The sequence below is a fragment of the Tyto alba genome, unplaced genomic scaffold, assembly GCF_018691265.1.
Source record: "Tyto alba isolate M040663 unplaced genomic scaffold, T.alba_DEE_v4.0 Super-Scaffold_20000042, whole genome shotgun sequence".
In the NCBI taxonomy this organism is placed as follows: domain Eukaryota; kingdom Metazoa; phylum Chordata; class Aves; order Strigiformes; family Tytonidae; genus Tyto; species Tyto alba.
In genome coordinates this window covers 12236874-12293028 of record NW_024881293.1, presented here as the reverse complement: position 1 = coordinate 12293028, position 56155 = coordinate 12236874, and the positions used below count along the sequence as shown (strand labels likewise).

The window sequence follows — 56155 nt, the reverse complement described above, 5'->3', positions numbered from 1 at the left end:
TACATCATTAACGTATCTATAAAAATACTTTTGGTAATGGCGATTCCCAAAAGATTTGCAGATGAGCCATTTCATGTCATCCATTGACAGGAAAGAGATAGCAGTATATAAATTTAAGATTTTAGGATAAGAATAAGTTTTGTAAGGCAGTTAAGAGAAACCCCTAGCAGAGAAACTGAGTTCATGCAAAAATGAGAGTACACAGCAGATACGCACACGGTAAACTTCATTTGAACTTGTTTACAAAATTGACAAAAAAATATCACCTTGTAAACTTATTCACATTTGTTGGAGCTCACAGAACTGGTTATACTAGCATGCTGAAATAAAGATTGTCAAGCCTCATCTCACCCTGGATGACATCCATGTGAGTTGACCCTTACAGCAGAAACAAACTTGGTATGTAACAAGATTTGAAGCTTGCACTGAGTGGACTTCTCCAGCGATGTTGTAGCACTAGGGAAGGGGCTGGCTCCGATACCCGATGCTCCCTCCAGCCAAGTGAGCATCAGCACGGCCAGTTTGCTACTGAGAGCTGGATGTAATAATCTGAAAGCAGTGATGAACTGAAGGCATCACCTCACCGAGTGTGGTCCACAAGGGCCATCGATTGCATCAGAAATGTAAGCAGTGGAGAAAGAGATGGGGTTTGTAAAGCGTAATGTAATACTTCGTCATTTCCTGAAATTTGCCCTATATTCAAAGGCCTCAGAAGAGCACAGACCCTGTTCCTAAGTAAGACCATTCAGGGAAATAGGGAGAAGGGGCTGGGGGAGGTAAGATGCACAGTATTTTTTACATAAACAAAACCCAAACATTTTCCAAAATGACCAGCTTTTTAGCCCTCTACCATCAAATCTATCTTTCTGAACTCCAAGACAGTAGCTTTCCCCAACTCTAAAACATGATGCTTGACCTCATCAACTGCAGGAGGACAAAATGGAAGTAAACTGAAAATATACTTGGAAACATTTTTTGGTAACCACTTTTTCTGGTTTTACTCTCAGACCTCAGATTTCAGAAGTGGAAGCAAACAGACATCAGTTAAGATTACTGAGACACCCACACATTTCAATACCAGTCAGAACACAAAAGCAGTAGGTTTGAACATGAGTGACTTAAAAAATAAACCAAACCTTATCAGTTGTATTCCAGGGAATGAACTAACTTATATACGTGGCAAGGATCACCCTTTTAAAATCATGCAAGAGCTTAACTCTGCTCCCAAAGGCAGAACTCTTGCCAAGGCTCTGCTCCACAGAAGCGAGATCCAGCACAAACGGGTTAACATCACTAAACCTAGAAATATTTTTGGTATAGTGTCCCCTCCCCTTTTCCCCTGGACAGAAGCCCAGCACTGGGGACTGCAAAAAACTAGTCCCAAATGTTAAAGCAATTACAGTTAATAGAAATTCTTAGCTTTCTAGACTGAACCAGGCTGCTTTAGAAAGCATTTTAACAATTAGGAATAATATATTACAAAGTTACTGAGAAAAAAGATGAACTCTGATCTTTTTAGATTTTGAGGTACATTAACAGCAGCTGGGTTATCAGTCTCCACACCCTGGATGCAACCAGAGTTCAAAAAAAAAAAAAATCCAACCTGTGCGACTGAATACCACCAACGTACTTGGAAGACATCTTGTATATCCCTAACAGCCAGCTGCTTTCGGCAGTGTCAGAAGGGGTTCAGCTTCACCACACCGCTCCGACGGATTCTCAGTGTCGATGATCACTTAGCTGGTCTGAATTGAGCAAACTTTAAAAAAAAATGAGTTAAGTATAAATAATTCACAAACTGTTTTGTGCAAATTTTTTTTATTTCCACATTTATATCACAATGTGTCCACTTAAAGGACCAAATAGCAAAGTTGCTCCCTTCTGCATCCCAAGAACACAGAAGTCTAGTTACTGTACATTCACTAAGGCTCTTTGTTTTTGCAAATTGCGTTTATGATGGATATCCATAAGGCAAACAATATCTAAAGGAATGGTAACAAGTATATTTCCAGCATACAAACAGGCTTCCTTTTTCCCTCTCACAGTACAGTTACAAACTTGTAGCACCCTCATTACATTTAGATTCTAGAAAAGGTGATTTTTCTTTTTTTTTTTCTTTTTTTTTTTTTTCCTAGAAGTTTGCAGGAAGGGAAAAGGAGGAAAATTATTTGGCTGGTGGTGGTGAGATCAAAAATATCATTAAACATCTAGTTTTTGCAGCATTTCTCAGAGACTGGATTTAAACTGAAACCAGACTAAAATATGTGGATGCCTATGGAATGTTGAGCTGAAGCTGGTCTCCCAGCCTGCAGTGCAACACCTGCTGTTTAAAACCCAATCTCCGTACCACATGACTTAAAAAAACAAAAAAACAAAACAAAAAAAAAAAAAAAAAAAAAACCAAAACAAAAAAAAAACCCCAAAACGCAATCATGTTCAGAGATGTGATACAAATAAAACTACAGTTTTTGCACATTGTCTCTTGAATATCTCACTGCCAAATAAAAACCCAAATCAAGTCAAATAAATAGATGCATATTTTGTTAAGGTAACTTCCACAATTTTCTCTGTACCTGCCTGTAATAAGATTCCGGCATTCAGAAAGTGCTGGAAATCCTCTTCACTTCTTGGGGACTAACACTTTTTTATAGCTGGCTCGCTATAGAGTTTTGAACTCAACTTATCAACCTTCGTATGCCTTCCTTTGCAATTGTTAGTAAACTGGTAGCAGCATTTCACAAAAGGAGAATTTAAAGGAAAGAGCTGTAAAGAACCAGCTCCCTCACACCCTCTGCTCGTTGGGCCTGTTTGTCCAGGACAGGAGGCTTTCTCCATCTTTAAGTGGCATAGTGTCTGCCATTTTTGCTAACTGCAGATGTAAAAGCATTTTTAGCAAAACTGTACTCAGTCTAGGCAGACATAAGGCAGGATGTTCAATCTACCATCATCCCCATGTGGATCTAAAGATATGCACTGTGTCCAATCATACCAGTTACCCTGTGTGTCATAACAACCGTTCACGCCTGGCCAGTTATGTTCACGTATTCTGTTGAGGTCATCACTTGTGACCTCTCTCGTGACCCCAGGCAAGTCTGTAGGTTTGCTGTTAGGAGCTAGAACATGAGTCTTTCTAGCCTCTTTTCTAGTGCTTTCCTCCTGCTTTAAATATTCAGACATGAAGTAGTGAGCTCCTGGAGTCTGTACTCCTGATGAAGACAGCAAGCTACTCTGTCTGTTTAAATATGACTGAATGATTTCATTTCTGGATAATTCTTTCCAGTTCGTTTGTTCAAAAGGGCTTTGCAGGTTGGGTTTTTGCTCCTGCTTTTCCGTTTCTGTCCTGTGCTGTTCAGTAAGTGCAGGTATTTCTACCTGCAAAGGATCTTTCTGTGTTAAAGGTTTTATCTGTCCTGTCATGGGATCAAAAGTGAGTTTTCTCTCTTTTAATCTCACAGGTTTCACACCCCCTTCTGTCAGGTGCCCATCCAAGTTGACTGTATAGTCTCTGGGTCGGTACCTTTTCTTCTTTTTACTATCGGAACCTGAAGCAGCATCATCACTGTCCATTTTTGAAGTGTCCTGTGAAAAGCCCATGTGTGCCGTGAGAGATTCCCCAGGGTGGGAGCTGGTTTTGCAGCTGGGAGATGTGTGCTGTTGAAGTGTCCCTGCTGTGTGCCTGTGCTGGCTTTCAGAAGGTACCTGCTGCTCCTGCCAGTGCTGAGATACCTCAGTTACTGATTGCTGAGAGAACTCCAGTCTTTTTGCTGGCATTGGAGGTGTTGAGGGTTGCATCAAGGATGGTGGCGGCGATGGCACCTGTGCAGTATCTAAGAACTGAGACCTTTGAGATGGACTGGGCATCGAATCCTTTGGTGAGTACGTAGTATGCTGCCGAGCAAAAGTATCATGCCTAACATTTCTAGGGCTAAACGAGGAACAGCGAGGACTCTTAGGTTGGTGCGGTCCTATGGTTTCTTCCGATTTATCATGCTGCTGAAGCACTGCAGTCTTTAATAACGAGGAAGTGCTTGATGGTTTTACAAGTCCTGGAGAACTGGTGTGAGGTTTTACAGCATTTACTGGGATCTTACTGTGTTTATCATTTTCACTGAGTTCTGTCCTGCTGCTTTCAGGCCCTGCATGTAGATTTATGTCTACAGGACTAGGAAAATTTTCAGGACTACCTCCAATTCCATTTGTTGGAGGGGGTGAAGAGTTTTGTAATACTTCATGACTAGCTTTGGAGACTTTTGGGGGAGGAGGGCCCTGATGCCCATCCCTGTGTTCACCTTTCCTTTTCCGATTTCCCAATTTCTCTGGTTTTGGAGAATTTAGTTTCTGTATATCATTCCTGCTTTTCAATTCGCTGATTGGCTTTGATCCAGCCACAGCAGGAAGTTGCGCTTCTGCTTTGCAGTTGTGAGCACCACCATTGGCTGATCCAGGTGGATTCGGCAACCCTCTTGGCACTGGTTCATTCTGAGTTACAGGTTCTATCAACTTTTGCCAATTCCGCAACAATTTCTTGGCACGTTTGGCAAGTTCCTCATTGGATGTCTTCTTTCGCACCTCATTGATAAGCCTCCCAAGTCTTGTTTCCTACAAAGAAAGAAAAGTTGTTTTATAAACAGGTATCATTTCTAAACACAATTCTTAGGTACATTTCTGCTTTGTAATGCTTACCCTAAGAAACACCTAGTTAAAAACCACTAAAGATTTGAATTAAGTAAGTGTTGAATTAATCTTTTTTGGAAAGGATTAGTCCAGTTGGTCCAGTGCTTCACCACGCAACACAAAACCTCCTGTAGGTTTCAAGTCACCCTGTCTTTATTCCCAGGCTAAAGCACCAGAGCCATTAGCTGTGAAAAACATCAGAAAGGAATTCTTTAATCAACAAGAAATAAGTGAGAATAAAGGCACAAGTTCAGATTCAAGAGGAAATGCAGAACCCAGGGCAGACAAAGGGTGTGTATCACAATGAAAGTATAAGATCTGCAGAAAGAGGCAAGAGAAAAAAACATTCCAGAATCTTTGCCCGTTACAGTCATACACTGACAATAAAAATCTCCATTTCACAAACCTGACTAGCCAGGGTGTGACTTACATCCCACCTTCTTCCTCCATCTCTCCTCTCCCTTCATTCCCCAGTATCTTGAAAACGTATGAAAGACCGATTTAAACAAGCATTCCTAGGGTGTCCCAAAGTGGTTTCATAAGCGGAAGGAAGTGAAATGTTTGATTGTTCCCAAAGCACATTTGAAAACAAAGAATTGTTCCACGAGTCAGATTACTTAAGAAAAGCACTTCAAAGGAAAACATAGCCCAGACTGTAAGAGAAATATGCAACATGTTGCGGTACAGATGTTGAAGTACAGCTGGAGTTATAATTAAACAATAGTTAAAAGCAAGTAGCATCAATAACTTCAATATAAAGACTGAAAAAATTTTTATAGTTTAGCCATAAAGACATCTTTGGTCTCTCTTTCTAAGAGTGGCCACTGAGACTGCAGCTATCCCACCTGATACTTCAGCATTTAATAAACCTAATCTCACCAACTAGATCAGACATTGAAATCTGCTTAACTAACTTTATTATTCATTTTATAGACAGAGTAATTATATTCCTATTTCAGATTCTTTGGTGCTTGGTCACCAAACATCTAAAAAGGTGACCGGTACGTCAGCTAGGAGAGTGATGTTGCTGAATGCAAGAGAATTAATCAGTAGCAAGCAACGATTAATTTAGTGCCCTGCACAAACAGGAACTGTGCTGCACAGAATACTGATCTGAATCCAGAAAGAATCACTGTGTGTGCATTGAGATGTCAGAAGCAGCACGGGAGGGACAAAATAATATCTTAATTGTGAATCTTTTGCAATCAATGTATTGTTTCAAGAAAAGCTCTTATGGAAATTAGACAGGCAGAGAAAGTCCTTTTATACACACAAAAAAAATCAAGTAATGTTTAGAGGGTGACATACCTCAAGTGCCTCTTTGGTAATGGGATATTTCTCCAGGCTGGAGATCACTTCCAGCACTGCCACCATGTTATGGATCTGCAACAAGGAAGACAAAGTCACTTCATGTTTCACGTACAGGTCTTAGTTACCAAATGTAATTTAAGACCTTCCACTTTATAATTGCTGGAAGCATTAATCACAAAATTGCTGTCACACTGTCTGGCTTTAGGGAGCTGATTGTTCAAAGAATAGGGACAAGGACACTTTACTGACCTACTTGGAAACTGGAGGAGCTGTAACAAACACACTCTTATGTAAAACTAAAGGAAACATCAGCAATAAACCCAGTGTGACTTACTAGCAAAGTTCTGAGACACCTAACCAAGGTGTCAGTTAATTGTCCTACAGCCTACGGAAACATAAGTGCCAAGCGGACCAAGAAGAGCAACGAGTCAGATCAGAAATCTTGCATTTATTCCTTTAGACACCGCTTTAGATTTACACAAGTCAACGTTCTACAATTTCCTTCAAAATATCGGCACTTCCTGCAGCCACGCGCCGAGAGTCTGAAGCCCGGGTAGAACTCGGAGGCGTCAGCGCAGAGGAGGCAGAGGCTGTGCCCGGTAGGTGTCCTCAGACCATCGCCCGGCGTGGGATGCCGCCACCGCGCCTCCGCCTCCAAACCTCCGCAGTCATTCCAGAATTGTACGTCCCGATCCGGAAGGTGGTGAGGAGTAACTGCAGAAATTCATGTTACATTAACACAGCGTCTATCAGATTTTTCTGATGCTCTCCACTGCAGTATTTCTGCATGCGTGAGTAAGCTCCACGCAACAGCAGTTGCCACAATCTGTAGATGCGAAGCACAAGTGTGATTTTAATAATTTCTACGAGAAACCTCAAACTACACAGAGATCTATTTCCATTATCTGATGTTAAAAAGCACCAAAAAATGGAATTTCTAATTCACCTTTGTAGATAGATTTAAAAGATAAGCAAAGGAAAACTTGAATCACAGTCTCATTTATTGCTTAATTGCATTTGTGACTCAACTGGACGTGAACTGCATCTGAGAAAAATCTCTCAGCAAGAACCTCTGCAGGGATCCCACATTATCCTAAAGTCTTATCAGGAGCATAATCAGGTAGCCCTGCCCTCCCAGCCACACACTGCAGTGCAAGATACTTCCATTTTAAAAAGATTGCAAGTTTGTAAGAAATAGCTTTTCCAAGTCAATTGTAACCTTCTATTAAGATAAAACAGTACAATCAGGAGCTGAAGTCTCTTCCTTTCAGAAAATCTTGTGAAGAGACAATGTTTTGTGTGTGTTTTTTTTTTTTTTCCTTCCATCATGGCAGGATTGCTTAATGTTGGAAATACTTGGATAAAGCTGTCAGCAATTAAACACTTCGCCTGATTTTTAGGTTTACTTTTATCAAACTTATTTTTAAAGTCTATACAGGTTTTGAGTTGTTATAATTCTTACAGGTTGTAAAACCAACTTCAGACCAAAGATGAATTCATTTATCATGGTTCTTTCTTCACTGAACTACAATGCCTCTGCAGGTTTTTAAATAAAGCCCTACCATCCAGTCAGGTCTGGTACAACTCCACTTAAGCTTTAAAGCAGCAATAGCACGTATTTTAGTTCTCACTATTTCACTACAGTGCACTGACTTTCTTCCATGTTTTGATCCTTGTACTGCCCTCAGTGCCTAGGAAGGATGATTTAGCACCACAGTTTAAGTAATACAAAACACCAGGGTTTTCTTCAGTTTCTAGAACCAGAGCACTTGGAAGAGCTAATGCTCAATTCTGGGAGTTTCCAGACAAACGTTTTTAGACTTGCAAAACATGATACTCTCCTTCCCAACACATATTTTAGACTATGAATTACCAGGGTGCAAAAAGGCTCTGTGTATTGCACACACCAATAATGGGTACAATTATTTTTGCAGTTACTGGTAATCCCCACATATTCATTAACTAAATGACAAACTGATGGCAAAAAAGGCTCATTAGTCTATCAAAAGGTTGAGATGGGGAAAGTGATATGCTCATGTATATACACACCTACAGAAAGATGAAACTGGTCAGGGAATTTCCAGCAGCAGCTTTGCCTTTGTCCAGTATACCCAAATACACATAGATGGATGCCCCTGAATGCTAAATCACCTACCAGAGACCAGGTCTACACCCAGACTGATACTTACCTTCATCCCTTCCTTTGAGGGACACATGGTGCCAATTAAGGCAGCAAAAGCAGCCTTACACCACTGAGTCTGTGCTGATCACTCAACCTCTGGTAAAACACAAAACTCCCATTTCAGATTCTTCACACATTTGTAACTAGCTGAAAACATGCTGTCGCACTAAAGCGATTGCTGCAAGGAGCACGAAGGCTCTCACTGGAGATCAACTGCAAGAACCTCCTCTCATTTTTTCCTTCTTTTTGACCTGCAGGGAAGCACGGTTCTTAAAAAAAAAAAAAAAAAAACAGAAAAAAAAAACAACAGGCAGGCTCAACAACTTCTCCACCCTTCCCCACTAGTTTTGTGTAGTTTTCTTGGAATGCCTCACCCCAACTTCCATAAAGAGAAGCTTATAATAAAAATCATATTCACCTATTTCAAAATAAGATAGACTATGAAGTTTCTTGTGGTATAGTTAAACACGATGATGAAAACAAGATGACCTCCCCAACATGCCTCAAATATCATCTATTTAATGTGAAGACACCTATTCCGATAACAGCAGCACATCAGTATTGCACACCAGTATCTTTAACTTAAATCATCTGTTACCAGCTTAATAAAATTAATATATTGTCATAAAACTGACATGAGACTGAAGTTACAAAACCTACCAGGACATCATCCTACTTCGAGCAGCACCAGAAATTATAATTTGTTAATGCAGGCTGCTATTAAAAATGCTTATTGGCTACACAGCAGATAGGCAAAGTAACATACAAGGGAGTTTGGCAACCTTGTTCTCTTCAGACACTGGTTAAGAGTACAGTTGCGTAAGTCAGCATCTCAGGAACTTGCACATCATTTTAGTTCGTTTGCCTTTGTCTACTTACACTGCAACCTGTTACTACCACCCCAAAACAAGAACTTCCATGAAGCAATCCCAGGACCTCACATTTAGGAGCTTGCAGAGAATGGCTAAGAATAATTGATATGGCATTTCAAATTATCCCATGCTGTTCCCATGATGTGAAGATTGACTGGCACACAGGCTAATTCACTCGAAAGTTTACTGGAGAACATCTGCTTTGAGTCATGTACGATAATCCTTTCCAGCCAACTCTAATGACAGTCACAGAAAACAAATCTTATTTATTCCATGCAAGTCTCCTTAAGTCATTCAGCCATACTCTGGAGCTTACTACTGCTATCTGAGATCTTTTCCAAGTTAGGCACTAAATGTTTCTATACTACAGCCTCAGACAAAAGCATGGGTATCTGAACTCTCTGGAAAAGATCAAGAAGCTTAATTTCCTTTTTTTAACTGCCATCTTAATCCTATTTTAGTTTTTATAAATCAAGAACAATTCAATAACTAACTTCACAGTAAGTGTTACACAGCAGTTTAAAAGGATAAAAGGTCTGTTCAGGAAGTTTAATGTACAGCTGTTCACTGCCACCTCCAATTCTACCGTCTCCTTCTCCAGTAGATTGGAAAATAGCAGCAAACTCAGGATCCACATGTGAGCTGGTATCACTGTTTCCATGTGCTGGGGGTGTGAAAGGGCTAGGACGACCAACCTGCTGGGACGCGTTTTATGTTGGACTAACACAGTCCAGTGTTACGCTTTGATTCTTTTCCTTCATCTACAGGCCAGTCCAGCCATAAACCACAAAATGAGCACTGATGCGACGCCTTTCTTTCTTCCTCAGGACTGCCTTGACACACAGGACAACCTGCATCTCACTCCGCTGCTGCCTAAGAAACAAATGTTACAAAAACATTCAATTGCAGTCATTTGAATAAAGAAATTTGGTTGGTTGTTTTTTTTTTTTTTGTTTGTTTGTTTGTTTTGTTTTTTAATCTTTCACAGGGATATTTCTAAAGATCTTTGCATGCATGACTAGACCATGATAGATGACAAACCAGCCCTGAGTTAGGAAGGATGATGTTGCCGAGACAGTTATACAGGCCTGAAGTAGGAGAAGGAATAGCTACTTCCTTGTAAGATGAAAACCTGAGAGTTAGGTGCACAATTACAAAAACCATTGCAGTGAAACTGCTCATACAGCTTCCTGTCCTACTGGATGCTCGCTAGAAAGGCTCTTTTCAATCACTTTCATAAAGTTCACATAACAGCACTAAAATGATGATACTTTTGACACAGTATCATCATTCATATGGGTCACATTAGCACCTTTAAAAGTTTCTAAAGGGTATTTAAACTTGGCCTGGTATGTCTAGAATTTCTAATCACTGAAATTTTTCTAAGAACGAAGTGTAACACTATTATCCTCCTGAAATCACAGGTTATAATAATAATCAGACTCAATTGTAGGCATTTTGAAACAGACTATACAGATATATCAGAAGAGACTTGCTTAGAACGCATTTGTCATCATACTTCAACGTTCTGTAAGTGCTATAAGTACTCGATATTTTGCTATTTTCAAAGAAAGTTCTTTTGTAACATTTTCCCACCTGTAGTATCAAAGCAATTTTACAGAAGCAAGAGAAGTGGATCAACCAGGGAAGACTAAACAGATCTTTCTAACTTTCCTACAGACACAAATCCAGATCTCTATTGCCAAGTTGGTGTTTTCTGTTGATTAATTAATATAAGAAATACAGTATGGTCTATACAGAAGTTCACAGGAGCATTTGTACCATTTTTTTATTGTCTTCCCCCTGCTCCTAGGGACAGCAGGATTTTATTGGGTAGTTATAAAAACTGTCATCTACCTGTAGGCTACGTATATCCTTATGTAGCACAGGATAATGTTCAAGAAAATCCCAGGTTCAAGGTCAATATTGCTGAAATTGCCAGGCAGGACTGACTCAAAAGGAGGTACAGCAACAGCACCATGAGCAACGTCATCCACTTGTATTTATTTTCTCCAAAGCAGTGTGGTGACGACCTGCATCTAAGCACCAAATCCTACCCTGGAGCAGGGCCTCTGGTCAGTGCCAGATCCTGCCCCCAGCACTGCATTTGTATAAAAGCTACTTCATTGCATTATAATCTGAAACTTGGAATAAGAAGAAAGAAGAGAAAAGTTGCTATTCATAGCAGGCTTTATTTAAATGCGGCAATGGAAATACAGTAGTATAGTGTTTATTTAGCACTTCATATAGGATGCATTAGATACCAGACACTAACGATACATATCATGAACAGTAAACTCTGTCTTTTTTTTTTTTCCAAAAGATACAGACCAAACACACAAAGTTAGAATTCAGGTTACAACCTGCTGGTATTTAGTTCAGTTCCCTTGCAACTAATCTATTAACAGTTTCCCCTACCCCCAATGTGACATGATGTTGTCTGAAGATAGGGCACACGAGATACTATTCACAGAAACGACATACCAAAAAGATGACCATGCATGACTTTGTTCATAATTCCTGAAAATGTCTGAAAGTCAGTTTGCTAAGCGGAGTTCAAATATTCACCAGTACACAAAAGATATTCTTAAAGGTGGAGGTGAGTTTTCTAGTAGTATTTAGTAAAGATGATCTTTAAACATGAAGGAATCAATGATTTGGGTTGAAAGTCGTCCACTGAGAGTATCTTCTATGACAGAGAAATTCATTTGGAGTCCATGCTTTGAAAACCAATCAGAAATTTGTGCTGCAAAACAACAGGTAGAAGAAATGCTCCTTGACTACCAAGAGCAGTCAAAAAAGTGCCTAGGCACAGCAAGCACTTGCCCTCACCTCTGAATTTAAAATTTCCAGGTCTAATTTAAAGAGTCAAAACAATCTGCATATATTTTATTTGTACTTAGGCTTTATTTAATGTTAAAGTAACATCATTCAGATACCTCCCCATATATATTTTACACAGCCAAGATCATCAAACAAGAGTTCGGTCAGATTCCAACAAAATACCGCATTGCGAAGAAATCAGCAGACCTGAAATATTTCAGTTGAGCGAGACAACAGTTTAGCCCTCTGTTACCTTTTGGCAGTATGTACGCACATAAGTAAGGTGTAGAGAGACTACAACAGCCAAGAGATTAAGGAGTTTGCCAGCAGAAAACACAGTTTGCCCTGGCACTTACAAACAGCCTTGAGACAAATCCATAGCGGTTGGTAAGTGCCATCAACACTAGCTCTTCTCTACACGGTCCACTCCATGAAGATGTCTAACCCTGGCAGAGGCCCTTGACACAGCAGGAAAATTCTCCACACTTTGGAAAGACCGGGGAAACCACCCAACGAAAGGAGCATCCATCGGTGGAGTCATTTAGAAGATAAGATACAAGAGGTAGTAAAATACAGATTATGGAGACAAGATGGACATCCAGAATGTCATCAGTTCACTGTGGCACATTGAGGAAAGTCTTCCTGCTCTACAGGAGGAAGTCTTTAAAGCAAATAGAAAACAGTCAAAACTATTAACACTTTTCTCCATTCGTATTTATTAGCAAATAATTGGAAGACGTTGTTACTACAGAGAGGAATAACTGTCTGTCAACTTCAACATTCACTAAATGTTTTGTATAATATTGTGAGAATCATACCTGCAGTGCCTACCCCTAAGCTGTATATGAAACGTAGAAGACTCACTGAAACGGGACCACCCAACACTTCTTTTTCCACTCCCTACCCCCTCCAACCCCCCCAAAAAACAAACCGAAACAAAACCCAAACCCAAACAAACCACCAGACCATGAAGTTGGACAAAATCTTTTTGAGCAGCAAATTTATTAGTTCGATTTAAAAAGCCCAACAGCTGAAGTGAAAGTTACATGAAATAATATTAAACTGGAAAGACATGTGTGGCACAAATTCAAGATAAGTGAAGAGAGTAAGAAGAGTGGGGACTGCGGATCAAAGCCAGGCAGGCATTGTCACAGCAGGGCAGAACAGTCCCACTGGTATCTACCACGGCATACTGCAAGCAAGATAATTTTAGTCTTGTTTTTCACTCAACACCATACTGATAAGAAATGGTTTAGGAATCAAATTCAGCTGGAATTACATGTTCATCTCAAGGCACCGCAGTTCAAGAAGAATGTATACAAAGAGGAGTTCAGAGAAGAGCAGTGATAAGAGGTTTCAAAAACATGGTTAATAGGAAAAAGTTTTAAGTACTCATTCACACAGTATTGGAAAAAATAGGAGACACAAAGTTTGAAACAAGCCTCCCTATGCATTATGAGTCACAATAAAGAAAATGGTGATCAACTGTTTTCATGTTCACTGGCCTCAATTGCAACAAGACAAATAGTGATTACTTATTAGGAATAACCAGAGATCTACCAATGCACTCAAATAAGCTGTCAAATAGTTTCCTTTCCACTACAGCTGTTTAAGAATGGATTAGACAAGTCTAGAAGTTGTTTTAGATAGGTAATGCTACTTCAGTGAAGGTGATGGAGCACATAGCTTCATGACATCCCCTCCAGCCAGGCACCCCCCTATGATTCACGCCTGGGGAACAGGTACAGAACAGCAAGTAGTAGAAACACATTGAAACGTCTATTTATCTAGTCCAAACTAGACTCGAAATACTAATTCCAAATTCTGTCCTCTCAAAGAAATTCATAATTATACAAAGTAGTTTGTATTATAAAGGACTTAGAAAATACAACACTTCAAAACTTGCTGCCCCTCTGGCCTGTGCTGGCCAAGCTCACGACCCCGAGCACCTGTCTCGAGCAAATGTGACCCCAGAAATGCTCAAGGCTGTCCCAGCACTGCTCAGGATCTGTAGCCACTTCACATCACCACGTCAGCCATCTCACACTTACTCTTCTACATCCCAACACCTGAGCACATTTCTAAAACACCATGGTCCTACCAAAACAAAGCATAATAAAATAAGAATAACCATGGAAACTTTGAGGTTTGACCCAGCCCTACACATCCACTGCCTTCTGGTATAAATACTCCCAATTGCACAGCCAGCTACAAATGTGTAACATTTAGTGGAACAACATGACAAGTCTTGTTCTGTAAGACATGCTAAGAGTTGAGCTGCATAACCAAAGAATAGGAAATAATGCAACATGTCACCCCCCAGGTGCAGCAATCGTTGCAGATTATTTCAGCACAGTAAATAACACTCAGAACCAACACACAAGCCCTAAAAACCCAATCACTACACTTGGTCCTAAGGACATCTAAACACAATACAGTTTTGTTGTATACATGATAACCATTTCTTCTCTTCCACCTGTACAGACACTTTAACCAGATGAATCTTAGTAGTTACTATTTATTACAAGCCATGAACTGAAGTCCAAAATTATTGCTTAAAAATGTAGAGAGCCATAAAATGAGGTCACTGTGCAATTGAAGTCACAGGAACAACTGCTCCTACTTCAACAAGAGAGAAACACAGAGCTTGTGGATTATTCAGGCAGAATAATACAAAATATACAGAAAAATCAGCCTTAAAATGCACCCCTTCTGATTTATCATGATCTTGATGCTTCCTACAGTAAGGAGCGATCCATTATTTCAGCCAGAAGCCTGTATTAGCCTTCAGTTATTGGGGGAAGTGAAAAGCCAGTGCTGAGAGCTAACGCACAAAAGGCTCCCGGCACAGCAGCTCTCCACTTCACCTGAACTTGCTGTTATTATTTACCTGCATTATGCTAAGAGCAGAGTCAGACACCCAACTAGATTATGAGAATGAGTCTTACAGGCATCGCCTAGACAGAATCATTCTGCAATCACCTGCTTAATCTTAATGCACTCCAGAGAACTAGTGGAGATTCAAAATTATGCAACACACATTTAAGCACTTGATGAAAATGGCTTCAAAGGGTCAAGAGCTTTCTGAGGTTCTTAAATATTATGTTACACATCACATGGAATATCTACCCAGAACTGTTGACACAGAGCAGTTTATATTTGAATGTAATACAGAAAAGCCCTACTAATGTCACCACAATATAAATTTTTCACTCTTTTCTTAAAAAAATAAAAACATCACCACATTGGTGTACTTTTAAATGCAGCAGGCCAACTTTTTTCAAAATGTTAGGGAGGCTTCTCAGCTGATTCCTTAAACAATAAAGGAGACTAAGAGCCTGTTGAATACATTGCACTATGGAATTTCTAATTCATCACATTGAGGTGCAGTATGCTTTCATGACTGCTCATGAGAATTTAAGTATGGCATATTTGTTCACAAAATCGTGAGGAAAAAAATCATACAAATTGGGAAAGTTTTAAGTACCAAGTTTGGAGAGAAGTCGCCATATCCTTTCAACGGCAATTACTAATTACAGAATTTCCGTGAGCGCATGCCATAGAAGTTTTATGGATACGGAAAAAAAATTTGAAATTAATGTACCCATCTCCTAGAACTATTGCTCACCAAGTTATAGATAAAATGCTGCCGTTAGTCACCCATTTCCAAATACCTCCATTCTCTGAAGACTGTGCAGGTCCTCAGGAGAACAGAACCTGCCAAGTGATGACCCCCCTAATAATCAGTCCAGAACCCTCGGCCATTCCACCCAGTGGCACAATCATCAGCAGCTACTTGAAAACAAAATGAGTTTGCTACCTTTGGCTGGAAAAAAGTCTTCCCCCAGGGGACTGTAGGCACACCACCTTTCATCTCAGGGCTTACAAGTTGGAGGGCTCTTTTATTTTAAGACCAGCTCCACTCCAGAGCCAATCACCCAGTGTGATCATGACAGGACAAAAGAACCCAGTACCCCATGAGCATTTTATTTATACTTAAACACAGAACACTCTGAAAGCTTTAACCTAGGCTATTTATTTCTAACCTAGTAGCAAAAAACGTCAGGATTTTCACTTAAGAAAGCCCCAGTGTTGCTTAAGCCCCTTGGCAGCCTGTCTTAAAAAGTTCAGTGAAGAAGATACTACACAAAGTGAAAACCCAGTAACTCATATTTTGATAGACAAACTCTTACACACATGACAACAGAGACCGAGTTTTCATGACGCAGTCAAATTCTTGACTAGCGTACTTACCCCATAAACACACAACCTGCAGGCACCCCACCTTGGCAAATACTTTTGAAATATCACCTCTTGCATCTTCTCTTCCATCTCACTATGCTCAACCCTATTCAAGAATCAACTGTAAGCTCTCCGTGGATAAACTATAATATTGAGGTATAAATTTCTCTGGAATTTTCAGGATGATAACTTGTATACATACTCAAAAATTCCATATTCCTTCCCACACAATTAATTTACACAGCACAAGGAGTGTTACATACTGACCACGCTACCCAGCTCTGCTTCGGTGACAGCTCGAGTTACAGAAACTCAGCGCTGGTTGTAGATGCACTGGTTCACTGAAGACAAGTTATGAACATGCATCTCCACCTTGGGAAAAACCCATGTTCCTCTACCTTCAGAAGTTCTGTACTCCTTAAAAAAAATAATCAATTTAGACCTGCAGTATAGTCATGATACTCTGCAAGATGATTCTGCATGAAAACATTATGTGAGAAAGAAGCTCCACAAAAGTGCTGGCTGTCACTCTTAGACAAGACTTCCACCTCTGCACAATCATCTTTACAGCACAAAGTTTCAAAATACACCCAGTTGAGTATGTTGCTGAATACTACAGGCTTGGACGTAGGATTCCTCTCCTCCCCAGCTGCAATGTTAGAAAACCACTTTGTTCAGTAAAACAGAACTAATTACGTTTTACTTCCAGCGATTCCTCAATAGAAATTTCTACCACCAACTGTTTGGACATGCTGAAAATTGTATACTTTGATATTAACAATCACACTTAAGCAGGCACCACTGCCCCACGAAAGCCATGCCCCAGAAAACACTGACACGCTGTGAAGTTTAGCAGATTGCACCTCAAATTGAAGCAATTTGCTAGCACTTAAATATTGTTCCAAACACTGAAAGCATGAATTACCTGCAGAAAGAATAATGTATCTCTTGGAATACCGAATAAACAAACCCACATATACATTAAACTGAATGTGATGTACTTACCTTTACCTTAAATATTTCTTTAAGGACCAAGCACTTAAGCGGAGCCATATCATACCATATGTTATACAGACGAAAAAGTTTATTTGAAGTTATCACCAAGCACAAAATGGGTGAGACAAGATAGTAGTTGTCGTAGTAAAGCGTTATCAGCCAAAACAGACATTCTTTATATATATAACTATACTAACATAAATATGACCTCCAGATCTAATATATTGGAGCAACTATGCCTTAAAAGAAGTGCTTCTTAACTAACATCAAACTTTCACAGAAGGCAGAACCGATTCCTTCTTTCTCTGTCCTGAATTTTGTGTGGCTCCTGAAAAAAATAAAACTCTGTCAACTGCAGCAGCTCATTGAAGACACTTGAAAAGAATCTCCCCTTACAGGACACTGGAGAAAAAGCTTCAGTTGCTCAGAAACTACTTTGATCAGGAGCCAAAGGTGCCAGAATGACAGCGCTGTTGTGTCAGATGGCCATAGCAAAAACCCTGAAGAGAGGCAACAACTCACACCTTACGCACTCCAAAACCGGGCTCACCCTCAACTTCCTGTACAAAACCCTAACAAATGACAAACTGGAGTTTCTATCCTAGGTGTGGATTTCTGAAACACAGGCTAAGCCATAGTCTTCATGTTTTTCAAGACAGAGATTGCATCTCTCTCCACTTGAGACCTTTTGACAGCAAATGTTTTCCCTCCCACCCATGCCAGTGCCAGGCTATGGTGCCTCGGCAGGAGCCCACCCAGCTGCACCCCCTGCCCACCCCAGCTCCAGCCCTCCCAGCACCCTGTGCTCAGCTGCCTCAGCTCACTGCTTTCTTGGGTTAATTGTGTGCAACATGCACTGAAATAGCTTAACACCACATCCCAGGTGCACCAGCAGCCACAGGAACCCAGCTGCCCCAAGTCAGAGCAACTTGGGAAACTGCAGCCTCGGGTTCTTTGCTGCCTGGGAAGTTTGTTTTAGCACATCTCTCCTGGAAGGATGCGCATCCTACATATCAGCTGTCTTTTCCATGCTGTGGTTTGTGATGACTGTCAGAGATTATTCCCGATATTTATTCTACCTACAAAAAGTTGGTTCTTCCATTCAGTAAGCTGCATCAAGAAAAATGTGTTCGATTAGTTCTTTCCCTCTCAGTGCTTTCTCCCTCCAGCCTCTGAGCAGTCAAAGTGTTCATTTCTCACCAAGGGTCCATGCTAGAGCATGTGCAGAAAGGTACTTGCTGCAAAGTTTTATCATTTGGATTTAAATAGCCTGATCCCCTCTAATGAAACAACTTGACAAACTGAGGAGCGTCTGGCTGGAGGATGCTGCTCTCCAACAGCTTGAGCTTATGCTGCTTGGGGCTGCCACTACCCCACCATCACCTCTCCTCGCCGCACACACTTCCCCAGCTACAGCTTCGTGCCAAATCTGCCACCTCCCTGAGCCCACGAGGAGCCAGGGCAGGGAGAGGCTGCAGCCGAGCCCCCTTTCAGGCAGAGTTTGGCCAGGTGAGCTGCGCGGCTGGCCCAGCACAGGGTCAGCCCAAGGGAGGGATCAGGAATGTGCAGCTGGAGGTGGGGAAGTGGATGGGGATCACAGCAGCTCACCCGCCGGGTGCGGCTCCATTGGCAGCTTCAGCGGGTGTAAGCATGCCAGTTTAAGCCAAGTCAATTCCTTTTTAGATTATTTGGAGCATTAGCCACACAGCCTTTAGTGTGAGGTGATTTACTCTTGAGTTGCAAAGCTCACTCATCAGTTACTACTCAGGAGCATCCTTCTGGCTATCCATGAAGAAATTTCCCAGCATTTATCCCAGGAACACGTGCCGAACCCTTGCATTATTGCATTGCGAACACAGGGGATGACTCCAGACATCTGTGAACTACGCACAAGCGAGAGTGACAATAAAGCCTCTACAAGTTAAACTTTACCATAAGGCATCCACTTTCATCTCAAAACACACAGACCAGTGTGGTTAACTTCTACAGGTAACACATACCTCTCTCCTACGAGGTCCCAAGCCAGCCTGCTAAGGCAGCAGGGAAGCAGACAGCACTCTACTTTTCAGCTTCCGTACTTATTTTTTAAGCATTTTAATACTCAATTCTGCTGCCACACCTGTGCCAGTACTATCTGTGATGCACCAGAAGTTTTATCAGGTAACTGAGCTACATCAAAAACTACCTGAGAAAAAAAAAATATTATCTTTTCTATTTTAAACCCTGATCAATTCCCCAGTTCAGTTGACCACACAATCCTGCAAATAGTTGCACTGGCACGCATAAAATGGGTGTGTGTAGCAGGAATAAGAAGTGGGTGTTATTTAAATTGTCACTGCTACCGAAACAAACACTCAAATTACAACTTAAGAGCAAATGACTACTGCCATCATCACTAACCTGTGGAGTTTCAAGGAATTAACAATAGAAAGGCAATCTGGCATTCCCCTTGCTTTGACCCCTCAACCCAAACTACCTGCTACTTTTGTTTACTCAGATTTTGTCCTAGCAGCCTCAAACTTTAGAATTGTCTCACTACTGCAAGGCTTAATGTGCAAGTTTTTAACCCCCCACCAAAGACCTCTTGAAAAGTAACCGACTGTATTAACCACCAATAACAAATGGACCAGGTCTATCCAGGCAACTAACCAGACAAGTGCTAACTCACACTAGTTAACCTCACTATCTCTAGCTGTGTAAGCATCACAGGCACTGTTGGAATATATTTCCACAAAACAAAAAAAGCTATTTGAGAAAGAGGTGGACAGGAAAGCTGCAAAGAAAGGCCAAGAAACCAGCTATACCAGCACCCTCAAACAGGTGAATTTAGGTGTATCCAGCTGTTAACAACACAGAGCATCAAAAAAAAAAAGCAGTCATCCTATTCAAGTTTATTTAAAATTACAAAGAAACTGAATATAATGGGACTTACTACATCAGGCCCAAATCTTTATCTGGAACACAGGACTGACACAATAACACTTCAGACCCTACACACTGCCAAGTGCCACAACCACCCACATGTTTTACCAGACATCTGAGACACAATCCGCTGCCTTGATGCTCCAAATGCAATACTGCTTGAAACAAGATGAGTTACAATAAGGAAATGAGCAAAAATGGTGAGAGGTACAACAGGTTCCAGTCTTTGCACGCTGCAGCTTCCTCAAAACTGATAAGCTTATTAAGGCCTCACAGAAAAGGATAAAGCTAAAGCAAAAGCCATGCCTAGTCTACTTTCGCCCACATGTAACACTTCCCTGCCTCCAAAGAAATCACCAAGACCTTCCCGAGGTGAACCACCGCCTTCCTCTGCTCTCTACATTTATATTATTACAGCAGTGTCTTGCACCTCCTCCCCTCCTCTCTAAACTGAATTCTAGAAAGCGTATTTATCAGTGATGACAGAGGCTTTTGTTTCTAGGAGTTTGGTAAAGCAATCAATACAGAAAACAGCCATGGATGCATCTTTAACTAGGCAACTTGTGTTAACTAGAAGATCACCCAAGGCCAATGCACTGCTTAACATATTACAAAACATGGACCAATGTATTCTTAATAATTCAGATCCTGGACCTCTCCTGAAGGTCTAAGCAGCAAGGCCAACCGAGATACTGCATGAATGGACAGCCTGATTTACAATCAACTCCAACCACACATGAAGATATAACGGGTTGTTACTCAAACCAAAGCTGGGGTTGCATCGCAGATGGCAAATAATTAAATTCTCGTCTAATATTTAAAATCAGGGAAAGATTGCTACATATTCATGATGAGGAACCATTTAATTGCAAGCACAATTCTAACAGCCGGTTGGAAATGACAGGCTTTCCCACAGAGCAAAAACTAACAGATCTCATTATTCCTGACATCAGGTAATAAATTCCCTGAAGAGCACAGAGCACAATTTAACAAGGCAAAGGTGTTCTGCTTGGCGGAAGAGGTGGTTTCTCAGCACACTGAGCCTGAAGGGAAAAGCGCTGCTTCTACCAGAACCAGGGAATATCTCCCCTCTAAGACCTCACACAACCGCTACAATAAGGTTCCGAACACTCTTCTCCAGTTACTGTTTCTACATGATTCTTCCAGGAAAAGGATTTTCCTGCAAGAAAATATTGCCCATCATTGCGGGAGATACCACTAAACTCACGCTTTCCTCCAACACGAGTCTTGGTACATTCTCACTAACGCACAAGCTTTGGAAGGAAATGGATGTTGATACTTAGTGTTTAAGTCATGTAGCAGAAGTAGCTTGCCCATATGGTTTTTTTGAGGGAAAAAGACTGAATAAATGAAGACATAATACCAGACATCCCGGGTGGCTTCCAAGATGATGTAATTTTTTAAAAATAGCTTATTTCTTATAGGTCTCCTTTGAAATAGAGGTTACCCATGTAAATTCTGAACCAAGTGTGTGAAATGAAGTTATAAATATATTCTGCAGCAATTACTAGAAGAGGTCTCAAGTGCTAAATGCATGTGTACAGTTAAAACCTTGCTCTTGATTCAGCACGGCTTCACGTAGCAGTTCTAAGATGAACAATAGGTACAGAAGGTAATTTCTGAAAGCAAGCGGGTTCTGAAAGCTTGGGGAAAAGATTATTTTGACCATTTCAACTCATTGCAAGTGGGGAAACTTATATTTCTCTTTAATTTATTCCTTTTAATTTAAGGCAGGTCCTCAGAGTTAACCAAGATGTGTACATACCACAAAGACCTTCACAGCTACACTGGAATTAATATCCACAATGGAGAAAGAGCTCATATTAGAGAACGTATCAGCGAAGCTTAAATTTACAGTGCTACACAGTAAAGCACTCTAAAGAACCATATCCTCCTCCTCAACCTCACAAAACTGGGCAGGTTTTTGCACACCTGTCAATATTAGTGCGGTTTTCACCCTCTCCAGAAACACACACGTAACTACGCCAACAATTATATTGAAAAGTCTCATTGAAATCCAGGCCTCAAACCTTGACTTTCTCAGTAAATAAGGAAGTCAGTCACAATAATGAATACCGTAAGTTTGAATCCAACCACTTCTTTTAGGAGAAGATTCTAAAACCCAGAAGAAAGTAGTCAGAGTTTTCTGTGAGTACCCACAAGTGCAGCAGCTCGTAGCTGCACTGACTCCTTCCTGTGGGAAAACATCAGAACAGTTTCTTCTACTTTTAAACTGGTGCCCAATTGCGATTAAATTCAGAATCTGCTTCTGAGCGTGTTCAAAACTTAAGTTTTTCTTCCCTGCATGAAAGCATCATGACAGGTAGTTTTATTGCTTGTTTACCACATATTCTAAATGTTTTGGAGAAAAAAGTCTGAGATCTAAGCCTGCACAATGAATCTCAACTACACCACCTCTGCTCTCCTTCAAAGAAAAGGTTAAAATGGAAGACAGCCCCCTGCCTACAGGCATTTCTAAACAATGGGCTGATTTTTCTGCCACCAATTATTGCCCTGGATAAGTATCAAGTATGTAGAATTATAATTTAACATACATTACTCCTAAGCTTATGGGGCTACTGACCTGCTGGAAGCTCAGCAGAACTACTGGCTGATGCTCTAACTTCCCCCTGCAGACACCTGCCTGGTTATTTCTGGTCTCCCTCATCACAACCAAACTGCAAGCTCCTTCCCAGCCTAATGTAACATTAAGGTATGGAGAAAGGGAAAAGTATCCATCACAAAATAATACTTCCTGGCTGCTTAATTCCGCACAGCAACAGTGTTTTAGAAAGTAACACCAGAATTAGGGTAACCATTGCTGCTGACAGTTTTTAAGTTAAAAGAAACCACAGATCTGTTAGAATTTTATTAAACTTGGTTGAATCTGGCTCTAATGCAAAGTGAAAAATTTGCAGCCACAAAAAGAGAACTCAGAGCAAACAAAATTCATGAAGTCTACTAACTGACATTTCAGCAAGATCCACGTTAAAGCACTGCAAACTCAAACAACTTTGACATTTAAAAGCCCACAATTACCATTATAATTCATTACTGTTACTTGAACATGTAATATTGCAGCTCATGACAAATGTATATCACAGGAGGTTACTAAAGAAGCTACAAGGTCAGGGTGATTTTTCTTCAGTTTTCATGTCATATGCAGGCCACTCGAGGATGTTTCCAAATGGCAATAACTTTATTAGCTACTTTATGACATCAATACAGCTCTATTACAAAAAAACACTCGCTCAGACAGAAGCAGGTATGGCTTTAATAGAACCAAAATACCATTTCACATACCCAGCCTCCTGGAATAACACACACACACACATTCAACCTGACATACCCATAGCTGCCCCCACAAGCTGCAGATGGCCAAGACAAACCCACCTTTGCGTCCTGCTGTGGTGACTGTTGACCTAAGATTCAAAAATCTGACAGATTGCAGGCTCTGCTGTCGTCTCACAGCAATAAACAGCTAAGCAGAGAACTGCTTTAACGTGCCAAAAAAAACCCTTAGAAAGAGCAAATGATACTTTGGACAACCACCACTTCAATGTTAAGGCCACTTGCAAGTAAAATACACGCCAACTTCTGTGCTTAAACTACATCCCAGAAGGAGCAGATAAGCTCATTAGCGTGCTGCAGGAAAGGATAACACTGGAGAGAGAGGCTGCTCGGTGCTGGAGCAACTCCAGAGCCCCGAAGACACCGGCGAAGCCCTCCCGGCGTCCCCGGAGCCAGGGGGACCCCACGGCCGCTGCCGGAGGGGGCGACAGGGGCCGAGGAACAGGTGGGCGCCCCGGAAGGTCCCAGCGAGCCGCGGCGGAGCCCGGCCCAGAGCCCCCTGCAGGCCGCGCCCGAGCCGCGGCCTGGCGTCGGGAGGCTGCCGGGCCGCACGCCGCATGGCCGGGCAGCGCCGACCGGGCCCCGGGGGAGGGCGGGGGGGGTCCGTGCGGCGGCGGGGGGCGGCTGCGGCCCCCGGGGGAAGGAGAGGGAAAGGCCTCCGCTGCCACCGCCCCGGCGGCCCCGTGGTCCCGGCTCGGGGGAGGGGGCGGTGAGGCAGCGGCGGCAGCGGGACCCCCTGGGCGGGCAGGGTGCTGGGAAGCTCCCCGCTACCGCCCGCAGCGGAGGCTTCCGGTGCCCGGGGAGGAGCCGCGGTCCCGGCGGGAGGGGAGGCGGCGGCGGCGCGGCCCCGGTGCCCCCCTCGGACAGCGGCGGGGGAACGGCGGGGTGGGAACCCCGGGGGGAGGGGGGCGGGAAGGAAAGGGGGGAGGAGGCGGTGACCGGCGTCCCCGCGCTGCCGGCACGGGAGCGGCGGGGCCCGGCGGGCCGTACTCACGTTGCTCTGCGGGTCGATGGCCTGCAGCAGCCGGTCCCTGATCTGCTGCGGGGAGGGGGCCGGAGCCGCTGTCATTGCCTGGGCGAAACGGGGCGGCTGCGGCCGGGGCAGGCGGGCGGCGGGGCCAGGCCGGGCCGGGGCGGCGGCTCCTCACTCGCCGGCGGCGGCGGCCTCTTCGGGAAGCCGGAGTCGCATGTTTCGCTCCCCGCGAGGCGGGGGGCGGCGGGGCACGGAGGGGCCGGCAGCGGCGCGACCGGGCCGAGCACGGCTGTTCCGCTCGGGGCCAAACTCAACTGTGGGCAGGAGCCAGCCCCGCGCAGGGCACCCTGGGACACGCCCGACGCAATAACGCACGGCGCGCCCCTGACGCCCCGGCGGGCCCGGAGAGCGCCTGCGCGGGAGAGGGACGGCGGGGGGGAATGCGCATGCGCATGCGCGGTGGGCGGGCGCGATGGCGGGCGGCGGCAGAGGAAGAAGAGGAGGAGGAGGAGGAGGCAGGAACCGGGTGCCGGCCCGGCGGGCGCCGAGCAACGCTCCCCGGCCCTTTATAGAGAGGCGGGCCCGAACGCCTGAGGGAGCTGAGCGTCGTGGGGAGGAGAGGGTTGAAGGGAATAAATATCGGAAATAAAACCATCGCTGCGCGGCTGTTGTAGACCTAACGCGAGGGGACGTGTCTTAGGGCAGGCTGGCAGGAAGGTAATGCGGTCCTTTAAGTTGTGAAAAGGCCAACGTGCTCTGGGAAGAAAACAACAAAAACAACAAAAAAAACCACTAAAAGTTTTTTTGTTTTTTGTTTTTTCCAAGATGCAGAACTTTGATTTCATTATTTTCAAAATAATGGGTGAGGTAAATTTCCAGCCACTACCTGGAAAGGTTAACCCTACAAAAACTGAAAAAGTAGTTCCTTAAGCAGAAGTATTTCCAAGTCAGGTTTTCAGAAGCTTGTAACCCAAAAATGGCCTTGGTACAAAAGCAGCTTTACAACCCAAAACTCGGAGTGAAAGGTGTCCCTGCACCACATGGGGTAAGTGACCAGACCAGCATTTAAAACTTCCCAAAGCATTAGAGAGCAACTCAAAACTAATTGGTAATTTTTTAAAGCACCTGCTTAGGAGCTGAATGACAACTTTTATTCTTGTGGACAACTGAAACCTTGAGGCAACAGCACGCTAGTAAAGCACACAATCTATTTGGAGTGATAAAATTGTCCATGTTCCTTTACCAGTAGAGCTTGATCATTCTCTCTTTCCTGTATCCAAAGCGTTGCTCAGAAAGCAGACTCCCAGTTCTGCACAGGATCAACCACTTTTCTGAGTAAGAATTAAACCCCTGAGTGCTGAGTCCAGGGGCCTCTCGCGGGTTACGCACAGACTGCAACAGCCACCCCCACCTCTCCCCTCCCTGCTGCGGGGGAAGACTTGGTTCAGTGAAGATTAGAGAAAAATGTTTTCCAAGAATAGTACAAAGCACTCAATTTTGGTCAGGTGCCATGACAAGGCAGCACACTGCATTTTTTTTTTCTTATTCAAAGGAATCAGAACAAGATAAAAAATAATACAGAAATTAGAGACAAGTAATGTGTTTAAATTTAACCTAGGATTGTAAGTTTGCTGGGCAGTTCATGCTTGAAGGATCCTTTCCTCAATACATTTTTCTATGTTTATTACAGCAAGGCATTCTTCCCTCAAGCTCTCCTTCCCCTTTCATGTTTCATGAACACGAAAACTTCAGTTAATGCAGAAGTGGGTGACTTAAGTAAGTTGTTGCGAGTGCCCAACACTTTGTCTGACTACCTGACTGCACCCAGATAAAATTCCATGTATAGGCTAAAACATGAACTTCAGATTCATTTAAATGAGGCCTCTCTCTCCTTCTCAGCAGTCAGACAGGCAAAGAAATAGAGGCTGCGGAAGATTCACTAGTAGTTTAGTTTTGATTTAGTTTGGTTTTGCAGTTGATCAGCACTGCATTCTCTCTTCAATTATCTTGGTGATGCTGGGGGAAGTTACTGGTCAAAGAGGCTAAGTCAACATAATTAAAAATAACACAAGAAGCCAGACACAATTAGAAGACTAGCTAAAATTTCTCAAAAAACCACACCAATACCGAATTTCTTTTTCTTGAACAGAACAAACACAACATCAAATAGACATTTTACCCTTAAATAGAACAACTTTATTGAACCAAGTCCAAGATTATTTCAATACTATTCCTTAGCATTTGGTTACAATATTATTTTTGCTATTCAAAATCCCTTACATATTGCTTAGAAAAAAACCCTTATCTTTGAAGTTTTAATTTAAAAAGCATTTTGTTGGAAAAACAGTGAGAAGGCGAGAACACCATTTTTTAAATCATTTTTGTATTTCTCCAACAAAACTAAATGGAATAGTGAGAAGTTACACCAATACTTTGCTCAACTTTATAAAAATCAGAACCAGTAAGTGTGAATTCCAAGTATCCTAGACAGTGGTGACATTAGCAGACACATCCAGAACTGGGAGTGACTGACAACGCAGTTTTAAGACTGTGGTCTTCAGTAATGCTCCAATCCTACCCTGCATAATGGGCACCGCACTCTACGCCTAGCAAAACAATTTCAAGTTCTCTTTATTTCAGTAAAGTTGAAATAATTTTACTTTGAAGATTTTGGCTTAGGGACCTAAAGGCTCAATTCCCCTGGCAGCAAACGAACCAGCATGCACTGTATTACTACACGACTGGCTGAAGAGGATGAACGTGTCCCGTCCCTTCAGCATGTTAGGAATTTGTACCAAAGACAGGCCACAGTCTCAGGGCTGTGTTTTGAAAGCGTTATAATCTTTTACTTTATAGAAAAGTTACATTTCCAGCCAAAAGTCTCTTCCAAGTTAACAGGCATATTTGTGGATGACTTTCAAGATCCAAATAACCTAGAGGATACAACAGGGAAAAACAGTAGATGAGAATCAGGTACAGCTGTGAACGGTCAGACCAATGCCCTTCCAACTCACACCCCCAGCGCACATCTGGCCACTAGTTTTGCTTCCCCATACATCAGACCATATAGCTACGTAAGTGAAAGGAAGGCAGCCTGCTGATCAGAGCTAAAACCTGTTGTTTCCAGAGACTATTCTCAAGGCTGATTCCATTCTATTACTTGGTGGGGGTTTTCCCCTCTAAAATGATAAATATCCTCATAGTTAAACTGAAATTCTGTCCCAAATGATGTTTTATTTAAGCAACCCACAACAAAGAACACTGTATTTAAGGCTAAATGACTCACATGCTGGCAGAGGTTTTCATGCACTACAAGTGCCCACATTAGCAAAAAAACGTGAGGTCAACCAACATCTCTTTGAAGATTGAAATAAACAAATGAAATGAGAATTATGGAACAATACAGCAGGAGAGAAAGAGATACGAAAAGAAATACATGTGCAAGAAAAATCCCAACATATATGGCTTCATATAAACAAATGACAAGATGCTGCACAGTGTTACTTACACAATCATGCAGAACATCATGAAGACATTCCACAAGGCAATGAAGATTCGAAAATATCTGAGACTCAGCAAGAACTCCCTGATATTGTCACCTAAAGATCAGGAGAAGAAGCCCTTGATGTGAAAGGTACCTAATGCCCCGACAAGTCACATTTTCAATGCTGCCTGAAAAACATAAGCAACTCTGACAAAAAAAGAAAACAACAAAAAAAAAAACAACCAAAACAACCCAAAGAGGTCAGACAACAAAAAACAGAAAGTTGAAGTTTTTGGTAAAACAATCCATGCTACATTCAGTGCATCCCTATAAGGGCCCATGGCAAAATAAAAAATAAATGATAAAAAGGGGTCACACTGTTAAACAGGGAAGGACAGCCCTCTGTCTGTTGTAGTTTCCGGGCTTTCTGTGACTTTTATCCGGCAGAGATATCAAGGAACAACGTGCGTGCATACACACCAAAATGGAAATCAGGTTGTAAGCAAAGCGTTACCTCCGTACCACAGGCACCTACATTCAAAAATGCAAAAATAAATGTGCATTTCTGTATTTCCTCTCAAATCACCAACACGATATCAACAGTTAAGTTTGTCATGTAAACATCACGGGGGAAAAATTTTAAGTTACAACTTCGTAAACTAAATTCCAGACAGAGAGTAATTCACATCCGAACGAAACGGGATTACGCTTGTACTCTGGCGCCTTAAAAACGCTTTAACCAAGGATTTCTTTCAGAAAACGCCCGTTCCCGCGGGTATTCGGGCAGCCCGGGGGTGAGGGTGTAGGCTGGCTGTGCCCACACCCCGCTCCCGCCTCCCCTCCGTTACCGGTCGTGGGTTCCCTCGACTCCTCGCCGAAGCCCTCCGTCTCTCTCTTCCTCCTGTGGGACAGGGAGGGTGTCCCCGTATCAACCGGGGTGAACCCCCCCCCCCCAAAACCGCCACCTCCCTCCCTCCCTCCGTCCCCCCCTCCCCGCCCGCTCACAGCCTGAAGTTGAGCACGGCCCCGGCGTTCATCAGCAGCGTCCTAAGGGAGAGACACAGAGAGCGCGTCAGGCACGGCCGGGCCGAACCGAATCGAACCGCCGCCGCCCCCCCGGGCCCCGTCCCCGGTACCCGCAGAGCAGCAGGTCCCCGATCATGGCGGCGGCGGAAGCGGAAAGGGCGGGAGCTGCTGGTCCCGCCGCGGCGCCTGCGCTCCCCGGGGGTGGTGGCACCGGCACCGGGGCCGGGACGGGAGCGGGCTCGGCCCCGTCCCACGGGCCTGCGCTGCGCCGGTCCCGCCTCCCGCTGCCGCAGCCCCGTTAGAGGCGAGGCCGCGCCCCGGGACGTCCCTCTGGAGGCGGGCCCGGGGGCGGGCCGGGGCCGGGGCCGGGGCCGGGGCGAGCGGCGGGCGGGTGGTGCTGCCCCGCGGCCGCGGCGCCATGGAGCTGGCCGGGACCCTGCAGCTCGGGGAGCTGGCGGCCGCCTTTGCCGCCCTGCCCGTTTTCCCGCTTTTCGACACGGCCTACTTCATCGTCTCCGTCCTCTACCTCAAGTACGAGCCGGGTGAGTGCGGCCGCCCGGGTGAGGCGGGGGGGAACCGGCGGCTGCCTCGGAAATCACCCAGTCAGTCAGGGCCGGAGCGTAAACCCCCTTCTGAGGGCGGTGGGTGACAGGGCCGCGCCTCTCGAGTTTTCTGATGCATAAACCTGACATTTTTGTACATAACCAGGCTAATCCTGCCTGCCTTTTTTGGACTTCGCAGTTTTTGGTGTAAGCTGCCACACGTCTGTAGGATTCAGGGCTCAGAGCCTTGCTGCATTGCTTTTTCAGAGGTCTGACACGTGCCTAAATATAAAGCAGAAAAAACCCAAGAACTAGTCACTTTGATTTTGAAAATTAATCTTGTATTTTATTTACGATTGGATTCCAATCACATTGAAGTAGATAAGTTCAGTCACTTCTTTGCTGCTATCCCAGGACTTAGTGTTACGTTTCTGTCCAGTTGCTTGGCTTTTCTATTTTTGTGGCAATACTCTCCTCCTATTTATATACAAAAAGGCTGTAAGTAAAACCTTGGGTTTTTCCCACCTTCCAGACTATGCTGCAATCTGTTCTCAGGCACCCGAACTGACCTTGCTTTGTTTGTTCTCTTGGGTTTATCAATAGATCTGCGTCTTAGCTTCTACTTTCTGCACTCTTGCCATCTTCGCTATGTACTTTTGATAGTGTGTGCACTTTTCATGCTCTGCTTTGAATGATTTCAGTGTAACTGATGACTGAGGAGAAAAAAAAAAACTTACACTTTGATATGATTTTTAAATCCCCCAGTTGTGAGATCTCAGTATCTCCATACTGTTCTATTTAAACTCCATGTAGAGAAGCGCTGGGTTTTCAAGGTCTGCTCACTTACAGCTGTCTTCCAGCATTAAATCCTGAACATAACAGTTAAGAGGCAACCCTTGTGAAAATATTTTAAAAATATGTAAGCCCAGTAATCCACTTGGACTGGATAAGGCCGGGGTGTACTTGTCACTAGATTCCTACACAGCTTCATCCCACAGCTCCTGTGCTGAAGACCTGTGTCAGGACAGTAATGTCCTGTTTCCTCCTTGTAGACAGCATGGCTTCATGGTCCCAAAGAAAAACAAGTGTTACTAAATTTAAGGCTCAAGCTAAACTTCAGGTTCTATAGAACCAGCTTCATATCATGGCTGTTGCAGCTGTCTCACTTCCACTGTGTTTCCAGCTGGTTCAAATGTTTTTGAGGGCGGGAGAGTCTGAGCAGTCATAGTTTTAGCATACGCTGAATCGCTTACTGCTATTTAAGGTAGGCCACTGTTAGTGACGTTCACATAACATTTGGGCATTCTCTCTTTTGACTGCCTGTTACTGGCTTACTGAACAGAGTTAGGCATCTGAAACGCTGTACAAAGGAATCTGCAGCAGTTTAATCATAGAATCACAGCATGGTTTGGGTTGGAAGGGACCTTAAAGATCATCTAGTTCAACCCCCCTGCCCCGGGCAGGGCCCCCTTTCCCCAGCCCAGGGTGCTCCCAGCCCCGTCCAACCTGGCCTTGAACCCTTCCAGGGAGGGGGCAGCCACAGCTGCTCTGGGCACCCTGGGCCAGCGCCTCACCGCACTCACAGGGAAGAATTTCTGCCCTAGATCTAATCTAAATCTCCCCTCTTTCAGTTTAAAACCGTCACCCCTCGTCCTACCCCCACCCCCTGATCCAGAGTCCCTCCCCACCTTTCCTGCCCCCCCTCTAAGCCCTGGGAGGCCGCTCGAAGGTCTCCCCAGAGCCTTCTCTTCTCCAGGCTGAACCCCCCCAACTCTCTCAGCCCGGCCTCCCAGGGGAGCTGCTCCAGCCCCCCGAGCATCTTCGTGGCCTCCTCTGGCCCCGATCGAGCAGCTCCGTGTCCTTTTGCTGTTGGGGGCCCCCGAGCTGGCCCCAGCACTGCAGGGGGGCCTCCCCAGAGCGGAGCAGAGGGAGAGAATCCCCTCCCTGGCCCTGCTGCCCCCCCTGCTCTGGCTGCAGCCCAGGGCACAGGTGGCTTTCTGGGCTGCGAGCGCACGTTGATGGCTCATGTTGAGCTTCTTGTCAACCAGCACCCCCAAATCCTTCCCTGCAGGGCAGCTCTCAGTAAGCGTCAGTAAAGTGATGAAGCAATCCTAGAGAATTTATGTTCTTGAGAGACTTTCTTGAAGAAGTACAGATACAGATGAAAATGGCTAGAGGAATAAAAAAAAGGCAATAGAAGATTCTGGGATGAGACCATAATGTATTACCAAATAGTAACACTGTTTTAATACCTGGTTGTGTTTTCAAAGGGCATTTCTACATGAGTACAGGAGCAGAGAAGAATCCTCAAATCCTCTTCTTTCAAATAAAGATTAAGAATTACTGTTCTATTTTTACATGTCATCTTATGAATGAAAGAGCTGAACAGATTGTTCATGAATTCTAGAGGGCACCTAGGTTGAAGCAATAGAATGGGGAGAATGGTACTAGTATGGATTTTATTTTTAGACTGTAAAAAGACTGATTTCAAGAGAAAAATTGTTCTTTGTGATTGCAATAAGTAACAGCAAATACAGGAGATAAACTCTTAGCCAATTCATAATCTTCTAAAGATTCAGTTGGTTTGAAACCTTACGGAGGGCCTGCGAGCTATGATTACACATATAATTTCTTGACAATATCTGGTACTTGTTCAGGTTTCACAGAATACGCATTTTTGTATTTTGTTTTACAAGCACTTTTGACTTATTTTGTTGGAGAACATGCACCACAAGCCTCCTTAGAGGGTCTTGAGAAGTTTCTGCTTATTTGCTGAATCCATCTTCTCATTTAGAATTTGCTTCACAGGAGCTGTGGAGATGTCTCGTAAGAGCCCCTTTGCCTCCTGGCTTTGTGCTATGCTCCACTGCTTTGGAAGTTACATACTTGCTGATCTGTTACTTGGAGAAGCACCTATTGATTACTTCAGTAATAACTCCAGTGTCATCCTGGCCACAGCAGTCTGGTGAGTCTTTTGTACTTCACCTAATTTCTTAAGCATGAGATGCTGCTGGCTGTGTACAAAACCACTCGGTGTGAAGGGAGGTATTCTGTTTGTGCAACACACATGTATTATCTTGCTTGGACTAACTGGGGAAAGGAGAAGTGGGGTGAGGTAGTCTTTGAGTCTTTTGTATTCCTAGATCTAGTTTCCAGTTTCTCTGACCAGTTGTCTAATGCTTTGATTCGAAGGGTTGGGTCCAATCGCCAGGCATTCATAGCTGCCACAGCTGAACTGTGGCCAAACGGCAAAAGCAGCGTGCACTGCACTGATACCACATCTAGTAGAGGAGTGGCACACACTGAAGATTTGGGAGCATTTTATTCATCATGTTAGTGAAATGTGCACAAATTAACCACAGTTACTCCAAGTTCCATTTCCTCGCTGTGTATGGGTTGTATGTGCTTTTGCATGACAGAACCAGCATTTCCTTCTCTCTAACATAATTCAGGCTAACACCACAGTACTCTTGATCCTCTCTAGACATCCCAGATCAGGACAAAGAAATGGGTCCTTAAACTCTTTGTGGTTTTATTCCAGGTATTTGATATTCTTCTGTCCCATGAACCTCTTCTACAAGTGTGTTAGCTTTCTGCCTATGAAGGTCATCTTTGTGGCAATGAAGGAGGTGGTCAGAGTTCGCAAAATTGCAGCTGGGGTCCACCATGCTCATCACCGTTACCACCACGGGTGGTTCATTATGATGGCTACTGGATGGGTCAAAGGTGAAACATGAGATACTCTTCCCGCAGTGGGGAGGCACCCAGCCCCGTGGGGAGGGACGGGAGAATCTGTGGGTGAAGCTTAAGGTGACCACATCACTGGGTGCTGACCAGCAGGCTGGTTAGTGGATGTGGTCAGCTGGCTTCAATCGAGTTCCCTAGAACACAGGTATTTATTCATACCTGCACAGTGGTTGTCAGTTGAATCATCATCTGACTTTAATGGAGGCATGAAGAACTGCAGTCGCTATGAAATATGGGCCTAGAATTCAGGAATTCTTTATTCTTTCTCTGGTGTTTTACTGTCTCTGGCCTCACCTGTATCTTCTCAGGGAGGTTCTATCAGTGTTGAAACAGCCCAGTTGGTTTTCCTTTAGCTTTTGTTTGGAGCAAGCATTTGAGCATCAGTAAATGGAACAGAGACAAATGCCTTTTCCCTGCATCAGGAAACACTTTATAGAAAAGTCTAGAAACTCTAATCTGTTGTTTTAGGCTATTTTTTTTTTTTTTTTTTACATTTGGGAAGAATGTCCTGAACCTTTTGTTCCCTGTAGGTTATCCTTATCCTAATCCTTACATATTGGGGATCTAGAAAAGACAGCAGAGATCTCTTCTGGTTTGGCAGTTCTAGCTGTTCACTTGTACTGTTTCGCAGGTTCTGGTGTTGCCTTGATATCTAACTTGGAGCAACTGCTGCGTGGGGTCTGGAAGCCAGAAACAAATGAAATTCTTCATATGTCCTTGTAAGTAGGTAGCCTGTAAATTCTGTCAGACCAAAAATGGAATCTATACAACCATTTGGGACTGGATGCAAATGATGCAAACCTCCTAGAAAACATCTTTATTTCTCTTCTAGCCCTACAAAGGCTAGTCTGTATGGCACAGTCCTCTTCACTCTGCAACAAACTCGCTGGCTCCCTATCTCTGAAGCCAACCTCATCTTCTTTTTCACCATGTTCATGATAGTTTGCAAGGTAAGTTTACAGCAAGTTTGCTGCTAACAAATCTACAGAACCAGAGGAAGGGTACAGACTTAAATTTGGGGGTGTTCGCCTTCCTAAGCCACTGCTGAAGGCATTTGATGTACATACCAGGATAGTTCTGCTCAGGAAATTATAGGCTAAATTCTCTATCATATAGGCAGCATGGTAGAAGATCCTTGTGATCTAGCCTTGAGTCATGTAGCAATAGGGACTTTTATCTGGGTAAGTGGAATGCTCTGTGCTAGTTAGTATTTCACAGCTGGTGTATGTGGTCTTTAACTTTAAGTATTCACTGTTGCACGGCAGGTTTTCATGACGGCAACTCACTCTCACGCCTCACCTTTTGCTCCAGTGGAAGACTTCATCTGCCCAGTTTTCTTTGGCTCTGTTTCCAGTGGACACAGTAGTCATCATCATGATCAGCATGGGGCCTCCCATGAGGTTTCCCATCCTCCGCCTCCTGCAAAGTCAAAAGAGGAGCTAAATGAAGGCACAAGGAAACGGAAAGCAAAAAAGGCTGAATAAAAAAGCAATCACACAGTAAATAGGCCAAGAAAATTCTTCCAGAGCTGAGTCTCAGAGCCACCTGTGACCTCCTTTATCCTCCAGTCTTTCTCTCAGACTCCCGAGGAGAGGTGGAAGCCAGGACACTGCCAGGCGGGTCCCTGAATTTCATTTGTGCTCTCTGTGCTGCCGCTTTGCTTCTTGGTCTCTGTCTCTCTATTCTGATCATATTTTCAGGGATTTGTAGATTTGTGCCAGGATGATAAGTGGGTGCCAGCTCATAAGCTGTCAGCAATTATGATGCAGCATTTTCAATTGATATAAAATCTTTCACCATTTATTTATGAATGGAGGTAATCATTTGTGCTCCTGCAACCCATAAGTTCCTTTGAGTTTTTGTTGACCTTTCTGATGTCTACCAAAACAACAAACTGTCAAGACATAATCAGTGTGGAAGTTGGATTTCATACTCAAGGAAATTAAAAGGTCTCATACGAGCCTGATCTAATTTTTCCTAGCTCCCACATCTGCCATATCTCCAATTAATGTGACATTTTATATGCAATAAGGACATGGATTCTTGTGTCCTAGCCAAACTCTGTTTCTGTCACTTAGGTTCCCTCTGATTCTCCATGGATAGAACGCTGTCACTTGCTTAACTAAGTCTGTGTTTGCAAGAGCTTTAAGGCTGTGAAATGCTCAGAGTGCTACGTATTGGTATTGTTATTATGCTAAACTGTTGTGTAGCGTTGCTGCACATTGTCAGTAAGTGTGTCCCACCTCAAACCTGATCATATTTAACTAGGGAAGAAGCATGGTTCTGGTTTGTTTGTAATCCTGTGGGATATAAGAAGGGTGTGTGAGTGTAAATAAGTATTTATTACTATTTATTTATAATTTCCAGGGTACCTAATTCATGGACCTGAAACTGGCTTTTTTAAAATGTTGCATCTTTATATATGGAATTGGATACTTCTAAATATGGTCCTAAGCCCACAGCTACATGCTGGTTTGTGCCTGAAGCAGTGATTTTGGGTGTGCTAAAGGACAGCCTGAACACTCTCAGTTGGGTGCAGGAAGGAACATGTCCTATATTTTTAAGTTAAGATACAGAGGCTGAAAAAGTAGATTTCACACCAGCTGATTAAAACTACTTTAAAGGGCTGATAAAAGCACACCACCTGAAGATACTGATTGTCCTTCATAGGTCCCTTTCAGCCAAACTCCTGCTCTATGAAAGGAGCTTGTGCCCAATGAGTGAAGAAGAATATGAAATGCCTCACATGGCTCAGGGAGGAGTCTGTCAGTTCGCTCATGTTCTGCTTAGTGAATACTGGCTTTTAGACTAGTTTTAAGCTCTTCTTATAACTGATTTTGTTCTTAAAAGTGTCACCATCCAAGGGCTGGGATCACTGCAGTGAAAATGGCACGCGTGAGGATGTAGCACTGGCCTTTCAGTTAAGCAGCATATTGCCACCCCTAGCAATAAGGTTTACTGCTGTCATCTTGCAACTGGGAATATAAATAGAAGGATTTAAGAAAACAGGGGGTGGTGGTGTTGGTGTTGTTTGTGTCCTTGTTCAAAACTGAAATGGACAGTTCATTAAAAATTAAAAAAAATAAATTTGTTGTGTACAACCAGATGAAAGCCAGTACAAAAGGTCAAATGATTTGTGGGCTTGGGTTTTGACAGTGCCTTAATTTTGTGAGTTTCTCTGCCCTTCAGTAGAAAACAGGAATTCTACCTGACAGCTCAACTGTCTGGTTTTGCAGATACTGGTCTACTAAAACCTGATGTATCCTCAGCATGCACAGGACTATAAATGTTTTATGAGATGTAAGATTCAAGGGGAATTTTGTTTTATAAAGCTGCCAACAAATAAAAATTGTGAAGTGACTCTGTCCACTGGCACTCGAGGAAATACGTGTTTCTTTTACTCTCACCAGTCTCAGAAGCCACACGCTCCTTGATCTACTTAAAGTCTCCTTGACCCGATGACAAAATGATTCTAACTGAAGATCAAACTTTGATATGTCCTACAAGTATGCCTGAGCATGTTATAAATGGAAATAATATGGTAAAGGGCCCATTGGTTTTCCTGTAGCACTGTTGTCCAAGCAGACTTTTTGAGATTTTGGGGAAGTAAATAAGGAAACTAACATACTTTGGTGTTTATATCAGCTGCCCCTGTCTCTCCTTTTGTCACTATAAGAGGAAAGAGGGCATTCACCTGGGACAGGTAAATATACACACACATATACAACCACACGCACACAAATCTAGCATATTTGTATAGAGTTTCAGTATTTCTATTTAAAACTGAAAAAAATCAAAATGCTTTAAGTGAGTGTGAATATTTAGCATGGTTCTCTTAGCTGCTGCTTTTGAAGTGTCAGAGCCCTTAATCTTCGCTAACCAAGAACAGAGAGGAGAAATATTCCAAGACATGTTAAAATTAAAGCTCTGCATGCTTTGAAAGTACCTTATCTGGAATGGGATTAGTATCGAGAAGACAACTGCCATGAAGAGTCACAAATTTCATTTAGTGAAGCCTTTCATAGTGAGAGATGGAACCTTTCTTGAATGTCCGTGGCTCAGTGCTGGTCACCTCTGGTACCATTGCAGACAGGCGTCCTTCATCCCAAGAAGAAAAGCTGGATCTTTCAAAAAGCAGCAGGGACACAGGCTTCTGCAGGGCTGCTTCTACACTTCTGGGAAGCCCTACTTTACTTGTACGTGTGCTTCTTCCTTAAGAATCTGCTCCAACCAGAATGAAAATGGTAGCTGGGCATTTCCTAGAGGGAGGTGGGAGTAACTTGCTTCCATGGCACAGAGATGGGTGTGATGAGGAAACCGTGACACAGACAACCTACCTGGCTCACTAAATGAGGACCTGCAAAGGGCTATTTATTTTCTGAAGGGTTTCATTTGTCTCCCCTTAGACCTAACTCTTTTAAAATGTTGATTAATCAGAGCAGTTGAGAATTTCAGTGTGCGATTTAAAGTCTCTGTATGACCCATCCAATGGAAAAGAAAGTTAGTGCAAGCCTTATGCATATTTTAAAAAACTCCAGAAAAAAAGCATTAGAACGTTTCACATGGTTTAACCATGCTCCTCTCTGTGACATCCATTTCAGTGTTACCAACAAATTTTGCTTAGCACCTGGACACAGCAATAAATGAGCAGGCTGATGAGAGCAGGCATTTCAAGTGCTTTGAAAAATCCTACCACGTCTCAAGAGTTCCATGCTGTGTTGGCTGTGCAGAATGTTCCCAGCTCCAAACTCCGCTGCAGCACGGGGTAGGAGAGAAGCATGCCAGGGCTTAGACTTCCATGGGACAGACGTCATTCCCTCCAAAGATGTTCTGATCTGATAACTCCTGATACTAACTCCACTGAGATGTAGCTAAATTTAGCAATAGGTTTAATCCTCAAAGAGGCCCTGGTTGCCTGATGGAAAAAGCAAAGAGTTTCAGTTGCTGCTCTCAGCATTTTTTGTTGATTGACAGGTTTCCCTTTTCTGTTACACAGAGCAAGCCAAACCCAGCTTTTTAATCGTTGCAGATCAGCTTCACAGATAGGGAAAGCTCTACAGCCTTTACTGTGTTTGTAGAAAAAACCCACACCCATAGGATAATTTTACAGAAAACATTAATAATTATTCACAGTAAATGAACTGAAGTAAAAAGAATGGGAGGCCAACGGAAAGAATTTCCACACTGAAGAGTTTATGTGAGGAAGGGCAAAGCCAATACAATGGAGCGCCAAACTAGAGCAACCAGTGTTCTTGTTTCCCCTTTTTCATTTAATTATTAATGACAGCATGTACATTCTTTGTCCAAAGAGTCACCAGATTATATCATCCAGCTAAGTGGAAAGACTCGGAAGATACAGATGGATGTGACCTTGGCCATCTCCTGAGCAAGAGAGTTGTTCCTTTTCACACTTGCCAGGTGATGAGCTACCAAATGCCCGCTGCTTCTTTCTGCCACCTATTTCATGGCTGTATGGTGCTTTAAAGGTGTAAAACACTTGATCAGCACTGAGAGCATCAGTCCAAATAGCACACAGGACACATAGAAACATTAAAAATGACATCTTTATCTGGGCCCTTAGCTATCCTTGTCTGCCTTACAGTTCTTGTACTATCCTTTAAAGGACCTAACTGGCTACTATAAGACACAAGACCGAGGATTATATGGAAGGTAGGGCTGGTATAGCATGGCATTTCCTACAACCTTAGATACCCAGCTTTTTGCTGCAGCAAAGATTTTTCTCTCAAGATATTTTAGTTCTTTGCCAAAATAATGAGAAATCAGAATATACATCTATAAAAGATTTTCTACAAAGCTCACAAAGATAGTTTGGATTTAGTATGAGCTTCTTCCATCTCTACTAGGACAGGGCACTGACAAAGCAAACTGCTAGCAGTGGAGAAAATATGCTGTTGATACCAAAGCTGAGACAGTCACTCTGCACACAGAGGGTTGATATTTGCCTCTTTAGGATGCTCTTACTATTGGCCCTAAGGCGATCTGGTTTGTCCTGTGTGCCCATCCACTGTAAGGAAAGGCCAATTAAAGGGGTTTGGATTTCATCTGACACCAAGAGTGTTCTTGCTTGGTAAACACCCACAAAATTACCTCCCAGCTAAGAATTTAATCCTGCTCTCATGTGGTCTGCAAGCAAGCTGTTGGGAGATGATGGCTCATGGAACAGACAGACGGTGAGAAAACAAGTTCCCTATCATGCCAGAGCCCACGCTGCTGCTGCTGTCGTGACTCACTGTTGCTACTCACTTCACCTTTGTGATGACATTTCTGACAAAAAGGAGATGTTAATAGTGTGAAGATCAACAATCATGAATATCTTTGAGTCTGGCTTCTCTTTTACACTTGTGCATTTGCATCTTTCACACATTATCCTGAGAAAAAGTACCATTTATAATATTTTCTATCATGACCCTTATCTGTTTCCTTTATGTTCCAAAAGAGAATTTGGGGAGGGAATTTTTTAGAGCTTGCAAATCTAACTTTTTAGGAAGAATCAGTGTGAAAGAGTTCATCTTAGCTTTAGGGTACAGGTAGGCTATAGGCATGGAATGCAGGAAAACAGGTCTGATATGTTTAGAGGCTTGAACATTTTTATAGCCTGAGGAAATACAAAATGTCCCCGGAAAAGATTTGGTTGGTCGATTCTGTTTCGTTTTGTTTTGCAAATTACAGAATGCTCACCAGAAACTGTAACACAAATGCTGCATTCCTGTAGAAAGCAAGCTGCTGCTTTTCCAATTATCCCAGCCCCTGATGCTTCTCCATCGAGCTGGCAGATCTTGACTTTCCAAAAAAAGATCTGCTAGTTGGCGACTTCTGGTCCCACTGAAACCAACTGCTTGAATCAGTGAGTGAGCTAATTTTCTTTGATTTGTTAGTGACAAGAATTGGTGTAATCAGTAATAATGACAGGTACATGCAGTGTAAAATGCATGTAGCACATCAGATTGCAGTGCCTTGAAGAACAGTCTAAAAATGCATGACTTTAGAGCCCTAATGTTGGCTTAAATTAGATTTAGAATAATGTAGGCTAAACCCTAATGTAGGCTGTAATGTTTGTCTCAAGGTAAGACGCTTTATCTCCCTGCCTGCTTGATTTATGATAGATTAGGATGTTGGTTAATCTCTCCTTATTTGGCTAGATGACTGTGAAGATTAATCAAGTATTGTCTGCAAAAGGAGCCCATAAATACAGATTACTAATTTTTCTTTAATTATACCTCTGTATGCCAGAGGGATACAAAGGGGGTACAGATGAGGATAGACACCAGCCTCTTAAATCTCATTTCATGAGAGAAACAGAAAAAACACAGCAGCTGCTCTGTCTGATACTGGTTTTCTCTGACATGCTCAGTTCAGTTTCCTGGAAAAGGCAAAAAGCCACAAAAATAATAGCTTATGGTCTCATGTGAGAAAATGGGAAAGCAGAAAGTGGTTCCCAGTGAGTGAATCTGCTTGGCTGGTATAGCAAAATCTCTGTTTCCACAGGACACAGAGAAAGCAGCATTTCTTATGGGAAAAGCTATACTGAACAAATACTGAAACACATGGAAACAAACTGAAATAGCAACGTGCTGTGAATACTGGCAAACAGACCAGCATGGAAGAAAGACATTGAAAAGCATGCTCTGTGAACGTGAGGTGGAGGCACCTATTCTGTTATGGCCTCTGTTGAGATATTTGCACCAGTTACCTTCTCTCCCTGCACATTCCAAGGACATTTGGACAAAGATTTTATTTTTTGATTTGTTCCCTGTTGACAGCTGCAGTTTCCTGCCTTGGAGCTCAACAACTGACACTACGGGTTGAACGCTGCAGCAGCACACACTGGTCCCCTCGCAGGGGATTAGCAGGTGGGTCATGGATGTTGCCCTGCACGATAGAATTCAAAATTAGGAGCAACAGCCAAACAGCTTCTGTCACTGGAGTTTTACTGTTAGCTGTAACATCCCTCAGGAAGTCTTTTTTTCTTCTCTCTTTCTTATTTCTACCTACTCGCTGTTTTTTTTTTTTTTTTGTAAATTATTACATTTTTCTTTCTGTCTTTTCCCATGTGCTGCTCTTTTGAGGATGGTACCTCAGTCCAAACATAGCCATAAAGTAGTAAGTATTTACTGTGCACAGTTTAAACGCCTTTTAGTAAATTCACTCTTGCACAGCTTGACAGAAGGCAAATAGTGACAGGGCGTAGGCATACTCCCTTGGGCATTAAGAAACCTGCTTTAAATGGCAGAGAGTGCCTGAACCATAAACGATACTAGTACTGGCAGGCTTACGTGATGCTAAAATATAGAGACAATTCTTTCTAAAATAGTCAAGGGTAGTGAACAAAGGGACCTCAGGTGTACAGCACCCAACAGGGAGCACATTTACTGCCTTTTAGAAAAAGACCCCGGGGATTCTGCCCAAGTGACAAACACTGGTTGCTATAGAGATATCTGTCCTCTTCAAATACAGATGGATCGCTCCAGGATGCAGTGAAGTTTCACTGCATCTCAGTGCAGATAGTCAACCATTTTCTACTGTCCCTGTCAAAGTAGTTGAAATTTTCCCAGGCTTTCCTTAAAAAAAGGAGCAAGCCAGCTTTCTGGAGAGAGGCACCACAGACTGGTGGTCACTGCCATTAGGCATCTGCCCTCTGATGAGCAGTCTCTGCTGAGGAGAGCTCAGGGATAGCAGCACGAGTGTCAGTCCTGACACACGCTGGGATCTTCTCTGTGGGAAAATGGTTCCTCTTCCCTTCCAGCCCTCCAGCAGCTTGGTCCAAATCTTCATCAGCTCTGTTTTTTCAGGTAAATAAGCTGAAAAGTCCTGAAGCTGCTGAATGCATCTGGCACTCTCTGCTGGAGTCTGCAAAGTGTTACAATGCGTTTGAGACTACTGTGCTCAGCAAAGAAGCTGTAAGCTCGCAGCTCCATTTGAAAGGGAAGATGCCTACATTTTATCTACAGCTTTATTCTGTCACACCCAGTTTGCACTTCGAACATGGCAGAGATGGCAGAATTCTGCATTAGTTCAGGAACTAACAGCATTTGGGTGAAGTCAAATTCAGCCTAGGCACTGCTGTGCAATAGCTGAGGGCAGCACAATGCCTGTCTGCACACAAGACAGCAAAGTTTGCCAGCTTTCTTGAAACCCCGGGCAACACATGTTTGATTCCCATCCACCACTGTAACAGAAAGAAATATTTGTGAAGAACTTCTCTTATTGGACAATATCCAAATATTTCCCACTTCCTCTGCCTACTGGGACACAGTTGCCAGACTGAGCTCCTGAAGTGGTAACTGGCAGTGGGTAGCAATGACTCAGATTTTCAGGAATGACAAAACTCAGTTTCCCCTTCTGAAAGTCATTCACTCTGTCTCCATTTTTAAAGAAGAAAACACAGGCTTAGATAGGCTCTCAAGTCCACAAAAAGTGCCTTCCAAAGAAAAAAAATACTGCAGCATCTCGTCTGGTAGGACGTAACACAATGAATACGCAGTTTGGACAGTGAGGTGTTTCCAGCCTAAGCAGATAGGTCAGCATTTACAGAAACAGAGCTGCAGTTTCTGGAAGGAATGTATGAGCACTTCCGACAATCTGAAATTAGTGGGTGTATAAGGACACAGCTAGTGTTAAGATTTTACCTTCACCACCTATCCAAGTTGTGGTAGACCTCAAGTATTTTCAGGAACAGTTTTGGGATGAAGGATGTGACGTGATTGGATTTTCATCAAAAGACAGGGTTATAAGTTAAACCCACTCTCTCACTGGAAGGTTTGGAATTCATGTGGGCTGAAGTGTAAAGCGATACAAGGATTTCTCGTAACTACTGTTTGGTGAGAGCTAATGAATTATTCCAAGGGTATTACGCTGAGTACTTGCTGCCTGTTGGACAGCAGTGCAGACATGATAATTCCTAACCCAGGGGAGTGCTCTCCTCATCTGACACTGGCACAGACTTCATTAAGTGATCACTTTTCACTTAGAACAGTTCCAAGGAAAGCTGCAGATGCAGCCATTCCCCATCCTAATTTTAGTATTCTCTCTTGTACTACTTTATCACATGATTACGTAGTGCCACAAATGTTTACATAATTTGGGGGAGAGAATATTCCAGTTCTGAAAAAATTATAATCTCATATGATAAAACATATCTAGAGAGAAAAATGTCCTTTTTATTTCCCATGCCTTTTAATTTTGCAGGTGTCAAAAGTATCCATGAATATAAGACCTGTGTATCAGTGAACAGGAGATGGTACATGCACGTGGGTGCTGGGAGCGAGAACTCATCCTTGCGTTTGTGTGCATATATGCACTTACTTTTCTTCCTATTTGCTTTGTCTTAATTTAGTTTGATTTTACCTAGTTTGTTGTTTGATTTAATTCAGTGAATATGTCACTTAAAAGGTGTCATAAAGATTTTTCTAGAAAGCGGTAATCTCTCTTGTAAAAAGCACAGCAGGAAAAGTGGCCATAAAAATTTCACAGACTTGACTCTATGAAAAGATTCCCTGTAGGTAGAATTGCCTTTTATTATGGCTATTTATCACATCTGAGATGGCCAACAGTGTGGCTGAGAGGTCTTAAAATAGGATGGAGAATTTGCCACAGAAAAGGCATTTTTCTGGATCAATGCTGCTGCATTGTATTCTATAACTATGCAATCCAAAATTGCCAGATTGAGTTTTCACATTAGCAAATAAAAACACAGTGTGACAAGCCCATATAGAACCTTGAAAATGCACTCGCATTGGTAATGTAGTAACGTGAGCACAAGCCTGCAGACACCTGGAAACCACAGTTTTACAGGACATAACCACAATGTCTTCTATATGAAACTCAACACAGGTTTTAGATGACAGCATCACAAACTGTGTTTTCAGTGCAAGGTCTAAAATGACAAGTAGACAACCTGTTTCGATATTCCTAACTTCTGTTGTGCTGCTTAAATCCTTCCATGCAGACATGGCTACAGAAAGAGAGACCGTCCCGGAGAAAGCATACCCAGAAGCGCAGGCCTTCTGTCAGAAACACAGCCTAATTTTTGAGGTAAATCACTTCTTTCCCGTCTGTCCTGTCCAAAGGCCATCAAAATATGTGGGATGGAGAAAAAAACACCCCAAATGCTCATAGATTTTCCATTCCTTAGATGCCTCCCAGGAGTCAAATACCGCTGTACCAATTTCCTAGAACTTTTGTATCGAGTATGCTTGAGTTGTATGGATTTCAATGCAGAATTAGCTAACCATCTTCAAGCACCCAAACGAGGGTTTACAGCATGCTTTTGTTTCTATATTCAATTGGAAAAAAAGTTCCCTGTATAAATTCTACTGGATGTACTTCTGGGGTAGTTGAACTGGTCCTAATTACACTAATTTGCACAGAACTTCTAGGATAAAAGAGGCTACTGAAATGTCTGGGATCCTTTCTTCTGTGATAGAATATAGGCTTGAAATGTTGCAGCAAATAACCTACAGTCTTGAGGTTCCTTGTCCTGAAAAACCAAGTTGCTCACTTGGTCACCCACGGTCCAAATCCCTAAGTCTTTCACAGGATAAATCCCTACTGAGAGATTTTGAATAGCTCAGCATGTTTTGTAAAGTTCCAGTAATTAAAGTTGCATACCACTAGTCCTCAGACTGATCTTAAAATTAAACGTGATAGAATGACTTCATTTTCCCATGTCGCTGTTTTTATGGTAGTATTGACTAGTCTAAGAATCTTAAAAAAATATTTTTGTGCAGGTAATTGCCTTGAGATGGGGTATATCTGAGCTTGTAGACCCTGATCACAGAAACACACAACTCTCTCTGTAGGCAGCTGAAGCCTGTCAGAAACCATCAGCTGGTCCCACCTTCATGGTACGTGCTAGCACTGCGGTGCACGCTCGCTCCCTAGGGCTGAAGTGAGATGTACAGAGCAGGCCACCCACACTCAGAATGTCTACTGGACAAGTAAGGTGGTTTTCACAAGCAATTAGCCTGCCCATGCAGCTTCACAAATCAGCTAGCTGATGGGGCTGAGATGTCAGTAACTGCCAGTAGTCCCTAAAAGACAAAAGGAGGCCTAACAGGCACACACATATGGTCCAGCCCTACATACAAGAGTCTCTTCAGAGCAGAAGATAACAGGGGTTGTGTGTATTAACTAGCAGATAGGAGGCAGATGGAGATACACATAAGGCAAGAAGCTCTTCCTCCAAGCTTGCTTCCTGCCCAATACCTCAATATTGAGGAGGTTTTCTCAGTAACTAAGGACTAAATACAAATTCCCCATGCAAAGAACCAGAAATGAAAATGCCATAGCAACCACCAGGGACAGAGCAGGGTGTCACACTGCAAACTGATACCTGTTCCATGCTTCTGCCTTATTCAAATCCCTGTGATCGTTCCTTCTAACCACTGAAAGCTCCCCACAGCAGCAGCCCACCTCAGCTTCCTTGAAGCACTTTGGTGACAGCCCTAAACAGAAATGCACACCCAGAACTTCAAGCCTTGCAGAAGGGGAGAGGAGGCTGAGGCACCTGCAGAAGTGCCAGGTTGCTTCCTCAGGTTGTTTCAGTTTTAGAAAAGGAGAAAGTTTTGCTGAACAAGGAGAATAAATACACAGTCCCAGGGGGCATAATTGAAGCCACAAGTAAATAAATAACCAATTAAGTATTTGTGAAAGTTGTGCCTGATTTCCCTCAAGATGCTTCCACCAGACACCAGCAATGGAGGGGCAGAGACCACGAGAGCCTCCCCACAGCATTACTGCGGCCAGGAGCTCACCATCGCCGAGCTCCCTGCAGCTCACACCTCTGTTAGCAGCACCATATCGCATCTGCAGATGGCACTGGGAGGTACTCAGGCAGTGTCCTCCTCAGCCTGGTTCTCAGTGTGTACCTAGAAGTCGCAGTGGAGCCAGCCACAAAGGTTTGACTACTCTCATTCTTTTACACACACCAGAAGGGCACTGCTCAAGGATTACTCTGTGGGTTCGTGCTCTGAGCTCATTCTGGCTGTTTCCAGACTGCACAGATATGGGATGCTGACCCTTCTCTCAGCATCTCACTCTTCCCAGCCCAGCCTTCAGTCCTAATCAAAAGTCCCCAGGTTCAGTCCTGTTTCCTTAGTTCTTCTCCACTGTCCTGGTTTCAGCTAGGATAGAGCCAATTGTTTGGTTTTGTTTTTTGGTTTTTTTTGTTTGTTTGTTTGGTTGGTTGGTTTGGTTTTTTGCTTGTTTGGGTGTTTTTTGTTTGTTTGTTTGTTTTCCCCTTTCCCCCTTCCTTCCTTCTTAGTAGCTAGAATAGTGCCGTGTTTTAGACTCAGTATGGGATTTTATATGAGAAGAATATTGATAATGTACTGATGTTTTTAATTTCAACTTCTCATGACCTGCTAGTGCACAGGTACAGAAGAAGCTGGGGGGGGAGCGTACCCAAAACAACGGACCAAACTGGCCAATGGAATATTCCATATCATCTAATGTCATGCTCATGCTCAGTATATAGATGAAGGTTGATTGGGAAGCTCCACTCAGGTTTTCAGGGTGGTGGTTTCAGGACTGTCTCCTCTCTGGGATCACCAGCTGGGAACGGACTGGGCATTGGTCAGTGGGTGGTGAGCAATCACATTGTGCATTACCTCTTTGTATTTTCTACTATTATTATTATCATTATCATTTTAATTTTATTTTAATTATTAAATTGTTTTTATCTCGACCTATGAGTCTCCTTACCCTTACCCCTCTGACTCTCTCCCCCATTCTCTGGGGGTAGGGGAGGGTGAACGAGCAGCTCTGTGGTGTTTGCCTGCCGGCTGGGTTTAAACCACAACATCCACCCCTCCAAAGCCAATCTTACAGCACAGCACCACTGGCCAAAGTCTCTAAACCAATTCTGCTCTGTGCTTCCACTGCCTCACCTCCCTCACTGTCCACATACCCTCAGGCACACTGTAAAAGCCTGAGGAGAAGCTGCTGTAAAGCCACTTCTCCCCAACCATCAGGCAGGCTGGGGCCCTGACGTTTGTTTCAGGGGAACAGGGAGGACAGCTGTTTGTTTCAGGGCAACATTCAATTGCATACAACAGGAAAGATGCAGGAAAGGAAGAGATTTATCCCAAATCCTGAGGAGAGAGGTTGGTGCTGACGAGCAAACAGCAATACACCAGATAGAAATGCTTCTCCTTTTTTCCCCACAATCTCCCTGGCCACATCCAGGAGTAGCTCAGAGGACGTGAGGAATGCTGATCTGCTAGCATCATGTGAAATACAGAAGGAACAAAGGATGTCACATTCATGTTGATGGATAGCTTTTCCTATGTTCTGTTCCGAAACTGTATGCTCACATCTCCCTTTTTTTTTGTGTTGTAGTGATTGAATGGGAGATTGAACAGAGTCTCCTCAATACCCAGAAGAGCAACCTGTGGGCTTTCGTATTCCTCAGAGTGGTTGGGGATTCCAACAGACAAATCAGGCAAGGGACAACCAACAAGCTGTTAGAAAAAGAGGACAATGTGGACAGTGAAACAAAACAGCTGCTCAGCTACCTTAAAGCAAAAATTGCAAGCCATTATCCCAGACACCTCAAAGCACACACAGTAAAGACTCTGGGAACCCTCAGTGCAAAGAAAATAATAAATACCTGAAAGAAATTTGCGAGCTGTTCATTGCTGTCACTAATCACCAGGTTTTAGAGATTCTTCAACACCGAGGACAAATCAATGAGGAGTGGAGGCTACTTCTGCAGGAACTGGGCCACCACACAGCTCTCTGCCTGAAGAACTGCCGATTTTTCTGTGGGAGACAGAATTCATTGGACAATATTTTTCACCGTATGAGGCAGAACAATGATAAAACCCACACAACCCTCATTCTTTATGGGCCACCAGGCTGTGGAAAAACAGCCATGATGTACAAACCATCTGAGCGGGTACACGCTGTTTTAGGGCAAGCCAGTGTAGTTGTGATTCGTTTGCTGGGGACATCCCAGCTCAGTTCTGCCATTCACAGCCTGTTGAGGGACATTTGTCTCCGAGTGCGTTTAGCATTTGATTTGCCACCACCTCCAACCCAGACCAAACAGGCTCACAGTGATTTAGTCCTGTTCCTCAGTAAACTCCTCCTTGCTGTCTCCCATTGTGGCATAGACACGGGTGTTGTTCCTTGACTCTGGAGAGATTACTTCCCAGTGATTGTGCTCACAGATTCCATTGGCTCCCTGTTCACATCATCACTTCCATTTCCACAGCAGAATCTGATACTCTGAAAGCTCTCCAACACACTGTGCCTGAGGCTGAAGCGTAGCTTGAAGTAGGACCTTTATCCTGTGAGGAAGGTGAGGAGATGCTAGAGATGCTCTTAGCATCAGACAGACGATGGCTAAGCCCAGCTAAATGGGCCTATTTCTGTCAGAGCTTCCCTAGTGGTGGGCAAGCCCTGCTCTTCAAGCTGGCCTTTCATAAAGCCAGAAAATGGGCATCTTCAACTTCACCTTCAGAACTAGTGATTGCTAGCACAGCCCAGGACGCCATGCCCCATTATGCAAAAGACTGAAAAAGTCACACAGCACAGTCCTTGTGGCTCATGTGCTTGGCTATATTGCTTCCTTACAGTGAGTACTGCTGTATCTCTTATGGAACAGCCCATAACTCCTGCTGTTCACAGGGAATATGTCTAAATACAGCCAAACCCAGACAAAGCCCTCAGTTCTTAGAGCCTGTGAATGTGTTCATACATATATTTAGCAAGCATAACATTCCTCTCATACCTGGCAGCCTACCTAAAATATTGTCTTGAAGGGACATGTTCTGGGATTACTTGGAAATCAATCTCCATGGCTTATCCTGTGTCTAAGCTCTCAGCTAAGACTGCCATGTGTGCATGTGAGCTAGTGAGATTTTTGGTGACTAGTACTTTCAAACTGCCAGGAAAACCACTCACCCTCCCACTATGAGGAGGATAAATCATTTCCTTTCATATATCACACTTGCAGAAATGGGCTGTCAGACATGGAGCTGAAGGACATTTTATCCCTTGACAATTAAGTTCTCTCAAAGATTCACCACTGCCACCTTCATTCAAGTAAAACTATCCTGCACCTTCTACCTCTCCACTGGGCACAGCCATGCAGTGACATGCGAGAGTGCCTGGCAGAACAGAAGACAGATGGCTTCATCCTTCTTTGCTTTGCACACAGGTACTCTCAGAAGGCAAAGAATGAGAAGTCAAACCTCTGAGTTTGACCCATTCTGGGCTTTCAGGCACCCTGCCCAGACTCCTCTCCATTCTTAAACTCTGTCAGTGTTGAGACTCTAGAAAAAACCCAGCTCTTGCTCCTTGTTCCAGTACATCCATTACTTTTTCCCTTCCCAGGCAATTTGTTGAAATGGTGCAGAATTGTTATCTATCAAAACAAGACCAAATCAAGAGGCAGTATCTCCTGGCAGATTTCTTCAAGGGGATTTGGACCTGGGGAATGAAGAAACTTCTTACATTGCCACACTTTAGTAGAACCTGGAATGCTGACAGGAAGGTGATGAATATTAGCAAGCATTTCCATACCTCTAAGCTGTGGACCAGGGCACTGTGTCTCCAGACAGCTGGACAGGGTCTGAAATCAGAAGACAATGAAAAGAATAGTAAATAACACTATTTATTGCTTTCAACAATGACAAATATTTTTTTTTTTTTAAACAGGTATCTCCAACCAAGGAGATCTAAAGTCATTTTACAAACTTCATCATGCAGTCTTCATATATGTAAAAGACTACTGCGACCAGGAGGTAATTTATTATTCACATCTGCAGAAAGGCAGCCTGCCTTAGATTGTAGCAAGAGAAATTTAGTCATTAAAAACATTTCCTGCTAACAGGAAAACAATGAAAGTCCTGGAAGTGCTGTGTGGCATACCATGAGATAGCATCTACCCTGAAGTTGTGAAAGCAAACAGATTAATCCACAAGCCATGTCTCAAATCCACTCTGCTCATTACTCCTAGGTAGCTCCTCAGCCACTCTGATTCTCTGATACTGCTGTAAATCGGCGGAAGTTGAGTGAATTGCCATTTCATTTACTTAATGCTGGATGAACTGAGGAGCTAAAACAGGATGTGCTAGGTAAGGTCTGGGCAAGAGTGGATACACAGTGCTCTGCAGATGTATGCTTCATGCCTGCAGCCATAGGGAAGAATCACAACCTTTCCACCCAGCATTAGTAACTGCTGTGAGAAGGAAGCTTGAAAAAGAGAAATAAGCTAACTTTTACAAACTGTTATCCTAGCATTATCACCACACTCCTTTAGCAGATGAAATAAATTATCTAGATCCTCCAAATGCTGAGAAGAAAACATATTAGAAAACATAACAAATTAAAAAAAAAAAACAACAACAAAACAACATGAAGAATTTAAGAGGGAACTGTGACAATTGTATATTCTTCCTGAGCAAATGAGTCATAGTTGCACTGCTAGTGGCTGTTAATCCTTCTATTCCTTCCTTTCCCAAAAAAGCATTTTTTTTAACTTGGTCTTTTCAGAATACCTGTGAATTCTCAGGGCTGATGTTCTCTGCTCTAATATTTCTTTCTGCAGGGAATAAGGACTGGATCAGCTGTAAAATATCTGTCTTTGGAACAGAGTGTTGTTGATGACTTTGCCATGGGTACTGAATGCATCAGCTGCCCAGAACTACAACTTGTGCAGGACATACTTCTCCTTCTGAAGCCAGCAGTCAGCAGCAGGCACAGCCGTGACAGAGTGTGATGCAAATGTTTACCAGAGGAAAGAACTAGAATTTTCCTTTCCAAGTAAAAGTACTTTCCTGAGGAATTACAACCGGTGACAAAATTCTCTGTTGTGGGATCCATCAAAAGACTCATAAATGTCTCATTCTGGTAGGGCCTCTGTATGGGAAGCTGAGGTTTCTCCTTTGCCAGCATACATTCTGTGAATTTGATAAGAGCAGTTCACCACAACCAAAGTGCCTGTTGCCCTTTGTCTAGTAGAAGCCCCTGTTCGCTATCTGTATTCCCTTGCAGCTTTAAAGCTAACCAGAGGAGGTGGCACCCACAACTGCTCCTCTGTCTTCTCCACAGAATACTCACTCCTCCCTCAGAGGAAAAATCCTGCCACTCCATTATATTTGCCCTGTTTTACACTGTACTGTAGCCTTCCCTATATTCTTCAAGCTCCTAGCAGGGTAAGGCCAGCTATTTTTACATACTGTACATCACATAAAATACAACTATAGTAGCTCTCACAGGCCCAGAGTCACGTTCCAAAATGCTTTTTTGTCTCTGCCCTCTTAGGAGTAAGTATAATATACACAGAACTGTTGGCCAGGCTTCTTTTTTTCATGCCTTCTTACCCAGCGGTAATGAGGAAGCTGTGCCAGCAGTGCCTAAGCTGATGCAGCGCCTGTCCCTGTCTTGTTCTCATTCCACTGTGCAGATTTCTCCAGCCGCCCGGTGCACCCCTACACACAACGCTCACCAAATTCCTCAAAGGTAGGATTAGTCCTGGGGACAGATACAGCCCAAGAATATACATAATCATCCATCTGTTATGAATGAGACACAAGAAACATAATAAACAAACAGAGCATGAAGGAGAGAACATCTGTTTCTGTAGAAATACAGTTTTGCCTGTGAGCTTACACAAAGGCAGGCTAAAGGTCTATTTGCCTTTGTGCTCAGACATGCACCAGTCCCATTCGCAACTGCTTCAACAAATGAGGATAAAGTGGGTCATTTTGTCATCAGGACAACAAAAGCACACACTGACCTAGATATGTCTGAAGGAACCTAATCTTGCTCTTGGCACAGACTAGGGGGTTCAGGCAGTAGAGGGGGGTTCCAGTTGGGGAAACACAGCTTATTAACCATCTCAAAACGTCTCTGTCTGTGGTATCAAGAGCAGCCTCTCCTCTCTGTGTACTACGGCAGGCATAACAGTGATGGCACTTAGTTCTGGTTACCAGCTGCTGGTGGCAGGTTCCCAGGATGGCTCAATGCTTGTCTGGAATATGGAAGTTTTTGAGATGCTGCACGCCCTTCCTGGACACTCAGGTGAGTCTCCTTCACTTTTTATGGTTGGAAAGCTCTTTTCACATCTGAGAAGACCTCTGACAGCTTGGCCATCCATGAGCTGTAGGCACACAGGCACCTCCCAGCTGCCAGTGTTCTCCCAATTGCTGAAGGCACTGAGAATCCCTCATTTAGTGAATCCTCATTTTATAGCTGAGGTGGAGTGTGTGAAAGTGTTTGGAAAAGGAACCTGTGCTATATCAGCTGCCATAGATCACAATCTGTGCCTCTGGAATTTGATTTCTGGCAGAGCAAGGTTTATTATTCAGGATATGCATATTGAAGAACAGCCTTCACATCACCTTCACGTGGATGAGGGGCACATGATTGTGTATTCTTCCTCAGAGACAAAGGTATGGCCAGTCTTTAACTTCAAGTGTGCTGAAAGAACAAGAACTTTAGAAGTTACAGCCACAATCACAAAGGCTGTAGGCAGAAAAGCTACCTCAGTCCTTGCTACTCCTATCTCTTTTGCCACCTCTTTACTAGGTCAGTGCTTAGCACCTGGAGACAGCAGGACTCCTCTTCCGATTTCTGGAGAGGCGCCAGATGCATGGATGTGTTCTGAAGTATTCAGCCCAAGGATGGTGATTACGACTGTGTCTGAAGGAGGAACACTGGGTCTGTGGAACAGCAACACTGGCGAGCTGAGATCCAAACATCTGCTATCAGGAGTACAGGAAGGAACACCAACATCCAGTGTTCTGATCCAGAAGCAAGGGAAAATGATAGTGGGATTTAGGGGGGTATCTCTATCCATGGTACGCATCTATCTGTTCAACTTTCTTACAATATTTCTTGTATTTTCTTATAATATCCAGAAGTTTACAGAGCCAGACAGCAGACACGGCAACCAGCAGGCCTTCCTTCTCCATTCTGAATAGAGCACCCTCCAAATACTAGTTCCTAAATGAACCATCACAGCACTTTTTATCCTGCTGCACTTTACAGCTCTGCCCAATACCATGCAGCTAAATTAAATTTCAGTGCTAATCTAGCCTCTTTCCTTCATGAGAGGCAGCTCAGTTGTCCTAGCTTCATGTCTTATACTTGCCTTATTTTTGTGCAGATCTCTTCCAATGCAAACAGCCTGACAGAGAAGCTGCCTGGAAGGGTTTGCTTTGTGATGGTGTCAGAAGATGAGTCCATTCTTGCTGCAGGTTCCATAGCACCCATTCCTTAGGAAACTGTTGGTAATAGCTGCTCTCCCACATGCCAAGCATCCTTTTAAAGGGGCCAGCATGTGGAATTTCCCATTAACCTGGCCATATTTAACTATTGTGCTTAAGGGGGTAACAAAGATTGAAGAAATTCTCTTTGTGAAGAGTCAGAACATTGCCTGTGTATCAGGAGCCCTTTTGCAAGGGAATAAGTGAGTTAAGTAGTGAAAAGGACTTAAGTTGGCACAATTATTTTTTAGGGTGTCTAAGCTAGCCCTTGGGCATAACTTTAAATACAGGAGTTAAATCATACACATAAGGACATGGTGTTGAAGGGGATTAGAGAATTCCTCAGCTCAATAAATCAGTAACTAACATTTTATTGTTTTAGGCTTTGAGGAGTGTGCGGGAGTGTGCCTGGCAGACGCAAAGGGATTCCACAGGTTCCTAGCAGACTGGAACGTGAAGGAGTGGTTCACATGGCTGTTATCTCTGCTGGCAACAGCATTATCTTTACGGGCTCTCAAACTGCATCTATCGGGGTAGGGAGAAGGAATGCTTGGCAACTGCCCAATCACAAGCATCTCCTACAAATCCAGCTTACAGAATGCGCCCCTGATCCAGTAAAGGGGTCGTCTTGATCCCCAGCAACCTGTCTGGGGGTTGGATTTGCAGTTCTAAATATGTTTCTAGTAATACCCCACAACAACCACTGACCCTTCTCTTCATTTGTTTCAAGCTACATTGTTTCTATTCTATTTTTGACACTGAATGGAGAACACTTTATCAGTTCAGAGGGCCAGCCTAAAGCTAGTGTACACCTGAGGCCTGAAATAGTATTTCATTTCTGAAATGTTTTAAATTTCAATTCCTAAAAGCTGCCTTGCTGTGTATTCTACCTGGCGCCTGCTCACAAGTGGGTAACATCTGGAAGCACCATCTCTTTGCCAGAGAAAGAGGTAAACAGCGAATCCTGTCCCAAATGTGCAGCACCTTAATTAGATGTCTTTCAGAGCAAAGGAAGCAAGTAGGCTGAATGGCTCCACATGCTTCAAACGTTCATTTTAGAGTAAGAAGGCAAATGTTTTGCTTTCTAGTATTAAGAAGTTATCCTTTGACTTTACTTATGTTTCTGTAAGTTAGTTAAGGTATGTTGGTTTACCTCTTACATAGAACTAAGGAGAAAGTCGCTCAGGCACTGATGACTTCTCACCCCACAACTCTTCCCAGGTGTGGAGTTTATCAGACCAGGGGTTGCTAACTGACACAATGGATGGCATGGGAGCACCAGTAACACTTTTAACCCTGCACAACTACACTTCAGAGTGTGGAACCTCACTAACAATCATCACCAGAAAACCTCGGCACCTGTCCCAAATACAGGCTGCACTGCACTGTCCCATGGGGGGAACTATGTCATTTTACCCAACCTAAAGACACACATAAAGTCATCATCTAGAATGGCACAGAAGGTGAACTGCATCTCAGAAATACTGCATTAAATTAAGCCTGCATACAGCGTAGGATAGAAACAAAACAACTCACAGAGGGAGCAATGGGGGGTTAGCTTTCTGAGCATGTGACAAGCATAGTTTGATCCTTTCTGCTTTTTCTAAGTGTTAGATTTAAGAACATTTGTTTCAGTCTTGGAGAGTTTTTTAATCTCCTCTCCAAAGTTTTTGTTTAGAATAGCTTATTATTATGACATGGGAAAACTGGAAATATGAGTTACCTGCAAATTATTTCACAAATAAAGAAGCCAATCATGAGCCCCATCTGAGGGAAGACATTCACGTGCCATTGGAATATGAACAGTCTTGCTGATTTCCTGCTGGTCTACAGGTGAAGTGTATGACACACTGGACACCTCTGCCCATGAGATGCCTGGAAATAGCTGAGCAAAACCAGCTCCTTTTCACAGGGCTTATATCTGGAACAGTCCTTGTGAACTTCAGGCAGGATGTAGTATGCATCCCACCTCCAGAGTCACAGAAACCAGCCAACAACATGGCAATCAACAAGCAGGAAAAGCAGCTTACCATAGCATACAATGATTTAGTCCTTGTGTTGGATATTACCTCTGCAGATCCATGCCCACTGATCAACAGGCACACCTACACTTTTAAAACTCAGATCCCTGGCTCTCCAATTTCCAGAGTGGCTGTCCTTGCAGATTAGATTCCTCTACGGCATGACTAGTGGGGATTTATTCCTTTATGACTGCCCTCGGGCCCAAGTGTTTCCTTTGGAAGGTCACAGAAGGCAGATTTCTTGCTTGGAAAGCAGCCATGGAGAGCAGCGGGCACTCAGTGGACCTGAAGACTCCCTGCAGTGTCTCTGGGACTTGGAGCTCTGTCAGCAGGATTACTGCCCTGAGCTGTCAGGGAGGATCCAACTGACAGGATTCCCAGTTCTCCAAGAGAATACCCAAAACCTGTACATAGCTGTTCAGACGGGCAGCAAGCTATTCTCAGCATCTAGGTCTGATTTGAAAGCAGCCTTACATCTAGATAGCACTGACACCTTGAAAGTGTAAGTGAATGAGTGCTGTTAACACCACTCTGACACTAAACATGTCATAGGAGTTATTTATCTACATCTTATTGCTGCTCATTTAGCTGGTGTAAGCTAGATGACATCAATCAGTGAAGAGAACGAGACTTCACAAGTTATCAATAGCAACAGAAGAGGTAAATTGAGCCAGCTCAGGAGAATCCAGCAGGGGAAAAAAAAAAAAAAAAAAAAACATGATGGAGGTGGT

The 56155-nt window shown here is 43.3% G+C and overlaps 4 protein-coding genes and 1 long non-coding RNA gene across 8 annotated transcripts; 2 read left to right on the top strand and 3 right to left on the bottom strand.

The window, feature by feature from the left end:
- Positions 1–1801: 1801 nt before the first annotated feature.
- Positions 1802–24737, bottom strand: MED26 (mediator complex subunit 26). 3 transcript variants are annotated; one of them, XM_032994715.2, is made up of 3 exons: positions 24389–24737; positions 5983–6057; positions 1802–4599 (listed from the first exon to the last, which is right to left on the bottom strand). In XM_032994715.2, the coding sequence occupies exons 1-3, from the start codon at positions 24461–24463 to the stop codon at positions 2905–2907; spliced, it is 1845 nt and encodes a 614-aa protein (XP_032850606.2). In that variant the 5' UTR covers positions 24464–24737; the 3' UTR covers positions 1802–2904. The 3 variants fall into 3 exon arrangements, with proteins under 3 accessions (XP_032850606.2, XP_042650495.1, XP_042650494.1); XM_042794561.1 differs by having other exon boundaries at positions 5983–6811; positions 24389–24456; XM_042794560.1 differs by lacking the exon at positions 24389–24737 and adding an exon at positions 17110–17289.
- Positions 24738–26540: 1803 nt separating this feature from the next.
- SMIM7 (small integral membrane protein 7) lies at positions 26541–29105 on the bottom strand. Its single transcript, XM_032994703.2, has 5 exons — positions 28988–29105; positions 28857–28898; positions 28700–28752; positions 27876–27966; positions 26541–27300 (listed from the first exon to the last, which is right to left on the bottom strand). The coding sequence occupies exons 1-5, from the start codon at positions 29011–29013 to the stop codon at positions 27285–27287; spliced, it is 228 nt and encodes a 75-aa protein (XP_032850594.1). The 5' UTR covers positions 29014–29105; the 3' UTR covers positions 26541–27284.
- A 184-nt stretch (positions 29106–29289) lies between these two features.
- On the top strand, positions 29290–38080 carry TMEM38A (transmembrane protein 38A). 2 transcript variants are annotated; one of them, XM_042794168.1, is made up of 7 exons: positions 29290–29419; positions 32228–32384; positions 32961–33145; positions 33798–33885; positions 33999–34116; positions 34432–34587; positions 37859–38080. In XM_042794168.1, exons 1-7 carry the CDS (start codon positions 29296–29298, stop codon positions 38003–38005), a joined length of 975 nt encoding a protein of 324 aa, XP_042650102.1. In that variant the 5' UTR covers positions 29290–29295; the 3' UTR covers positions 38006–38080. The 2 variants fall into 2 exon arrangements, with proteins under 2 accessions (XP_042650102.1, XP_032850592.2); XM_032994701.2 differs by lacking the exon at positions 37859–38080 and having other exon boundaries at positions 34432–36541.
- Positions 29744–37956, bottom strand: LOC122153621. Its single transcript, XR_006165480.1, has 3 exons — positions 37860–37956; positions 34466–34585; positions 29744–30132 (listed from the first exon to the last, which is right to left on the bottom strand). It is a non-coding gene; the product is annotated as an uncharacterized LOC122153621 (long non-coding RNA).
- A 12-nt stretch (positions 38081–38092) lies between the features above and the next one.
- On the top strand, positions 38093–55930 carry NWD1 (NACHT and WD repeat domain containing 1). Its single transcript, XM_042794257.1, is given in 28 exon segments — positions 38093–40820; positions 40948–41037; positions 44133–44218; positions 44914–44981; positions 45860–46083; positions 47525–47751; positions 47841–48311; positions 48458–48683; positions 48686–48764; positions 49146–49349; positions 49469–49791; positions 49850–49935; positions 50151–50365; positions 50874–50956; positions 51458–51664; positions 52028–52216; positions 52388–52587; positions 52724–52760; positions 52763–52995; positions 53304–53394; positions 53786–53845; positions 53848–54017; positions 54625–54694; positions 54697–54825; positions 54828–54866; positions 55237–55267; positions 55269–55568; positions 55570–55930. Coding segments are annotated over 28 exon segments (4512 nt in total). The 5' UTR covers positions 38093–40807.
- Positions 55931–56155: the final 225 nt, after the last annotated feature.

Excerpts from the sequence above, each read along its gene's own strand:
- MED26 (XM_032994715.2), bottom strand. The coding sequence starts at position 24,463 with ATGACAGCGGCTCCGGCCCCCTCCCCGCAGCAGATCAGGGACCGGCTG. Across the intron at positions 6,058-24,388 it reads CCATCGACCCGCAGAGCAAC|ATCCATAACATGGTGGCAGT; the intron begins GTGAGTACGGCC and ends TCCTTGTTGCAG. Across the intron at positions 4,600-5,982 it reads TTACCAAAGAGGCACTTGAG|GAAACAAGACTTGGGAGGCT; the intron begins GTATGTCACCCT and ends CTTTCTTTGTAG.
- SMIM7 (XM_032994703.2), bottom strand. The coding sequence starts at position 29,013 with ATGATCGGGGACCTGCTGCTCTGCGG. Across the intron at positions 28,753-28,856 it reads GCCGTGCTCAACTTCAGGCT|GAGGAAGAGAGAGACGGAGG; the intron begins GTGAGCGGGCGG and ends CCTGTCCCACAG. Across the intron at positions 27,967-28,699 it reads GTCGAGGGAACCCACGACCG|GTGACAATATCAGGGAGTTC; the intron begins GTAACGGAGGGG and ends CCTGATCTTTAG.
- TMEM38A (XM_042794168.1), top strand. The coding sequence starts at position 29,296 with ATGGAGCTGGCCGGGACCCTGCAGCTCGGGGAGCTGGCGGCCGCCTTT. Across the intron at positions 33,146-33,797 it reads GGCTACTGGATGGGTCAAAG|GTTCTGGTGTTGCCTTGATA; the intron begins GTGAAACATGAG and ends ACTGTTTCGCAG. Across the intron at positions 34,588-37,858 it reads TTTCCCATCCTCCGCCTCCT|CCACGTCTCAAGAGTTCCAT; the intron begins GCAAAGTCAAAA and ends TGAAAAATCCTA.